Source organism: Amblyomma americanum, chromosome 10 (assembly GCF_052857255.1).
Source record: "Amblyomma americanum isolate KBUSLIRL-KWMA chromosome 10, ASM5285725v1, whole genome shotgun sequence".
Classification (NCBI taxonomy): Eukaryota; Metazoa; Arthropoda; class Arachnida; order Ixodida; family Ixodidae; genus Amblyomma; species Amblyomma americanum.
This window is the reverse complement of record NC_135506.1, coordinates 5,244,606-5,316,694: the sequence shown is the minus strand read 5'-3', so window position 1 is coordinate 5,316,694 and position 72,089 is coordinate 5,244,606. Positions and strand designations below refer to the sequence as shown.

Genomic DNA, 72,089 nt, shown 5'->3' with positions numbered 1-72,089 from the left:
TTCCTGATCATGTATTTTCTGCCACTTCCAAAGCGACGTTGAAACTGATGTTGAAATCGATGTTATAAGGAAAAATGATGCAGAGAGCACGTCATTGTTACAGTGGGTTTTCTTTTTTACTATATAATTTGCTTAGTAGTTATATTTCAGTGTGTGTACACTCACCATGATATTTTATTGCTTATACTTTCGCTCGCCAATGCTGCCGGGCCTAGTCCTGCAAGCCTTCTCTTGGCTTTGACAGGCCCGAGTTTGTATGTATAACAAGATGTCATGGCAATAAAATTATTATTATTATTATTATTATTATTATTATTATTATTATTATTATTATTATTATTATTATTATTATTATTATTATTATTATTATTATTATTATTATTATTATTATTATTATTATTATTATTATTATTATACACAGTCACAACTGTCATTCCTATCGATGCGTGCCAATTACCTACGTGAACTCGGTAAAATACCTGGGAATATTCTTCGACAGTGATATGTCGTGGCACACTCAGCTATCACACGTTTGCGATTAGCTCAGGAGCGCTGCATGGTTAATTTTCAACATCAAATCTATCGTGCGGTTTCAAGTAAAAAAAAAACGATAGCACATGTTTGGTCTACAGCGCTCTTCGATATGGGATTACCGTCTTTGCTTTTTGCCCCACCCGATGGCATAACGGCGTGGATTCTTTGTTAACGAACATACCAAGAAATATATCCTGCAATAATCCGTCACTCAAAGATCATAACATCTTCTCGGCGCTTGGCTTGCCTTGCTTCTGGTCTTTGTTTGTGCAAACTGTGGTGCTACGGCATTTTTGGTTTAGTGATTTTATAACATGTTCCACAGCCCCCGAAGCCTTCGTGATAGCGTTCGCTTTGTAGTGCCGCGCTCCTCAACAAGATATGGTGAAGCTAGGCGCTGTGTTTATGTGCCGAAAATTCCGAACGATTTGCCAAGTGAGGCATTCTCGATTACGTCAAAAAAGGCATTGAAAAACATTATTTGTTCATTGTGGTGGTGGTGTAGGGGGTTTAGCGTCCCAAAGCGACTCAGGCTATGAGGGACGCCGTAGTGAAGGGCTCCGGAAATTTCGACCGCCTGGGGTTCTTTAACGTGCACTGACATCGCACAGCACACGGGCCTCTAGAATTTTGCCTCCATCGAAATTCGACCGCCGCGGCCGGTATCGATCCCGCGTCTTTCGGGCCGGCATCCGAGCGCCATAACCACTCAGCCACCGCGGCGGCATTTGTTCATTGTGACGCGGTTGCTTCAATACTTCTAATATGTATTGGTATTGAGTCATGCAATCCTGGTCACATCCACAAAAGGTGACGAAGATCCATCTCATTGGCCGGCGTGCCTCAGTCCCCATAGAAGCTTACATTGTACGTTGAACAACGTATCTCAACGTACCTGACATCAGCTTCGTTTCCTGCCCATAACTGATTACTACATTCTCAACTGTGATTTTTTTTTTCGAGAAGCATCTGACTGGAGCGGCCTTCCATACGAAGTCGCGACCACCTGAGAATCAAAATTTCTCCAAGAAATAAGACAAGTGATTTTAGAATTAACCAAACATTACCAAAAATGTAATACCCCCTTTATGCAATATCTCTCAGCAGTAGTTTTTAACGAAAATACAATGAACTGAACTGGACGTGAACTGTCGCTGTGCAACCGAGAGACTATAGACACCTCGTTGCGGAATCATTCACAAGAGCTTCCGTAATTTGCGCTTGTAACGGCATACGTATCCGGAGGCTATACACCGCGGCAGACACAGGACAGAGGGAGGTGACGACACAGGGCAGTTGTCCTCCCTCCGTCCTGTGTCTGCTGCGGTGTATAGCCTCCTGATGTCTCACCAACTGGCCTACACATCTACCCTCTTAAAGCATAAGTATCTATTGCTAGAATGGTATGCTTGCTTTGAAGACAGAGATGTTTAACAGGATTTTCCCGCATGCGATATATTTAAATTTTCAGTCCCTACCAGCTGCGAATATCCACTGTGATCACGGAACCATATTTCTTCCTGTTGGTGTCATCGTGAGAAACTAATTAAAACCACACGACGTAAACATTTAAATGAGCTGGTTACCTATCATTTTTCAATTTCAGTACCTGTAACTGGAAGCAGAATGGCGAGCCTAACTTTCCATCGGCTCCTTGCTAAACGGATGCATATATTTTGCATGACCGACTACATTGGCTGGTCGGCATGACTAGTAGCATGGAGAGGATAACAAAAGAAGCAGTGTCGTCATGCGGAATTTTATTCAGAAAATCTTAAAGTTGTATTGTATGGTTGCATACCAAACGCTTTCTTAGCAGTGCTATACAGTTTGCTGAAACTGTACTTACTTTTTCGTGCCATTGTAGAACTGGATATGTAGTATAGGCTTTTTCTTTTCATCTTTTCGACGCCCAAAAGAACGGCGCCACAGATCATCTTTCTCCAGCTCAAGGTAGATATTCTGAATATTTGCCACGTATTTCACGTGAGTAGAGAACGCCTGGTTGTGGTGAAATGCAATGGACATGGACTTTTTTTTTTTCAAATTCCTTCTTTGCGACCATATGCATTATTCGTGGCCACCTTTCACCAAGAGGAAGCAAACCGGCTTTCCAATACATTTTCTCATTTCTGTGACAGATGCACTGGCAGATCTTTTTACTGATGGCGGGGAAGCTTATCTTGCAAGAAACATCGTAAAAAAAACTAAGAGTCGTATTTCATGATGCTCAAATCCAGTTCAAGGAGACAAGGAAAATTTTGATTTTGATAACAGCTTGCCTTCGAACTCACTATAACGCCGACGCCTCTTCATGTATTCACGGGGCAAATAAGCTAGATGTTGACAACAGACGCGTATTAAATTGAGGATGAGCTCTGGCAATAGTTCCAACCAAGTGCGCGGATATAAAGTTTAGATATAGGTGTGATATCGTGCAGCGAGCATGGCAGTGCCAAATATCTTAGCAGTTATCAGCAGTGGGCGCATTTGCGTTTACATTACTGACGAATTTTCTGCAGTAAGTGTAAGGCAAGTCGATGTGCACGGGGTACTTCTTTGTCAGACATAACATGTACAGAATCTGATGTGCGCCGCGGAGCCATGGATGCTGATTTTGTGTGCTTGATAAAACATTTGCCTGTTTTATGTTAGTCGGCCTGTATCGATGCACTGCCGCATTCTAAAGAATTTAACCGAAAAAGCAGTTTTTATAACCTAGAACGTACTCAGAAACAAAAACAGGTATCGCCATCACTGGCCGCTTTCGCCAGAGAATAGAGTGCATCAACATAGATGTCTACACGTCAATCATAGAGGCCAATAAATACAAAACGGCAGCAACCAGTCCTTTTCGGTATCGATGTCTTGGGTTTTAATCAAATAGCGGAAAATTTTTAACATTTATTTTTGTCAGGAATAAATCGGTTTTCTGCTGCCGGACAAGAATCAATATGGCTGGAAAGAGCCATAAAATCGGTTTCTATTGAGAACTACTGTTGGAGTTGCCCTCAGTATTTCTTAGAAATGTTGATGGTTTCAAACTGCGCTAACTTTCTTTTCGGCAAAGATGTATGAACTGTGCTACTCTCAAGTTCTTGCATGGGCCTAACGAAGGATGGTGCTTTAAACCACTTTACGATCGCATTCCATGGTGTGGTCGAATAAAATTGCTGCCGACCATTTTTAGGAGTTTTTGTTTCCTGTTGAAGCGAAACGAACATCAAATAAAATAAGAAGCAGTAAGTACAACCCAAAATTTAGACGTACGAGCTGTTCAAGAAAACTGTGAAAATGGCAGCAAAAATATTCGATGCTAACTAAATTACTAGAACATGGTGAATCGAGACGGCTATATTTAGATTTTGTGGATGTGCTGAAATCCTTGAGAGAATAACGCAACGAACCAACGTATTGAAATTCACTCCCAGATGAACTTCAGCCGTTGCAGACAGAGTTAACCTGGTATTCTACAGCAGCATTAAAGGATGCCGCTAGGCGTTCTTATGTTCTCAACTACACTTCAAGATGTACAAATAACATAGGACTGATCGGAGGAAACTTTTACGACATACTGTAGACTAATTAAAGCAGCGAAGATACAAAATGCGCATTCTTTTACCACGAAATCAATACAACAATTGGACTGAACGCTTCAGCTGCGTTAGATAGAAATTTTTAGCGTACCTTGGGAAAGTCCAGCTCGCTTGAATTTTCTGCTACCAGGGCATTTGGGTGCACCATGTAGACTGAATCAAAAAATATCAGAGAGAAAGCTACTAACTTCATGGTGATTCCAACGAAACCTGCCTAAGCTTTGCACAGAAGATCCGCATGTGATTTTATATACGCATCTGAAAAGTGGGTGTTGTCAGTTATCTGACAGAGTGAGAGAGAACGCTTTGCAGGTTTTCCCCTAAGCAGGAGCATAGAAGTACATGTACGAACCTTCATTTTCCACATAAATATCATTATGAGAAGTTGCCGGGGAATAATGTAACGCCACTGTAAGGTAAAGAGTAAAACAGGTGCATGCGAAAAGATGAAGCGCAATACGTTTCGGCTTATGTGACGCTAAAAAAGAAAATGAATGTCCGACCGAAATAAATAAAAAGAAGACATGCAGGCTGTGGTGGTTTGTAAAGACCTGAAAACAATTGAAAAAGAAGTAGGTGAGCGAAATATCTCAGGCCATATGTCGCAGAAAAATATTGGAAATAAATAAAATCACGTCTGCTGAACTAAACACTTCGGAGAACACTTAAGCTCCGTCTTTAAGGGTATGATGCAATAACGTTAATGGGTCCCGTCAGCGACTCCACTTGATCTCAGTAACACATTACTCGATCACGTGCTCTGCTCTGCACCAGATCACATGACACACTACTGTCTCGTGACACAAGCTACAGTCGTCCGCGCACACTCACCCCTCACAGACATGCACAGCGCTGCTCGTTTAATCACTACTATCGTAATTAGTGCATCTCTAATAGCACATACTCATTAGCATCCATTAGTTTACATGCATATATGGTGGGCGCAGCTGGCAAAGGACAGGGTTAATAGGAGAGACATGGGAGAGGCACTTGCCCTGCAGTGGATGTAGTCAGGCTGACGATGGTGATTATGATGATGATGATGATGTCAGCTACCATATTATCTGAAATACCACACGACATATATAGAAACCTCCGCTTATTCCCAAGCCGCACAAGCCTGCCTTGCGTGCTCTAGACGACAGCATGTCGGGCTTGCGACCCAGGAGTCAGAGGCTCGATTCCCCAATAATTGCCCCAATTTTCTTTTCAGCGCCGCTCAGTTACTTAATATACTAACATGTCACAATGACGTTTAAGTGCTGTTGCGACCTTGTTGTCTCAATATCACGCACAGGCGAAACATTGGCTAGTGGAAAATCTTTAGTAAGCCATTATTTACAGTTTTCTTTGTACTTGAAAGTTCAAGTCACTGTGTATGCCATTTGACCTCGAGAAAATATCAACGACCTACATAGCGGCGCCTGTAATGGGCGAACGCGAAGCAAGACGTCCACATTAATCCTACATCAACAGCTCTGAAGCAGCGTCACGCGTGCCTATGATCTCTGCATGCTAATACAGCATTTAAGTCGAATATAATAGAGAATAGTTCCGGTTGCCATTTTGTTTTTTGCTCCATTTGTTCGTTTCCCTCATGACCCGACAGCCTTGTATTTAAATTCGCAGTGCTAGTTACGTTCGTTTTTGTTTCCTTTTACATAATGTTGCACAGAACCTCATATACGCCGAAAGGAACACAGGAGGGTGTGGGCAGTAATAAACGCAATGTCGCCCCGTGTCATCCACCTAAGCTGCCGGCATCGTTCCGCTCACTCGCAGTGCAGTGCGGAGCAGTGGAATGGAGCTGCACACGCTTGAATGCCTTTTCGGCGACAAGACGTCCGAAGAGCACTCGCCCCTCATGTTGCTGTACTGGCTGCCGACTACCGTAAACAATGCCGCATTAGTAGTAATCGTAGACGACGACGCCCTCGTCGATCTTGGCCATGTATGTAAAGCTGCAGGAGCACTTAAGAAGCGCCGCTGTCGCTGTTGTCTTCATAGGTAGCACTTACCACTCACCGAGAAATTTATCTTCAACATGTCTCTTTTTTTTTAAATCTCTCCTCTTTTGAAACTGTGGTGCCTTACGGTACCTGCCCTAACCGTGGGTTTTTCCTGAGATGTGTGCGGAAGCAAAACTCTGCCGAAGAGTTTACATTGCTTTTCAGTTTTGCTTTTTTTGTTTTGGACATGTTTCACGAAGATACAAGCGTATATTTTGTTTGCCTCTGTCAGTGAATATTTTTTTAAAAGTCGATCTGTGGGCAGATAGCGTGAATGCCCAGATTACTTTTCATATATATATAGGCAAGACTTTCTTCTGCACTGTAATAAGCCTACGAAATTTTTTTATGTATGGTCGTTCTTCAGATTAGTGAGGAATAAGACATCCTGAAACAGAAAAAACATAATATATTATAGGGTTTTCAGCCATCTCGGAATCAGTGGGCTCAGTTTATAAAGGCAAGATACCCCCTTACCTCGGGTGCCGGATTCCACAAGTGAAGATTCCATGACCATGACAAGTTGGCCTGAAACCACACGCCTAACTATCTCTGAACTTGAGCCCACTATTAACTTAGGTGGCGAAAAATAATTTCAAGATGAGAGGTCATTGGCTTATTATTGGGAAAAAATATTATGTACTTCCTCATTCAGGTATTTAGCTGAAGATTATTCTTGTTAAGCCAGCCCGAAAGGAGCTTCAAGAAATGATTGACGTCAATTTGAAGTTTAACGAGTGAATCAGTCATCCATCTGCGTTGACCAGGCCTCATGCTTCCGCTGTTCTCACCTGAAGCGCCTCTTCCGATTGTGCATTCGTCATTCGCACACTGGTTTGATCTACAGGTGCTTTTCATACCGTAGCAATGGTGTCATTTCTCTCACGTTGGGCAAGAAACTCCGGGCTGGGTATCCGCAGACGCGCTATATCTATGTCGCAGACGCGCGATATCTATAGAGGACAGAAGAAGTATCATTCTCACTTCTGAAAAACTTGATAGCTTTACTGCTATCATAATTGGCAGGATATGCCACTGAAAACCAGACCCTGGGTCCTGGGAATTTTTGACCAACCCTGTACGCACAGGTGCGGCCAAAATATTACGTAGCATGCTTCGGCGTTTGAAATTTTTCGCACGTGTTCTGTAGAGGAGATATGAGTGTGTATTCTGTACTGAGCTGTGTAAGAAGTACCTCCTAATTTGCGTTAGGTTAGGTGAGGGGAGAGTTCGAAGCACCGAAGCATGCTCCGTAATATTATGGCCGGGACTGTACTTAAAGCATTGTGCGGCGCCGAATTCGGGACGTTCATTTGTTTACACAATGGTTCATAAAACATTTTATACCTCAGACACTGAAAATTTTGATTCTACTGTTAGAAACCGCTTCACTAACTTTCTTTTTGCCAAAGATGTCTGAATTGAAGTAATAATAATAATAATAATAATAATAATAATAATAATAATAATAATAATAATAATAATAATAATAATAATAATAATTAGTTTATTTCGATCAGATCAAACACAATTCGATGGAGGAAGGGAGAAAAAAAGCGGCATTCCGCTTGACAGAGTTCTCACCTCCTGTTCAGGCGGAAGTGACAGGGAGGAGAAACAATTTTGTTAGCATAGCAGTCAACTTCAATATACAAAAGTATACAGTCAAGAAAATAAACACCATAGTGTGTGCATTCGAACAGAAATACAAAGAATTGTAAGGAACGAAATAAAATAGGCGGCGTATCATCAAACAGACAATAAGAGTAGAAGGTCCATCATACAAAACGGTACCTTTAAGGTATCGCATAATACCGGCGAAGGCTGATGCGTTGAGCCGTTTCTTAAATCGCATATATGAATTGTATCTCGAGGCAAAATAAAAGCGCGACCACCATTTTTGGTTGCTTTCCAGTTTCTTTTACCATACCAAGTGAACATCAGGTAAGCTAAGAACCATTGTGAAAAAATGATTACGTCTGTTTAACAGGTGTTTAAAAAATATTGAAAATTGTAGCAAAATGTTCAGAAGTAAATTACTGCAATATTTTCAAACGAAGGCGCTGTTTTTCGGCTTTGCAGAATTGGTTAAGTTCCTCAGTAGAATGAACGCAATGAGCCAATTCACAGTTGTTTGTATTCTCAAGAACTTACTTCAGCCGTTGGAGAGTTAGCCTTCAATGCCACAGTGACATTAGAGGACGCTGTTACGTGCGCTTGTAATCTGTACAAAACTTTATGAAGTATCAATATCTTTGTTATTAGCAGGGGTAGGTTCCACGGTGTACCTCGAACAGACTGAAGTCACGAGGATACATAATTTCGTATTCTTGTGACACTAAAGAGATACAGCAATTCTCATGAACGGTTGAATAACGATAAATGGAAATTTTAGCGCACCTCCTCGAAGTAGAAGTGGCTGGAACTCCCGCCTTCAGCGCTTCTTGCTGAGCGAAAGAAAAATTTCGCACAGAAAGCTACTGACTTCATGGTGTTTCCAACGACACCTGCCATGCTTTGCGCAGAAGCGCCACATTTGACTATATCTAAACATCTTAAATGCGGTCGTTATCAGTTGTAATGACTGAGAGCGGACGCTTAATTTTTTGTAGTTTTACAGCTAAACAGGAACATACAAACACATCTGCGTATCATAAAATTTCATATAAATGTAATTTCGGGAAGTAAAACAGGCACAATGTAATGTCTTTGTCAAGTCAGATGTGTCACAAAGGCATGGGCTATGATGAAGCACAATACCAGTCAGCGTATGTGACGTTAAAGAACGCCATTCCGAACTATTCTAGAATCAGTAATACAGGCTGAGGTGGTCAATAAAAGCCTAGAGTAAATGAGACACATAGCAATGGAAAGACGTGTCACAGACTCACAGACGTGTCAAAGAGCAAAAGGGTCATTTTAATTGAAAGTGAAACCTTAAAATAACGTCTTCAGAACAAAAAATAACGTGCCGAAGAAATATTGACGACTAGAAAACCTTCAGTAAAACCCATTATTTGTTTTGTGTGTGTGTGTGTGTTTGGAAGGTCAAGATACTCTGAACACAGTTTGACGTCGAGACAAGTTCAACGATCTCTTAACCTGGCCTCTTATGGGCGGACGCGAGCAAGTCCTCCACAGCCGTTTCTCATAAATAGAGCAGAAGCAGCGTCTCGCATGTCTTCGAACTCTGCATGTAATGCAGTGTACAAACGGAAACTAAGGGCCAAAGACCCTTGTCGCGATTGTCGTTTTGTTTGTTTCTCTTGCTGCTTCCTGCACTCATGCCATTGTGGTGTTGTATTTAAATTTATTTTGTTTGTTGTTTCTTGTTTATTTCCGTTCTCATCTTACAGCAGATGCCTTGAAGGCGTCAGCAGGAACACCGCAGCTTGTGGGCGATGATGATACACGCAGCGCCGTCTCGTGTCATTCAAAAGCCTTATCGGCTCACTTGCAGCCCGGGGCGAAACAGCCGAATCGAGCTTCAGGTACTTGAAGGTATGGAAAGACGACCTGTTAATAGCGTTCGCCCTTCTTGTCGTTACTGGATGCGGGCATTCGTGAAGAATGCATCGTCAGTGGTAATCGTAACTGATGACGTCCTTGACAATCGCTTGACAAGCAGCGCTGCCGCTGCTCCCTTCCCCCGTGGCGCTTACCAGGCACCCAGAAATTTTGCTGTTACAGGTTGTTTTGAGACATCTTTCATTATGAAATATGTTGCGTGCAAACCGCAGACGCATGCCCCTCAGCACCGTTGCTTGGTTCATGCTCTGCATCCGCGTTACCGAGTCGGTAACGCAGGTGACTATCATGCGAGCGGGGTAGCGTACGTACATAGACATCACCCGCTGAGCCTCGATACTAGAGCCCGACAAGGTGTTCACCGGCATTCACCAGCGGGTTCTTCAATTTTGTTATAGTAGTCAGGGGACTTTTAACGCGATAGCGTCACGAAGCTCATGCCGCAGAAAATCCGGCGTCGCCGTCGTCGGCGTCGTTGACCGCGAACAAAAAATCCCCAGAAATCGCCACGATACCCCAGATCCCCAGAACTAAATCCCCAGACCGTGTAAAACCCTCAGGGAAGCAATCTAGAAGGTAGGTGGCCACCTATGTCACGTGACCTTGTAGCGTCATTACAACCTGGCCACAAAATTGTGAGCAAACTTCCCGCCGTGGCAGGCGGCAACTGATGATTCGTTGCGAGTTGATGAAGAGCAATCTGGATCTCATAAGTGCCACCAGTGGCAGCGCCTGCCATCGCAGGGCGGTGGCTCATCACTGTTCCACTGTCCCACTGTGTTAACAGTGGTGTGAGGACTCCCAGGGGTCTATGAATGTTAAGTAGCGATTGCCCAATTCTGCATATACGGGCATTAACTGATTAGCTTTCGCGTCATACCCTGAATACAGAGCTTAAGTGTCTCCTGCAATTTTCGGCTTGCACTCTCTGCCACCATGCGTTACATTTTTGTATGTTTCTGTGCCATCTGTCATATCTTGCCAGCATATCATCTTCTTGAGGGTGGCATATACTATGGTTTGTTAGGCGTGCCAAATGCTGTTAAATGCCGTAAAGTACGCCTTCCCTGATGCCAGAATTTAAGTTTACAATAGTTAGTGGCAAATTGCAATCGAACTTTCGAGCGTTCTATTTTAGTTAAAATACGATTGCAGAAGGAATGGGCAGTAGGTCTGAGACTTGTGCTCATGACATGAAAGGTGTAAGACTAATCTTTGAGAGGGGCTCAGACTGAGAAGTAAAAAAAATGATGAGCTCAATCGTGGTTACACCTAAGGTCGAGTGATAGCTGTACGATGATATATATTTTCGGAATCTACTCGTCGAGACATTTTCAACGGTATATGACGCGACATTGTAGCGTCAAGCTCAATTTTAGTCACAATGAACTAATTGACGTTGATTAAATAAGAAGTGTAATTAGTGCAGTGTTTGTATTCGATATAAGCTATCCAACGATATTTGACTCGACGTTGTAGCATATTCACTTTTCTGTCGCAGTTAACTAATTACCGGTAAGTAATTAAGAAGTATACTTAGTACAATGCCGTTGTTCTTGACATAAGCTACCCAACGATATATAAGTTGACATAGTCGCGTCAATTTCAATTTTTAGTCACAATTAACTGATTAGATATAATTACGAAGATTAATTAGTACATCTCAGTTGTGCTCGACATAAGCTAGACATGTGGTTGGTCTAGACATTGAGTTTGGTCGCGTTATACGAGGTCGAATTAAGGGGTGGGCGAAATTTGTGGCTTGCCCGGCTTAATTTGCTTACCACCATAACGGCCGGTTGATAAGCAACGCATCAAGCGAGCTGCCAACATCGTGTTGTCCATGCTCGAACAACGCTAGACATCGATTTTGGTCCCATTATACCGAGGTCAAATTTTGGGAAGTTGTCCAGCCATTGTGGTTTAAAGTGCCTGAAGCGCTGGACCCAGGGATTCCAGCGCTAGCGGTCGATGTGCTCAATGATGGGAGCTGGGCAAATCGTGTAATAAAATTGCGTTCATCCGCCGAAAAGAAACTGGTTTTTGCATCGAAGATTAGAACGAGCCTCACAATCTGCCAAATTAACAGCCAATTTATTTTATATGCAACCAACATTAGAGTATGCCAGCATTAAATAGGATCCCCTTTGAAAATGAATTAATAAAAGCACTTGAAAGCTTGCAACGGACATCTCGATTTATAATGTCTAGCTGTGGCGTACTAAAGTTGTAACAGAGATGCGGCATATGTATCACATCTTGCTTAACGCTACCGATTGGTCAGATTAAAATTTTTATATCGGCATTCAAGAAATTTCCTCATTGTCAGTAGTTCTTGTTACCAATTGGTCGCCAAATTGCTTAGGCACCAAGGGCAAGCAATGAGAAAGGTTACCAAATTCCGAATCCACGCATTAATGTGTACGCTAATGCCTACTTTCCGAGGACGATAGCAGAATTGATTGATTTATCAGCATCTCTCATACAGTCAAGTACGTTAACAAGATATGAAGACAGCTATTCCCACTTCGCACTGAAAGCTTTTGTCAGTGCAGTACCTACGCCTTTCCGCTCGGTGATTGTATCTCGCCTGAGGGGAACACCGGAAATATAGCAATGTTTTCCTTTTCCTCTTTTGTGTGATTTAACTGATTTCAAAGTGAATATTCAATAACAATGCATGTCTGAAATAAAACATTACTTTATAAGTAATGCGACTGTGTAGATGCAGGTGACTATTTTTTGTAGAACTGCAAGTGAATAAGTTACTCCTAACGTGTTGCGTACTCCTAACGTGTTGCGTATCACATTTGTAACGGCCCCACGACCAACAGTATATTTAAATAATTAAATAATAATAATAAATTCACAATCGCTTGCACCTTGGATGTAAAAGGTCGAATGCCACCTGTGTTGACCTGGTGACCAAGTTAGTCAAGAGAAAGGACACCGAATTCACTCTTTCAACTGTTGATGACGATGGTTTGGGCGTTGAGAGCGCCGCAATCGCCAAATGGGAGCTAGTTCCAGATATTTTGAAGGGCCATGCGAAATGGAAGAGCCCAACCGCTAGAAGACTGTCGATTAATGCCAAGCTCGAGCTATGCTCCAGTTCGGCACGAGCGATCTTGAGCTTGTCCGGTACAAGGCGACGTGGGCTGAAAAAGACAGGCGGTGACCAAATGGTTACGCAACTCATGCTGGACAAGTAAAGTCCAGTGTGTTGGGGGGTGAGGCTTGTACATCCGCGGGGCAAAGGGCCGAACAGAGGATCGGCAACCGCCCCACAAGAAGAAGCGGCATCGTTAGTTGCCAGCGTTTAAGACCCTGGACTGAGAGGCGATTGGTCGAATTCAGAAGACGGCGAGACTTGACATCGACAAGAAGATTCGACCAATCGCCTGGATTCGACCAGCGTCGAAGGCGCTCGAAGAAGGACAAGATCGGCACGGGGGCCGAGAGCTAACAGCAAACGCGACTTTTCTCGCACAGCGACGTCCGGCGAGACTCCAACGCGTGACCCTTCACTCGTGAGCGGCACTCGGCTCACGGTGGGTCGGTCTCTCTGTAGGTCGGTGTTGCTGGGCTTATAAAGCCCCCAGACACGGTTGTCACTCGAACGGCCCAGTACAAAGCCAGCACCTGACGGTCGTCCGAGAGGCCCAACCAGTGACCGCGCTGTCCACCCGCTTCAATTTTGCCGCGCGCGGTGACTTCCAGGGGGAAGGGGAAACCGGCGCCTCGCTGTCTAGCAACTAACTGAAAACTAAACATTTTGACAGATTTAAGATTGAAGACATAATAAACTGCACAAAAATGTTAACTTTAACCCAACGTTTCAAAGCCGACTCGACTCCTTCATCAGGGGTGACTGAAGCAAGCGTCTTCTAAGTATGGAGGGGAGTTGGTAGGGTGAAAAGACTGCAACTAACTGCACGTTTGGAGACGTCGCTCGCTGATGCTTCTCCATACGGCGCCGCTGGCTAGCGGCGTAGCATCTTGGCTTGATAAGGGAGCGTTAGGGCGCTGTTGCCTTGCGGCGCAGCACCGGGCTTGTCCAAAGGGCGTTCGCAGGAGAAATGTTGTAGTAAGTGTTTAATCAATAATATAACAAAAAGAAGTTAAAAGATTTTTGCTCACCCCGGCATCTGCCATCACTGTATCGGTGGCACCTGAGCTGGGACAGCGGAAAGAAAGGATAGAAGGCAGTATGAAGAAGTGAAATGAAAGAGGTGAGGGGACAGCAAGAAAGGACATAGGGAGAGTACATATATACCCTATTTTACAAAGAGTCAAAATAAAGTTGTCCAGGTCGTGCGCGTGTACAAAAAATGAAAAAAATGAAAATAAAAAACACACGCGCACAACAATTTGCACACAACTAGGAGAAATTTCGCATCTTGTAGATTTGGAATCCGGGCTGGTTGTCTGGGCCCAACAACGGAGACCGAAGTTCATGCGTGTGCCGTTCACGGTGAGCATGTAAGTGACCGGTCTCGACGTACAGAGTCGATCACACTTGTCTAGAGCGCTTCAGGGGTGTGCTGTAGAGCAAATTAAATTGAATCTTATCGCAGCTGCTTTGCTGCGGATAAGGCACTGGTGCTAGCGCGGTTCACGTGTCTATTACGCTGCTCTCCAACGCAATTATTATCACTGAAAGTCCATACCTACTTCAGAATTTTGATATATTTTGCGCCGGGCGGCACCGATCGAGCGCTCTAGACAAGTGTGATCGACTCTGTACTGTCCTGGCGCGTAGCAGATAGGACACTGACTTGGGCATCGGTGTTAATCAGGAATGTGGTGACAGTGGTCTTGCCACTCATGTTGTAGAGGCGACAGGGCTCGAGGCCTTGACCGCTTGTCGCCGCTAGTTCGGTTTCCCGGCCAAGAGGGGAGGCCTGGGTGGTGACGTCGCACGGTGCTCCAGGCAATTGCTACGGGACGAGGTATGGCGTCGTTGGTGGAAGGGAGACCTACTGCGGCAGCGAAGGGTTGTAGTAGCGATCAGCTGAGCGATGTGGTGGCAGTGGTGATCGATAGATGCTGACGCAACCGTCTGCTCCGGATGAGCAAAGGGACGGGTGCCGGAGGTGCAGAGGTGGCGTTGGTAGATGAGCTGACTGCGACAAGCTGTGTACAAGACTTTCCGGCCTCCATGACCTTGTAGGCTAAGTCGGTGAGTGGGCAGAGCTTCACAGTTAAGGAAGCGGCCACAACCATATCGACGTTCGCCGGAAGCCGCTTGAGTAACAGCTCACGTAGGAAAATCGTCTACCGTTGAGTCTCGTGCTGCGCAATTAAAGATACCTGGGTCCCGCCTGGGCGATCCTGTTGGGACAGTGGCATCACGTGTCACGGCACATATATAACATCTACCCCAGATGGGGGAGCCGCCAATCTGCAAAGCACCAGGCAGGCCCAAGTTTGCGCAGCGACTAGTGTTCCTGCTGATAAAGAACTAATCAATTAATCATTCATCATCATCATAATTATCAGCCTAACTACATCCACTGCAGGGCAAAGGCCTCTCCCATGTCTCTCCAATTAACCCTGTCCTTCGCCAGCCGCATCCACCCTATACCTGCAAACTTATTAATTCCGTCCGCCCACCTAACCTTCTGCCGCCCCATGCTACGCTTACTTTCTCTTGGAATCCCTTAAGGACCAGCGGTTACCTTGGCTTCGCATTACATACCCAGCCCAAGCCCATTTCTTCCTCTTGATTTCGACTAGGATGTCATTAACCCGCGTTTGTTCCCTCACCCACTCTCCCCGCTTCCGGTCTCTTAACGTTACACCTATCATTTTTCATTCCATGGCTCGCTGCGTTGCCCTTAACTTAAGGTGACACCTTTTTGTTAGCCTCCACGTTCCTGCCCCATAGGTGAGTACCGGTAAGATTATGCTGTTGTACACTTTCCTCTTGAGGGATATTGGTAAACTGCCACTCATGATCTGCTAGAATTTGCCATATGCGCTCCACCCCACTCTTATCTTTATAGTTATCTCCCTCTCATGATTCGGATCAGCTGTCACGACTTTCCCTAAGTAGACGTATTCTTTTACCACTTCCAGCATCTCGCTTCCAAGCGTGAACTGCTGTTCTCTTGCTAGACTGTTGAACATTACTTTGGTTTTCTGCATGTTAATTTTTAGACCCAGCGTTCTGCTCTGCCTGTCTAACTCATGGATCATGATTTGCAGGTCACCTCCGGAGTCACTCAGCAAGACAATGTCATCAGCGAATCACAGATTATTTAGGTATTCTCGATTAACTCTTATTCTCAACTGTTCCCAGTTCAGGCCTTGGAATACCTCCTGTAAACAGGCGGTGAATAGCATTGGCGAGATCATGTCTCCTTGCCTGACGCCCTTCCTTTTTGCAATTTTATTGCTGAGTTTATGGAGGACTATGGTAGCTGTGCAGTTGCTAAATATATCTTCCAGTATTTTGACATAAGGCTCTTCTACATCCTGATTACGCAATTCTATTATGACGGCTGAGGTTTCCACTGAGTCGAATGTTTTCTCGTAATCAATGAAAGGTATATATAGAGGTTGGTTATATTCTGCGCATTTCTGTATCACCTGATTGATAGTGTGAATATGATCTATTGTGGAATGTCCTTTATGAAAGCCTGTCTGATCATTTGGTTGATTAGAGTCTAAGGTTGTGTTGTCCGGACTCTATTAGTGATTGCCTTAGTAAATACCTTGTAGGCAACGGACAGTAAGCTGATCGGTCTGTAATTTTTCAAGTCCTTGGCGTATCCTTTCTTATGAGTCCAGATAATGTTTGCTTTGTTCCAAGCTTCTGGTACGGTCGAGGTTATAAGGCATTGCGTATACAGGGTGGCTAGTTTTTCTAGCACGATCTCCCCTCCCTCCTTCAACAGATCTGCTGTTACCTGATCCTAACCAGCTGTTTTTCCCCTTTGCATTGCTCCTAAGGCTTTCTTTACTTCCTCTTTCGTTACTGGCGGGATGACATAGTGCTTTGCGCTACTGTCTCTTTCATTAACGTTCTGATTACATTGACTACTGTACAGATTTATGTAGAACTCTTCGGCTAATTTAACTATCTTGTCCATATTGCTAATGACATTGCCCTCCTTGTCTCTTAACGCGTACATCTGGTTTTTACCTATGCCTGGTTTCCTCTTCACCGTTTTTAGGCTACCTCCATTCTTAAGGGCATGCTCTGTGATGACCCCCATAATGCGCAGGTCCACACGGGACGGAGAGGCAAAGAGACACCGTATGGCTCAGTTTAAACAAACAGGTATATTCAATAATTACACATGATTAAGATTATACATCACAGGCTGGGGCGTCCGAGCTTACGTGCCGACGACTTCCTGGTGGTGATGGAGTGGCTCCGGAGTTGGGCTCGAGCGGTTGCTGGCAGAAGCTGCACGCCGTCGGGCTTCGGCGCTGAAGGCCCTCTTGGCGAACGATGTCGTCCTGAGCGTGTATGCAGTAGAATTTCAATAGTCGTCCGTTTCTTCGAGGATGGTTCACAAACCCTTCCTCTAGTGTCGTTCGGCTTGGAAGATGAACAGGAGGCGAGCTTGTAGATGATGACAGCAGAGAATAATTTTACAACATACATATACAGAGAGTTAAACTGGAAAAAGCAGAACTGAATTTACAAAAGAACAAACTTTGCACTACTTTACTCATCGACCGGGCAGGTTAGTGCCTAAGTAGCATCACATTACATGCTAAGCATGGAGCCCCAGCTCAGACTGGCCTGGACTGCATCCGTTTACATGCGCTTTTAAGCACTTGATTAACAAAGGACTAAGGGCGGTCATTTTCAGTGGCCCGCCCAAAGCATCAATTCTCCAATGAAAAATAACATGCGAGATGGGGACAACCCCTTGGGTTGGGCTTAGCCTCGAACCCAGATTCTTGTTAACAATACAAACTAAATAAACAACAAAAACGTCACAACTCTCTCTCAAATGAGAGTATCCACAGGCTCTCCCTTCGGAGCTAATCCTTGCCTCAGGCATGCCTACCGCCACCCACCATCGGTCCGCGTCGTTCGTCAGCAACAGAGGAGGGGGCGAAAGCGCCCTCGATGCTGCCGCGCTACCGACGGCGGGACACAGCTAATAATCATGAAGGGGTTCGTCTGTCGCTCCGGGAAACCAGATTAAGGGTCGCCCCTGTTTTCCCACATTCTTGGCGAGTCTTGCCTGTCCGCCATGACAGGTGTCCGTCACGGCCCTTCTGGGAATGCGCTTTTGTTCACGAGGCACCGCGGGAAGCTGTGGGTGCCTTCCCGGCGATAGCCCACGTCGTAAGGGGGTGGGGGGTCCGTGCGTCAAGCGACAATTTTCGTTCCCGGTATGTACTCGGGGCTCTCGCTTATACTGGGGAGCGGTTTCCGCGTGTGCCGGCGTCCTGCTTTCTGCAAAGGTATGCAGCTGGAAAAGAGGGGCGGCCTTAAGCCCCAACTCGATGCACACACAAGGAATGTACCTCGTAGCACACAAGGAATGTCACACTCGCTCACCCTCCAGAAGAATGTTCTCCGAACATTTGAGTCCCTGCAGCTCCCCTTGTCTTTCTGAATCGCCTCGCACAGTGCGTCCGACAAAACACTTTTCGCTGCACTCAACACCACTGCACAACACCATATGCCTCCGCTGTCATAACTGGCGTCTCCAGGGGCAGCACTGATCTTCTTTTACAGATAAACATGAAACTCAGCACCCAAGCCTCTCTTTTCTAGTCCAAACTGGACGAAATAAATTTACCACAGTTATAAAGGAGCTCCCACTTCTAGCACGATCACGGCACAGACAAAAATATAGATAACGAAAGGAAGTAGGGCAGGTTCTGCATGCGGTCACAATGTACCTAAATGTACTGCGATTCACCCGGAAATGCGTCCTGAATTCGCTGTCTGGAAGGTGAGGCACCGTCGTCTCGTACCAAGAGTTCCCTCTCGGGTACGCCCACAACCTCCGCTCGCGTGGACATAATTGCACAATAGCAGCCTCGAGCTGGCGGCACCTCATCTCGGCACATCGTCGCTCCTCCTCCGTCCGCTCAATTTCGGCTAGGAGCGCTATAAGCTGAACACGCTGGCGCTGAAGGGCAGCCTGTTGCATCGTAAACATTAGCCAGAATTCATCTTCACGCTGTCGATTTTCGGAAGCCGGTTCGCTCGCAGCCATCGTAGGCGCTGCGATCCCGTTGCGTCTGGATAATAGCGTCTGCTGCTCGAATCCTGTGGGCACAAGCAACGATGCACGCAAAAATGAACTCGTACAAACCACGCAGGTACTGCGAGGGTCGTGAGCGGAAACGCGGGAGAGCCGGCCGTAGTTGGCTACTATAATGTCTACAAAGCCGACTAGACCCAGTGTTAAAAGACTGCGCTTAGTAAACGGCGTCATATTGATGTTCATGCGCACTGAAGTTACCTGCAGCTGCTACACACGCATAGTCAAGCAAATAAAAATGCCGCAAATTGCTATTAAGCAATTTTTCAGAAACAAATACTGCAAATGTAATTTTAGTTGTGTCGAAGTGGGAAACACGTGATCATGGTCAAGTCGTCGAGTGGTGGGACTAATTCCTGTATGGCAGGGGTGGTTTGACGGTTTTCTTTAACCGCGGTTAAGTCGTCTAACCGCAGTTAAGCGTAACCGCGGTTACAATGCCCGTGTGACAAGGGTATTATAGTCGACAAGTTTTCGCACTTAGGGTGCTACTGATATCTGTATTCTATTTTCTTATGACATTTCACAGACTTTTCACACATCCTTACTTTTGATAAGAGATTACAATACGGTGCGAGCAAAAAACACTTGGGGCCTAAGCACATTCATAAATAAAATGTGATGTAGCTGCAATATGGCCCGGCCTTCAGCATTCCAAACGACCCTCAAAATTTTGGACGTAGGTCCACCCCAGAATGGATTAAGGTTTGTTAGTGATGATTTCTCCTGCAATGGTTGGTCAAATGTTTAGGCGAATCCCCCAAGGTGGAGTAGATTTGTAATAAGGAGTAATTACTCAACGACATCCACCCAAGCGCAGCCATACGGATACAAAGGGAAGCTACAAAAGAAAGAAAAGTCCTGTCATAAGCTTGCCGTTCCGGTTAGATCAGTTGGTAGAGCGACTGCTCCGGTGAAGCGGTGGTCCCGGGTTCGAACCCCGGACCAGGACGAATGTTTCTTTAACTGCGAAGTTTCTGAGAAAGCTCTATAGTTTTCCTTTCAGCCGTATGGCTGCGCTTGGCTGGATGTCATTTAGTAATTTCTCCCTTATTGCACCTGCAATGTTATTAATTCTTTTCTCAAAAATCCTTTTTTAAAGCTCAGCGCTTCCTATTTTTCTCACGGAACAGCTTTACTTGTTGCTGTCAAGTATTACTGGAGAGACATAGAGCTCGAAAACAGTCTCTCCAACTTCATCGTATAAAGACACTTCTTCCGTGGTCATATTGCCAGCTCACTGACAATCGCCCCACTGTTTCCCCGTCGGTATCTGCCTGAAGGGTGCATATTATACACGGATGCATCACATTCTGCAGAGAGGGGAGTTACTGCTGTGTATAGTCCATCTCATCCGCATCTCAACTCTCGCGCGACGTATACTGCGGATACGTGCGCTCCCCTGGCATTGGAACTTCAAGCCATTTATAATGCCATTGCTTCCCTTCCGCTCGTTCCAACATTCAATACAGTTCATATTTACACCGACTCCCGCTCCGCCCTTAAACAGCTTAAGGCTGTTCGACGGACATTACAGATTTCACAATCTATTCATGTGCTCTGCGCAAAGTATCCATGTCCTGTGCGCATACACTGGATTCGCGGCCATGCCCAGGATCCACATAACATTCAAGCGGATGCTATGACTCATCTTCACACATCAGACGATCCGCCACCTTCCCCTCTTCCCCCAGATCCGTTCCTGTCCCATGTTTCCGATTCCGAAGTTCTGCGCCAGCGAACACGCGCTCTAATTCCTCCGTGTCCGCACCCTCTCCCCCGTAGTCTTACTCGGCAGGAGGAAGCATCCGTGCGTCGGATTCGGGCAGGGGCGGCTCTGACACCATCTGTCCGTCATCGGTGGCGTGCCAAAGATCTGCCACTACCTGACAGGTGCCCTCACTGTGGCGCTGCACCGGACATATGTGATGTGCGGCACTTGTTGTGGACGTGCCCAGCGACGGCTGCTATCAGAAAACGGCTCCTCAGGGAGGTGGGCCTTTGGTGGAACCGCGAAACTGACTACGTGAAGTGGACTGTGAACAACCGTTTTATTAGCAACCTCTGCGACTACCTCAGCGCAACGGATCTTCACTCCTTCTTTTAACTTTCAATCTCGTGCATTCCTTCCCCCTTCCTTTTTTTCTATTTATGCCTCATGACACACCTCTCGAATAAAAAAAAAAAGAGCCGTGCTTGCCTGTACGTTCTTGCGAACGTCCAGCGTCCATGCGCACAATAATGCGTATCTAAAAATAACTACGCGATCAAGTTTTATGTTTATTTTTTATTCTGAATTTTGCGCAACCCCACACCACTTTCAAGCATATTTCAACTGTGCCATTGCTCCTTGTCTGGTTTCTTCAAAATGGCCAAAATATAGAAACAGAAAATAGAAAACACTTAACTGTGTCGGAAGGGTGCAAATTAAAGGAAATAACATTTTTTACTTGGCTTCACAGATGTTGTATCCGTCACCTTTATTCTTGCAAGTGAATCCTGGAATAAAAATATAAGGTTTAGGCATAGAATGTGTTGCCACATCAAAACATTATCCGCACATTTAAAACGAGAGAGATAAGTGGAATCTTGGGAGAATGCCAGTGTTAAAACAAGCGAATTCCCCTCGCACCTCTCAGCTTCGTTGCTTTGCTGGTGCAATGTATCAAACCGGAAGGAGATGTGAGAGAAAAGTTGCAACGTGCTAGGCCCTTTCAGTGCCGCTCTGACAAAGAAAAAAAAGGATAATATAGCGTGAGAACGATCTTGAGCGCATCAAACCATCGCCCGAATCCTGAAAAAAAGCGGGTCTCCAGGTTGCGCACAAGCCCACAAACACTGTTGTGCTTTGCCTACCTGTTCCCAGAGACCGGCCGCGGAGAGAAAGAGCCCAAGGCATTCTCTACCAAATGCGCCGACTGCGACGCAGGCTACATCGGCGAAACCAAAAATTTCAAAGAAAGAATTCGGCAACATAAAAACGACGTCCGCAAATTCGCAAGAGAGCGCAATCCAGTAGCCGAACATTCCGAGGACTACGACCATAGAATCAACTTCGAGGAAACACGCGTCCTCGGAACCGTAACAAATTACCACAAAAGGCTCCTTCTGGAATCCTGGCATATCCAAACCACCGCGAACAATATCAACCGCACGAAAGGAACCCTGCCCCCAGTATATGCCCAGGGACTTCGCTCTTCGACTCAACGAAAAAAAGTCGCCATTCAGCACCTCCCTGCAGTGCGCCAGCGTGACTAACAGCCTAAACCCCCCTCACCCCCCCCCCCGCGCCTTTCGCGACACAGCTGTCGTTCTTTTCACGCCCCCCCCTTCCCCTTCATACTTAAAAGACGCTAGCTACTGCCCTCAGTCACCCCTGATGAAGGAGCCGAGTCGGCTTCGAAACGTTGGGTTAAAGTTAAAATTTCGGTTGGAGATGTACAGTTTACTATAAAACAGCAACTTAAGTGATGGTGCATGATTGAGGAATCAGTTTGTGTTTTATGGTGTTGAACGTCCTAAAGCGACTGAGCCTATGAGGGACGCCGTACTGGAGGGCTCCAGATGAACTCGATCTTCTTGGGAGCCACGTCCGGGATTGAACCCGCGTCTCTCGGGTCAGCAGCCCAGGAGTATAGCCACTGAACTACCATGGCTGCCGGATTGAGGAATCATTTACTTACTTAACCTCGGTATTCATTTCATCTCGGGGCAAATTATTTACAGCAGTCTATCCCAAGTAGGTTAAGCTTGAAGCGATCACCATTAAGTAGCGCAAGGCTGCGGTATTTCGTAGAGCGCTTATGGTGAATGTTCTCCCGACAAGCATACGATCTGTGGTGCTACCGAACACAAGAAAACAAAAGATTTGGCCGAGCCTAACCCTCCTGAATTTAAACATAGGATTTTCGGTCTTAATGGCATGCAAGTACATGAAAACGCACCCACCTTCCTTGCAAGGACAATACTCGGGAGGGCCACCGCTGTTCTTAGCTTCAGAGCAATATTGGCCAATTTGGGCCAGTGGTCTGCATGAAGTGCTGCTGCCATTCGACGCGCAGCACTCTTGGCCATCGCAGTCACCATTGTTGCTGCAGCCGCCCGGTGACGCCCAATATACATACTGAGAGAAACAATATCCCAAAAGTTAGAGCTCAGAGTTTAGTAGGGAACAGGAGAAAAGATGAGGAATCGAGGGCAGCTGCATTTTTAATGCCACACTTCTAATCGAGAGCAGTCAATACAAGCGAGAAGGTTATGAACGTGTTTTGACATGCATTTCCGAAACAGAAATGAACTGCTGTCGTTTGGCAAACTCGCAAGTTTTGTCAGTCAATAGCTTGCCCTCTCTCGCGGCTGATCCACGGACCCTACACCGGTCGACAACGTCGACTGGGTGAGCCTACCGAACTTCTATTTTATCGGATAGAACATTCTTCCGCAGTGTAGTTTGCCTCGCGTTAGAATAATAAACTATTTCCTAGCGTGCCCCGCCGTTGCCTATTTCGTCCGGACCTGCCGTGGCTACGACTCTGTGCCATAGGTTGGGCAAACATGTCGCCTACGAGTAACGCGTGCGTGTATCTGGCAGGGAAGCTCGCCTTCCCGGCCGGCTGAATGCATACTGACCCCTTACGGTTTACCAGTATCCCTGAAAAAAAAAGTATTTAACAGCTATATCTTACCGGTGCCAACCTGCGGGGCACAAACGTGGAGGCTAACGAAAATGGTTCGACTTAAATTGAAGACAACGCAGCGTGGCATGGAAAAAAAATAGTAGGTGTAACGCCAAGAGACCGGAAGATGGCAGAGTGGGCCACGCAACGAACTCGAGTTATTGGCAGCGTACTCGAAATAAGAAGACAAAATGGACATTAGCAGGGCATATAAGTAATTCGAAGGAAAGTTAACCGCTTTTCATTAAGGGTAACAGAGTGGTTTGGTTTAGGTTTATGGGGGTTTAACGTCCCAAAGCGACTGAGACGCCGTAGTGAAGGGCTCCGGAAATTTCGACCACCTGGGGTTTTTTAACGTGCACTGACATCGCACAGTACATGGGCTTCTAGTATTTCGCCTCCATCGAAATTCGACCGCCGCGGCCGGGATCGAACCTGCGTCTTTCGGGCCAGCAGCCGGGCGCCATAACCACTCAACCACCGCGGCGGCCTAGGTAACGGAGTGGATTCCAAGTGAAGGAAAGCGTAGCAGGGGGCGGCAGAAAGTTATGTGGGCGGCAGGCAAAGGCAAAGGACAGGGTTAATTGTCTCCCCGAAGAGACATGGCAGAGGCCTTTGACTTGTACTGGGCCTAGTGAGGCTGATGATGATAATGCCTTACTTTATGACTCGGACTTGATTTCTAAATTTTTATTGCTATGTCTATGTGTATGTTTTTTATTATGTGTCCTGTTTAACCACCATACCAATCAGCTGGCGTTTTCGGCACTCCCAAAGAGAGCATCGACCACCTCGTGACACTGGTCCAATTTTATGGCGATGCATGTGCTGCTCTAATCCGATCACCGATGTTCTTTTTTACTTGTCTACCGTTGCCCTGCCATCGTAGTTGTTGCAATAATTTGTCAGTGAGCGCTACAGATGACCACGACAAGAAACAAGAGGAGAAAAATAATTTAAAAATACCTTATCTTTTCAAATGACTTTATTATACCAGAAAATGTGGACACACACAATTATTTTGCATTGCTGCCACCATGTGCTAACTTGCGCGGATATTCAAGATAACCGCCGTGGCGGCTCAGTAGTTAAGGCGCCCGTCTACGCTCGTCTAACCCGACCGCGGCGGCCGCGTTTTTATGGAGGCAAAACGCTAAGGCGTCTGAGTGCTGTGCGATGTCAGTGCACGTTAAAGATCCCCAGGTGGTCGAAATTATTCCGAAGCCCTCCACTACTGCACCTCTTTCTTCCTTTCTTCTTTCACTCCCTCCTTTATCCGTTCCCTTACGGCGCGGTTCAGGCGTCCAACGATGTATGAGACAGATACTGCGTCATTTCCTTTCCCCCAATACCAATTTTCAACTTCCAACCAATGGAATTCCAGATGTTTGGTACATACATAGTTTTCCATGGCCGTCGGAAATAGTTGGAGCGAGCGAGTGCAGGAAGTATTTTCTAGGTCAGATTTTGCAGCTGGGAGGAGGAGTCGGCTATCATAATCACAGTTTTCGCGAAGAACCTATCGGAACTCTACTAGTTTTCTCCAAATGAGAAGTTTAACAGTTTCAGTTATCATTTATAATTTCAATTCATATCAATTCAAACCAATTTAATTTATTTTCAGCATGACATCATAGGGCTACGAATGCGGAAAAAAAGCGAACAAAAATTGTCGGCTTGACGGGAACCGCGCCCCCGTTAGAGTCAATGGTGGCGGCTGTGGTGCCACATTTTGTTACACTGAAAGAAACTCACCACTTCGAGAGAAAAAAATACTGTTGAAGACATACAGAATGAACAAGGAATTTTATCATGTAGCTATACAAAGCATGTAGATAATCTCCTTTAATCACTCGCTTTCTAACGTGGGAAAAATTGATGTGAAATGACATGTAGAAACACAAACTGCAAGAAACTTCAATAGAGATATTTTTCCACCTGAATAGTGCATGAAAATGTTACATAAAAATCAGGGAAGAGACAGTAGATGTACTCTAAGATCTTGGTCGTAACATTGTCAGACCCTGGTCATGCAGCGATCGTCTGCTTCTCAACGGAAGATGGTACCCGAACGGAATCAAAGATTATCCGATGCATGGGTACAATATCAAAGCACAAAGTGCATGGTCGGTTATGCGCATAAAATATTTAAAACAAAATCCTCATTTCAAGCTCTGCCGCCGTCGCTCTCTCTTATGGTGTTGTTTTCATCGATATATGTCCGCTGTACTCGGCTTATTTTCGCTAACCCAATTTCAGGTGATTTCACTACATTTACAAAGGGACAGAAAATGCGCTAGTAAATCATTCTTTGCATCGGACGTTGTTTGTTTATGTGCAATGGAAATGGTGACATACGCTTGAAATGGTCGGCTGTGTGTGTCACCTTGACCCACCGATACAGCACCTTTTCATTTTGTCAAGCAGGCTTGGCAAGCGCACGTCAAACCACGAAGAATTAGGTTTATGAGGTTTTAACGTCCCAAAGCGATTCAGGCTGTGCGGGACGCCGTAGTGGAGGGCTCAGGAAATTTCGACCACCTGGAGTTCTTTAACGAGCGCTGACATCGCACAGTACACAGGCCTCTACAATTTCGCCTTCATCTAAATTCGACCGGCGCGGTTGGGATGGAACCAGGATCTATATTCTCGGTACTATACCGCGTCTTTCGGGTCAGCAGCTAAGACGCCATAACCCCTGAGAATGAACTTAGTAATTAAAGCGACCGCTTTTCCCTGAATAAGAAGAAATTTTGTTCACCAGTGGCAAAAAACGAACATAATGAGATCCATCTTGCCGCAGGAGCTCTACCCACGCGAATACTATGTAATCTTAGTCCTCCTGACCTTCTCTATCGAAATTATATGAAAACCAGGCGCGCGCGCATCCGCTGAAAAATACGAACATGCAATTTCTAAGATTATGTAGCTGAGAAATACATCTGTCGCCCATGACATCCTGTAATGCTGCTGCGAACTAAATAAAGCAAGAAAAATATTTTTATCCTGCGGTGCGTAGCACATTATAATTTTTTTCTTTTTCTAGCCCTTCCAAAACGTATGCCCGCATACTTTTGTTTAATATTTTTTCCCAACATTTCAGTGGCCTTTGCAACCAAGAAGAACGCCCTCCTTCAAAGGCAAAGAGTGGCTAAATAGACGTCGCCCTCTGTGAACTTTGAATTTTTAGTTGTCCTTTGTTGTTCTCTGTGAGAGAGCGAATAGCTCCGGTGCAATGACTTTTAAATTTGAATAGCATGGCTTTAGAAACAATGAACGGTGCGCTGACCATCGTTGAAGGGCAGAACTTGGGTGATGATCGCGAGGGTTTGAGCATAGCGAAAGAAAGACAGGAGGCATAAGCGAGCTGCGACTTGTCAAGAACCTGATTAATATTAAAGTCTGTGTCGGCTTCGAAGGCATTTCCCATTCCGCTGTTCGTCTTGAGGTGCTGCAAAAGTATGCGCAAGAGACACTTGAGCCGTTTCCATCGATAATATTTTAATAATAATAATAATAATAATTGGTTTTTGGGGAAAGGAAATGGCGCAGTATCTGTCTCATATATGGTTGGACACATGAACCGCGCCGTAAGGGAAGGGATAAAGGAGGGAGTGAAAAGTAGAAAGGAAGAAGAGGTGCCGTAGTGGAGGGCTCCGGAATAATTTCGACCACCTGGGGATCTTTAACGTGCACTGACATCGCACAGCACACGGGCGCCTTAGCGTTTTTCCTCCATAAAAACGCAGCCGCCGCGGTCGGGTTGGAACCCGGGAACTCCGGATTAGTAGTCGAGCGCCCTAACCACTGAGCCACCGCGGTGGGTAATAATATTTTTCTTATAATCCAATTCGTGAAACTTGATGTCAAGTTTAAATGCTCAAATTTGCTTAAGCGTGGCCCACATAATTCTGCAATGTCGTTGCCAAGCAGACGCTTGCGTTCGGGCATGCGCTCTTGCGTGCGAGTCGCTTCTGAGGCACGAGAATGGCTGCGCTTCGATGACTTCGTATTGACTACGCAAGGGATATAACACTTGTGCTTGGCTGCTGGCGCAGTATGTCACACCACACTATGCTCGCAAAGGCTTCTCAGGTCACTTCTCCAATTATATAATAGGTTGGGGCTAGTGGCAGAAAATGCCAGTTAGGCGAGATATCACCACTTCAATATTATTACGGTGGTTAGCTCAGCAGCAATCGCGACAGACTGCAGTCAGGGAGCACACTAAAACCAGGTCACCCGAAAACTAGCTGACTGATCACAAGCTGCAACGTAGCCGCGGAGAGAAATCTAAACCCTTACAGAAATGACTTTTGAGCTTCAGTTGACGCCTTGGAGACCTCTTGTTGAATTAACTGGCAACCAATATGAACCGAATGTATGTTGAGCCTACTCAACATCTGGTAAACAATATTTTGGTTGGTTATACTCATCACAGTCTATATCGGAGAATTTAAGTTTATTCACAGATTTAACAGCTTTTGCAGAGCATATAAATCGTAAATTTAGGGCCATAGGAGCATTAGCCGAACCATGGAAACGGACTCTGTGCAGAAAGTATTCGATAGGGCAAGTACTCCTCTTCATTTCATATTTCGATAGATTATAGGTATGATCTCAAATAAATGACGAGTTACGCGAAAACTGAATATGTTGTGATAGTTATAAGCACTGTGGAACATGAAAATGATCCGTGCTGACACGTCGCATCATCTAACTGTTCACAATGAGCGGGTTACTCCAAGAGAGAAAATATCTTGCTTCATCTTGCATATGTAGTTCTCGGTTCTCGAAATCATCTCGAAGCCCGCCCATTAATATTTTTCTAGCTAACTGCAATTCAGATAATGTAATGGCAAGCCTAGAATACTTTAATTTACTTAGGCTAAGTCTGCTCGAATAGGACAAGGACAAGAGTCAAAGAAACGATTACAACATCACGCGTGCGCTGGCTACGTGTTCGTTTTCTTGCCTCTTCTCCATATTCTGCTCGCCCAGCTAAGTTTGACGAAAACTCGTCTGGTCGGGTAAAAGATTCATGTATAAAGAAAGAGAGCGCCGACCAAAGGTAGTTGTCAATACGAAGACGTTTCGGCTTCCATACGAAAGCCTTGGTACCGGTGGGTACCAAGAGTGATCAAGGCTTCCGTATCGAAGCCGAAACGTCTTCGTATTGACAACTACCTTTGGTCGGCGTTCCTTTTCTTTATACATGAATCAGCCGCGGAGAGAGCGGTAAAGACAAGGCCAAAATCGCCTTCGCACGCTGTGGTGGGGGCTCAACCTGCTGAATTGCCCCGCAGCAGGAGCATCTCGGACTCGCGGAGCTGAAGCCAATATTTCGACTACAAAAGTTGACGCGCGACTCGGAATTTGAGTAGGGTGCCTCGATGCGCGCGCCCCTCTCCAGGGGCGTGCGCATCGAGGCACCCTATATATGGTCGCGAGTGCCCGTTTTCGTTCGCATCCCGCATTACTCATGAGCACGGCGGCTATAATACTTCATCGAAGGAGAGAAAAGTCTAGTGGTGAAGGAGTACGTGGATCGAAGGATACACAGGAACCATTTGATTATGTGATAAGAGCTGCTTGAGTCACCTGCATGGAAGGCAAATGATCCAAACTTCTTGTTCTTCTCATAGCACGGCAGATGGCGTTAGCGATTGCTTGTTTGTTACCGAAGGTTGCAGACAGTCGGCTTTTAGCAAAGACAGAGTGCTTCGCTACCTATACTTTTTCGTACCCGATGTAACTGATTCAATCATGGCCGCGTCTAGTTCAAGGGAAATCGTCTTACACTTTACTTTCCAATGTTTTAACTATTTAGTTTTGACTGCGTGGAAGAAGCGGTGCGTAAATACTTTCAGGCACACCAAACACGCTTCCAAAATAATTATTGGCTTTTGAGAAAAGGAAGGGACACATTAACTGTTTCACTTCTAGGTCGGCACCTCAATCGCGCCGTGCCGGGAACGAAGGAAGGTGGGAGTGACACAAGAACGAGAAGTAGAGGGGCCGTAGTGGAGAGCTCCAGAATAATTTCGACTACCTAGGGATCTTTAACGTGCAATGACATCGCACAGCACACGGGCGCTTTTTTTGCGTTTCGCCTTCGTCGAAAACGCGCCCTCCGCGGTCGGGTTCTAACCCGGGTACTCCGGCTCAGTAGCCGAGCAATCTAAAAGCTGTCAGACAGAAAAAAATTTACCGTTAGATAGTAATTTTAGGCACGCAGGGTCCTTGGGTCCCCGCAAGACCCGACTGCGTTCAAGTGTTCATGTTTCTAAGGTCCATTACACTGGGGACCCGGCCGGTGGCGGTGGTCTACGCGGTCGGGTCCTCCGAGCACAGCATGGTCTCCCAGTTCTCCCAGCTGTTGAGGTACACTAAGTGAAACCGGCATCCCAAAGCGGGACCTCACTCCAAACAGGCGCAAGAAGCCCAAAGCAACGGAAGGACAAGACAATCCTATCCCTGCCATAGACAACGACTCCGACCCTCCCGTTATGACTCCCCCCCCCCCCCCCCTTGTAGACTGTCATGATGGCAGCTGCAAACCGTAATCTTACACATCCAGGGCTTTGGCCTACGGGTGCCGACATCCATGCCCCGCAGGAGCCTTCCAACCCACTCACCCTACCCTGCTATGCTCATATTCTGCCGACATCCCCCCCCCCCCCCAAACCCTCGAGTAGCATTTTTAGTTAGTCGCTCAGTAACCACTATCTCCCATCCCCTAGCGATTCAAGGCATTGATCACCTTCTAATTGAGCTTGTGCGGCTACATGCTGGAGCTAACAGCCTCTTCATCCTAAAAGTAAATAGCCACCCTAATTGCCTACAAAGCAACTTTGAACTCCTCTTTACACTTGAGAAACGCTTAGCAAACAAGTGCCCCCTTACTCGTCGTAGGAGATTTTAACGCCCCGCATACGGCCTGGGGTTACCCACTCGACACACCGAAAGGACGTCGGGTGTGGTTAGCCGTGGAAGAAGCCAGTCTCTGTCTGTTCACCGACCCTAGCTCTCCTACACTCGCAGGAACCAGCGTCTGTAAAGACACTACACCAGACTTTACGCTCGCAAATCGCCTCCCTCACGCCTCATAGTGAGACACGCAAGCGAATCTCGGTAGCGACTACTGCATCATCGAAATTTTCTTAAAAATTAATCTACCCCGCAGGCCTCGAATTTCCCAAAGTGGGACTCTTTCCGCAAATGTCGAGCAGCCCGCACCTTTACCTGGACGTGGTAAAAGCAGCGACGACGAACACGTACGAAGAAAGAAGACGAACATGCGCTGACTAACAACTCAAGTTTATTGAAAAAAATACAGGTACTAATACACTCCAAAATACAACCAGGATGCATGCACCTCCGAAAACACTTCTAATCTAGGGAATCGAGATACTTAATCTAGCAATCATGCAGAAGCACGGAAGCTGTGCCTACACATGTTTCACCACACCAACGTGAGTGGTGAAACATGTGTAAACACAGCTTCGGTGCTTCTTCATGATTGTGAGATTAAGTATCTCGATTCCCTAGATTAGAAGTGTTTTCGGAGGTGCATGCATCCTGGTTGTTTTTTGGAGTGTATTAGTATCTGTGTTTTTTCGATAAACCTCAGTTGTCAGTCAGCGCTTGTCCGTCTTCTTTCTTCGTACGTGTCCGTCGTCGCTGCGCTTTTTTATCACGTCCATGATGCACCAACTCGCTCAGTTGTCGCTTCTTCTGCATCTTCAGCTTTATCACGGACACCGCCGAATGGTCAAAACAACTACAAAGCGATGGCCGATCCGTAACTCGTCCCAAACCAGAGGACTGCCCAAGCGACACAGTTGACTCCCGCCTCCTACATTTATGGGAAGCTAAAGCAGGCCTAGAACGATGCTGGCAATTCAGCGTTAGAACCGAACGCTTAGACGCTGAATTGCGCGCCTTAAGAAAGTTATATAAACGCAGGCAGCGGCTGTTTCACGTCAAAACAAGGGAATCACTATGCAACAAGCTAGATGGTAATATGAGTCTACCTCAGACCTGGGGCCTCTTTAGGCACTTAATAAACACCACTAGGTCTAAGACTACTAAAAGACATAACATCATCAAACTCATACGTACTTCGCATACACCTCCACCGGAACTCCGATAACTTCGAAATTAATACTTCCCCACATGCCGTCATGCAACACGCCCTTACTAGGCAGGCCCCCTAACGATCTCCTCGACCAACTCATTACAGAAGCAGAGGTGCAGGCTGATCTCCAAGAAATGAACACGTCCTCAGCCCCCGGCCCAGACGGGGTACATAACAAGGCACTCCGGAAAATCGACGCCAAATCGATTGTCACCCTTGCCAAATAGTTTAACGAGTGCTGGCAAATGGGAACCATCCCATCGCAATGGAGAGGCCAAAGCCAACCCCATACCCAAACCTGGAAAACCTCTACTCACCTCTAACCTCAGACCCGTCTCCCTCACCTCTTATGTCGGCAAACTCATGGGACATATACTCCAGGCTAGGCTTTACCAGTACCTAGAAGGTAATGATCTCGTGTCCACTTGCATGTTTGGATTTCGTCCTAGGCTCTCCACACAGATCTTCCTACCGCTGAAATATCACATTCTCTACTCCCAAACAAGACACCAGTGCTACGTGGACGGAGCGGAATATACGTCAGGCTCCGGTATGGCCCTGGCGGTAGCCGACAATCAAGCAAAGCTTCTCACCTCCAGCTCAGTCATCACCAATCCCACCGCAGAGGCAGATGAGGCGAACCCCCTGTACGGGCCGAGGAGCGCCTGCTCTCCTTCCGTGATATTGTCTCGTACTACCGGGAACAACGAAGGGAGTACGCACCCCCAGCCGCATCCCTCACCATAGCGCAGGCCGCACACTGGCGACTACAAACTCGGACTTCTCCATACCCCATACTACTACATGCCCGACACCCAGAACAATTCCCCTCGTCATGCAAACTATGCGGCAGACCAGGAGACTTTCTACACACCCTTCTCCCATGCTCCACCTTCCGTTTCGAGTTTATGGTGTTCCAGAACCCTTCTAGTTTTCGGAGCAAAATCAAGAACTACTTTTACGGTGAAATGCAACCATCATGATGGCGCCTCTAAACACCGCAATAATGAATTGAAATGCGAATTGCTGGCTGGCCTCGAGGCACCACAGGCCCCGCACGTAACCATAAATTCCTGTGCCTGTTTCCATGCAGATTCGTTCACCCTTTCTCATGGGCTATAGCAATGCCCACTCATCCTCATCACTTAATTTTGCCGAGTTATTGCAGATTAGGATCAGCAAAAAGTGATGACAAGCAGACTTAACGAAAAGAAATTTGTAGTACTGCTTGAAAATCTTCTCGCAAGCATCGTCACCCTTTTCGTGCAGGTACTGCGGGGCGGCAACACTTCTAGCATTACAAGCTTCTGAGCGTACAATAAATCAGCACTCGCTTCTCTTCCAAGCATATCTGTTTAAGCGAATCATACGCCGATTGTCGCAAGCGGATCTCTACACCCAGAAATCACATGCTCCCTCATAATTCTAGCGTGTTTTCTGGGTGCTGCAGCGACGTCTCTTTCTTTCTTTAAGTTTTCTACTTACATCTTCCTCCTCTTCCTCTGCGGCGGAGTTGCTGGTTGCAGCCGTAAAAAAAAGGAGATTCGCTGCGAAGAGAAGCGAAGCGAGATGCATCATGCTCCAGTATAGAGTCGCTGACGTAGAACGGGAGATTGGGCTGATGTCAGCGCTGAAAGTGAGCAGAAGGCGAGCTATACGCATGAGGACGTCTACAAGCGCGCAGCCGCACTAATAATGTATGCAGCAAGTGGCTTAAAATGCGTTAGAAGAAGCTCCGCTATTTCATTCGGCCATTCAACTTCATTTCCCTCTGTCAGACAGCAGATGCAACGAGCTAACTTTCCGCCTTTGCAGACCATAGTTCAATGCAAAGCGAAAAGTCACGCTGTGTACTATTATAAGATGACCAATATCATATTTTTTCAACATATCATGTCATGATTTCGATAGCACGTTATCACAATTCTTTCATGAAAATTAACTGTGTAGTTCTTATCTGAATGCGATAAGGCTCGAATGTGGTCAAGAGCAAAAAATTTGAGGGGACAATTTGGCGATCTAAAGTGCGCTAGGCGAAAGCCTTTCCGCGCGACTTTGGCTGCTACTGTTGCTGCCTTTGTGAACTAACAACTAATATTATTGAAGTTCTAACTACTAATTTTAACTACGAATACTAATTAACGGTTGATTGACTGCGAACTAAAATTAATTATTAATTAGTTACTAGCTACTAATTTTATTATTATTATTATATTATTATTATTATTATTATTATTATTATTATTATTATTATTATTATTATTATTATTATTATTATTATTATTATTATTATTATTATTATTATTATTATTATTAATATTATTATTATTATATTGGTTGCTTAACAATTTCTAGTGACTATTTAGTGATGACTAGTATTAGTTAAGACTAGTTAACTAGTAAGTTACTGGATGCAACGAACGCGGGACAGATCCATGGCCGCGAGTATGAGCCATTAAAGGCTTTCGCCTTAACGCAGCTCAGTGAAGCGTGAAGGCTCGAGTAATCATTTCTCAGCGTTTCCTAATCCGCCATTCGTCTCCAGTTGACTAATACACAGGACATTGCCATTCTTTCAATATGTGACAGATATCACTTTCCGTTCATACAGCAGGGCGCCGGGGAAGGGGGGGGGGGGAGGGGTTTGTGCTCGTGCAACATGCACTTGTGAAAAGAAATGTGAAGATAGAACGTTAGGTTAGCCGCTACCACCAGCGAAGGCTGATGTGTTGATGATCTCACATTAGTTTGTGCTGCGGTACTCAGTTATGTGTGGTTTGACAGCCGGGGATGACGTGAGCGCAGCTAAAAGTTTTGTTTCGAAAACTGACATCCCCTTCAAAATATTTTTATGGCAAGAAAGATGGTCATTACCAAAAATACATTACAAAATCAACTTCAAGTTTATTTAGCCTAAAATATGAAGTGCCTTCTGGAAGGTTGGTGCTCAGTTCAAAGGACTGTAAGGACGTGTAGCTGCTTTGAGAGCAAACATGGAAACATTGGAAATGCAGTTAAACTACTGAAGTCTTGCTCAGAACTCTGGCAAATGTAATTAAATTGCATTATAAAGTTACAAATTGCACAAAGTAATCAGATATTGCATTACAGTTACTTCCGAAATGGAACTCAAGCAATTTGAACTACTATCTTTTTTGACGCATTCAAAAAAGCACATTGGTCACTGCTCCTACAAATATTTAAGGTTAGTTTAATGAATCGCAGCTGAACTTCAACCAAGCGTAATTGCAAAATGCGTAAAGTTGCTATCATAATTTTCCATACTTTGATGAAGTTCATCTGTCGATGATGCTCGGGGTCTTGCTCCATTGAGTTTTAAGCGCCAGTTGTACGCGTCAGTTGCGGATGGAGCAGGGACTGCTTTTTTGCGGTCATCGTCCCGGAAATGCATGCATGTGTCGTGCTTTGTTTTACGGCGCATACACATATAAAGGTATCATGCTCTCACCACACGATAAAATATTTTGAAATAATTAAGAAAAACAGCTTTGAAACATTTTTTTAGCAGATTTGCTTCTTTTATAATTTTCTAACAGCTCGGAAACTCATAAAGCACATGCCGGAGATGCGGTGTTCGATACCAGTGCCACCGGGTACCCACAAGGGAAACAATACGTAAAAGCTATCCCCTGCCCTGGTGCTCCGCTTTTTTGGCAGGAAATTCTTAGGAAAGGGGTCGTTGCCCTAACCTTGGGTAGACAAAAACACCTTGTGCGATGCCGCTGTTTGGTCACAGATGTACTTGCGCTATAAAATAACATCATCATCGTCATCATTATTATCATCATCATCAGCCTGACTACGCCCACTGCAGGGAAAAGGCCTCTTCCATGTCTCTCCAATTAACCCTGTCCTTTGCCAGCTGAGGCCACCCTATATACCCTGCAAACTCCTTAATCTCACCCGCCCATCTAACTTTCTGCCGCCCCCTGCTACGCTTACTCTCTCGTGGAATCCACTCCGTTACCCTTAAGGACCAGCGGTTATCTTGCCTTCGCATTACATGCCCTGCCCAAGCCCATTTCTTCCTCTTGATTTCAACTATGATGTCATTGGCCCGTGTTTGTTCCCTCACCCACTCTGCCCGCTTCCAGTCTCTTAACGTTACACCTATCATTTTTCTTTCCATGGCTCGCTGCGTCGTCCTTAACTTAAGCTGAACTGTTTTCGTTATAGCCTACAGGTTTCTGCCCCGTAGGTGAGTACTGGTAAGATACAGCTGTTGTACGCTTTTCTCTTGAGGGATGTTGTAGCGAAGAAAAAGACGAAGCGCGATCGCCGCTGGCCGACGATGGACGGCAGCGGCGTAGCTCAGAAATGCTTGGTCGGCTGCTGCTACAATAGCGCGTGTCGCAGTTCGTAAACTGCCATTCATGATGTGAGAGCACTTGCCCTATGCGCTCTACTCCATTCTTATCCTTCTAGTCATCTCCCTCTCATGATCCGGATCAGCTGTCACTACCTGCCCTAAGTATTCCTTTACCACTTCCAGGAGATCGCTACCAATTGTAAACAGCTGTTTCCTTGCTACACTGTTGAACATTACTTTGGATTTCAGCATGTCAATTTTTGGACCCACCGTTCTGTTCTGCCTGTCTAAATCACAGTAATAGTTATAAATCATAGTCATCAAATTCAAAAGTCAATTTTCTGTTAGGAGCAAGCTTGGATGTTCTTGGAGGCGTCCTTAAGATGCTTGCTAACGTGGGTGCGAATGAGATGTAATTTCGGCTGCATGACCCACCAGTACCGGAGCCTCGCCGGCGAACATAGTTCCTGCTTCTCGCGGCAGCACTGTCGCCTTTGAGCTAAAAATAGCAAAGGTGACCGCGAACACAAGACGAATGCCAAAGGAGGCGACGACCGCAAGCGCTACCAACAACTGCTTTGTACTTTGAGAAAGCACGCATATCTAAACAACTGGACATGCAGATGCAAATTCAAATATTAACAAAAAGCACTTGCATGCAAAAAAAAACGAAGAAAACTAGCAGAGCCCCGAGTTCAAGAAACACTGTTCGTCTGGGTACAGAAATGAAATGCATCGCTCGCACACTCTGTAGCTTTTTCTGTGTGTGTGTGTGTTAAAAGCTTCCACGTCAGCCGCGCATGTTCATGCTAACTGCTGTCGAAAATCGTAGTCTTTTGCTAACGTGGCACAAATTTAGGTCAGGCACATACGTTCCGTTACACCCAGTGCCGCCAACCGTAAAATCGTACATTTTCTGGATGTTCCGTCTTGCACGCGCATGTAGTGCAAAAGTAGCAGAGCGAAGCCTGAGTCGTGTACTGTTTTGAGGCATCAGGCGTTGTGAAAACGGAAATCAGTTCTTTAGAGGCAGCATTTCGGAACTTCGTGAAGGAATGTACATCACTTAGCGCGTCTATACTCCGTCTGAGAAGAAATTTCTGCGATCATGGGAATTTTAGATATTACAAATGCTGGACCGCATCGAAAATCGATCTTCACTCGCTGTGGCTCATTTTTTTTCCTGCTACGTCTGCTTGCGCTCTTTGTCAATTTCGGGGCCAGCAGACGATGCCCACGCGAAGTAACGGAACGCTTGGCAAGAAAGGAATGCTAACCACCGCTGGCGAAACAAGACGCAACGAACAAGCGAAAAAGGTCATAAAGTTCGTAGCTTCATATTTTTTTTCTTTTTAAACTGAAATTTCTGCCCTACTATACTTATGTTAAAGCAATTTAATTTCAATCGGTTGCCCACATTTCATGCTGTACCGCACTGGTCCGGCGCGTTAATGTCCCATTTTCTTGCAACTTCGACGGAGCTGATAATGCTTCACCTTTTAAAGCTTAAGGCAGTTTTGATGTTGTTCTTGTACAAACACACCAATACGACATGCGCAGTGGAAGGCACCATCAGATGACGCTGAGAGAATAAATGCTTTTTGAGGCTGCTCACCGCAGGGGTAGCGACGTTGCACACCCCGCGTAGGAGTCCCATACCCGTGCACCCTGTTGGTAAGCCGGCTTACATGGCGTTCGCACAACTCCTGCTTGAGTTCTAAAACCTGCATGACCTGCTTCAGCGGTAGTTCGTGAGTAAATGCAAGACGTTGTCCATGTTGATTAAAATCATTTCAAACTTCACTCACAGTATAGAGTCTAGAAAGAGTCGCATAAATTTCCGCAGAGACCCGGGTTGCAGCACGCGGTGCTGTGCTGTTTTGGTTTTATTTTTCATAAATAGCGCAAATCAGCTGTAGTCGACACAGGCGCTAAACGCTGTTTTAAGTACATACATTAAATACAGGCAATAATACGCAACTCCCTTGTTTTCTTTGTTGCTTTCGCGCATGGTAGAGGCTTCTATGCGGCAACGATGACTTTCACGTAGTTGATCGCGGCGGCGGGCAAGAGCTTCTTTGTCGGCCACGGCACTTGGAGAACTACAGCTGGCACGCGCGTGCGGGCCAACCACCGGCTCCTCCCAGCTCAGGTCGCGCGAAGGCTCTGGCATCGCGTCAAATTCTGGCTTCGGACGTCTGCGTCTCCCTTTGTCCCAGCACAATGGCTGTTGAGTCTGGCAGCGCGAAATTGTGACGCGACAGCGTTAAACGCCCCGTTCTCCGTAAAATTCGGTGTCGACGTTGAAGGCGTTGGCGTTGCGAGGGAAAAAAAAATCACGTGCATGATTCTGGCAGCTGGTCCCCAGAGAGCAAATGAGGAGGCAGGTAGGCCACCTAGGTCGCGTGACCTTGCGGCGTCATCAGAACCAGCCCACCGGATATTGAACAAACTGCTGACCATTGCACGTGGCACTTAGAGCGGAGCAGTGCACTCTCTTCGGAGGTCAAGAAAGGTTGTATTTACAACGCATTTCGGTAATGAAGTAAGATCTTCGTTTGGTCTCGCTTCTTTTGACCATATTCAAAACGTCGTATTCCGCTGCTATTAATCGAAACAAATCGCATGCCCATTCAGCTGGACTGTGTAACCGAAAAACAGCTGTGGCATTAAAGCAGAAAAAAGTTGGCTATAAAGGCCGGCAATTCAAAATAATCGTGTAGGCACACCACGCGCAAAGCCTGGCAGCAGAACTGCTTGGATTTAGCAGGTCATCAAACAAAAAGTGTCTGGTTTTGACTGGATGCAATGTTTGTCACGCAAGTAGGCTCACAAAATTTTGTGAACGCACATGAAGCAAAACCATGTGCATTCATTGCAAGGATAAGTAATATTTTAATTTTTGGTGAGCTCATTTTCTCTCGTGCAGTGGTTCATTTTCCCGTTAAAAATAATGCTAAACGCTACATTTTCAAGCTTTTTAATATAATGAATTTTTTCTAAGTTCTGTTTAGCTGACCTCTTCTTATTTACTGAGTTTGATCAAAGGACAGTAAGAAATAATTGAACAATGTGTGTTGGTTGATACCGTGGAATAAAAAAAAAACTAAAGATTCGATTTCCCAATTTGTGTTGCGCTTTTCCCCACTCTGCTCTACTTCATGGCAATCTGCAGAATATGAATCTCGCGGCGGCTATCTATTAAGCCCACTTCGAGAGTTCTAGTGATAAAACTTTGCACGAGTGAAACTTAAGACAGCTCAACGACAGAGCCGATCATGACCTTAAACCTCAAATACCGCGAACTGCGATGGTAAAAATGTCGAGGCAATACAAAAGGCATCATCTGCACCTACGTGCAATGCCCCAATCTGGAGTCGAGAAGCCAAAGTTCGTGGTGAAATGCGCATTATACGGTCATCGATCAAGCGGGAGTGGCATTCCTTTAGGGGAATGCGGGGGGGAAGAGTGCAGGCTGTCGCGCTTGACGATCGGGCCTTCATGTTTAAAATGCTGCAGCTGAAGATAATAGCACACGATATGACTGCTTACCAGCTACCACAGCTCCAAATGTTTGTCTAAAACTCGGGTGCCTCTCATTTTCACTCGACTTTCATGATTTTCATCCAATAACGCGGCAGCGCAACGAGTGACAGGCGAACAATTTCAAAAATTTTCAAAAATAGGTTTTTTTTCGACTAAAAAATTCAAGGGGGAGGGGGGCACTTTGTGGACCTAAAGTGCGGTGACGCGAAAGCCTTTAGCACGGTGTTGCTGCTTGTGTCACTGATGTGTGGTTAAGATGTTGATTAAGTACACAATTGTGTTGTGAATCTTAAATGCTGGAGACACTGGAGGGCGTTTGGGAAGCATCCGTCTGAGTCGGCGTCTCTCCGCAAACACTCCCCAGCGTCCTGGACAAGGAGAACTATGCGTTGGCTATGTTTTGGAGATGAAGTTATCGAGTTGATTTTCTCACGTGACTGAAGCGCATGTTCGCTCTTGATATTTGAGTGCAGCGCAGAACACAGGTTTGTGATCTGTTAGAAACTGTCAAAGCAGACAAAAGCACAAAGAACGGAAGTAGCGTAGTCGTTAGCACGGCCGACTGCGGAATCGTACACAAAGATTTTTTTCTTATGGAGTTGAAGAATGTAACGGACGGAGAGACATGGTCGCGAGCATGAGCCATTAAAGGCTTTCGCCTTAAAATGTGACTTTTTCGGCATAGTAATAGTATTACGTGTGCTGGTATACACAAGAAAACCAGTGAATCGTCTTAAATACTAAGCTGGTTAACTAATTTTTAATGCTTAACTTTTTAACTCGTATAGAGTTAGGCGACTAGCTGCAATTAGAGATTTGTAGCCGGTCGTTACTCATAGCCATATCAGTTTTTATAATTTCGAAAACGCGATTACCTTTTGTGCTGTGCCTCGACAAAATTTGGCTTTTTGGCCAGTTACGTGCACTGAAAGGGTTGCTTTGTCTCCATGCTTTCGAAGCCACATGTATTTTCGTACGATGGAGCCAATTCTTGTCGAGCCACAGCGGAGAGGGTAATAGCGTTTTCGAAATTCTAAAAACTCACATCACTATTACTAACGACCAGCTACAAAGCTCTGATTGCAACTAGGCGCCTAACTCTACCAGGTAAAAAGTTAATTATTAAAAATTAATTTTTCAGCTTACTAGACAGTTCGCCGGTTTTCTGGTGTCCACCAACACAGGTAACACTATGACGCAAAAGACTTATTTTTACCCCAATAAAGCCTATTATTGATTATTTTTGAAAGTGTTCGCTGAAAAACCCCATATCTTATCAGTTTGTTCGCCCTGTTAACGTTCAGAGTCACAATCCATAAATTTATTTACATTAGAATACTTTCGTGTGTCATTCCTGCATTATTTCTCCTTTTGTAAACAGAAAGATAAAGTGCTTTTTTTCCAGCTTCAGGCAGGGGTAGGCCTTTAAGCAAAATCAAAACGATAGCAGCGACTACATTTACCGATCTCTGCTGCGGTTATTGGCAGATCAATGCGCATGACGTGCACCGCACACATACCTCATTCGATACGCGTGGAGGTTTCTATTTTTGCTTAAAGCCATAATTTTTGGCCTATGTGATGGTTCGGCTATTTTCTAGCAGATGGTGATGGGCTCGTTCTTTCATATGATCAAAGAAATCACTTGCGTACAACATTGACGACAATGTGGCCTTCTCGCTCATGTTTTCTAGACACCTCAAATAAGTCTCTTAAGCCCTTTTATTTATTTATTTTTCGGACGAAAGCCGGTCTCTTGCTGGCCGCAGTTTTACATCGGCGTCTATGCTTAAAGTACGTGTCGACGCAGCGGTATTCAAAAAGGCAAAAGCAGGGACGGAGACAAAGGCTTTAGCAAGCCGTATCCAAGTCGAGTTTCTGTCTGACACGTCACCGGAAAAACGCTGTGACGTATATAACTAATGATAGTGCAGCAGAGCAAACAAGCAGGACAGAGTAGGAAAAGAAACACAAAGCGCGGCGCTGAACTAACAGCTGTGTTTTATTGGAAGTAAGCTGGTCAATTTATACAAAACTGCGCACATGCGGATAGTGAACAACTGACGTTGTTGTAAAAAGTAAAAAAAAACGCTTCAAAAACCTCGTAAAGGTATCGCCGAGCCGCTATCCACTGTGAACCATGCTCATCTGTATAGGAGAAAACGTAACAGATGGCTTACTAACACACCCACTATATTTTCTGATAACAAGGAATGCCACTGCTGCCTCCCTGCTGCGCCGAACGGAACCTATACAAACAACGCTTAGGTATCAACAAAATATGCAGTGCATCGACAGGAAGAAGAATGCTTAGCCAGGTTTGTGTCTGGCCTATGTAAATACCTGGCTAAGCATTGCTCTTCCTGTCAATGCACTGCATAGTTTGTTGATACCGAGGTGTTGTTTGTAGGTTCCGTTCGGCGTACCAGGGAGGCAGCAGTGGCATTCCTTGTTATCAGAAAACATAGTGGGTGCGTTAATAAGCCATCTGCTACATCCACTTCTCGGGAGATGAGCATGCTTTACAGTGGATACCGGTTCGGTGATACCTTCACGTGCCTTTTGAAGCGTTTTTTTTTACTTTTTACGATAACGTCAGCTGTTGTTGACTACGCGATGTGCGCAATTTTGGTGTTTTACAAATTGACCTGCTTCTTTCCAATTGAACTCAGTCGTAAAATTCAGCGCCGGTCTGTGTGTACCTTCTCCTGCCCTGTCTGTCTGCGCTGTTGCGCTATCATGAGTCATTAGCAACTCGCCGAATCTTCCGTTGTTGCACGTGCATGACGTATGACGAATATATTACGGAGCAAAAAATTGGAACTCGTTGTCGAGTCAAATAAAACAGGCTAGGAATTTATACTTTCATGCAAAGCGGCACTTTCTTGAAATGCAAGCATGGTCTGCAACTTTGATTTGATACTTATTGTAGTTGTAGCGGTTGAACTACCCGCTACTGATTTATGCTTGTATTGGGCCATTGACTAGCCACACCGCCTATTGGTTAAAATAACGGTGTAAACGTTCTTTTTTTTTAATGAATAAAACCTTCTTGAATCTTGACGATCTTGCTTGTTCACCACATGGAAAGTGCGATTGCATCCTCATGGCACATGATAAGCATCTCTCTTTTTGCTGGGTGAGGCATAAAGTCTAACGGGTCAATTAAATATTTAACAGCGGTGAGTCCAGTTAGCTCTTAGCCTAAATCTAATATGGCGCGAAAATTGTCTTTTTAAGTTTCTCTGGGATCACCTTTTTTTAGATACATCCAGCTATCGAATAGTCAAAAGAGTCAGGGAGCATATAACCATGTAAAAGCAGGTGGACTTTACTGTATTTATGAAAATGTTTGCAAGTCTTTCTCGAGAGAGAGCGTGGTTGCAGCTGGCCTCGTGTGCGTGATTAAGTCAAGAACACATTGCACATCTGGACAATTGGCCTTTGTTCACTGAGGAGAGGAATACAGAACAATAAAAGAGCAGCGATGAATATCAATTTATTACTTTTTTTTTCGGACAGCAGCGGTTCAATCGATAACACATATCAAAAAGTGTGGCTTCATAGGAATGACTTATTCGCATATTCTGCGCTGCACTCAAAGGCACTTTTAGGTTTTAGCGTGAGATGAAAATGTGAGAGCGTGTGTACTAAGCGTGAGCAGTTCTTGCGTTATCAAAATGAATTAAAGCATTTATTAAGAACAAAAAGAATGCTGTGTGATAAAACGTAAATTTGACTTGCGTATTTTATTTTCTTTCACAATTAAGTTCGACATGTGTTACAGATCTCCAACAATCCTTCAGAGTAAGGGAATATTCCATCGTGTTGCCTCTCACTGTGATTTGTATGAAGGACCGAGTGCTGCGTAGTATAAACGTGCTGTCGTAGTATCATTATTGTGATCTAGCAAAGCAGGGGAGACTTTTTAACGTAAGGGCTGAGGTGGCGTCGAGTTTTGTAGCACATAAGCAGCGTAAGAGAAGTCAGTGATCTTGAGGCGCTATTTTTACTTCTGTGCTTGTAAAAGAACCAGTACTCAACTCCACGTGCAGGAAGAGATTGCTTGTTCTGAGACATGGCAACAGCTGTGCCATTTTTCGGCAGTTGAAAACCACCATTATAAAAATAAGTTATTGTAAAAATAGCCTGTTTTACAGATGAATATGTTCAAACTTGACAGGGAGCTAGGAGTATACAATTACCTTCACGAACGAAAGTTTAAGACTGCACCAAGAGAACGGGGCGAAAGGCACACACAAGCACAGACAGGTCACAGACAAGTCACAGACAAGTCACAGACTAGCGGCTGGCGTGTTGACAGGGCGATCAGGTTCACATAACGTTCTACTTCGGCATATTTCTGCTCCCCTTGGTTCTTCTGTACCTCACAAGAATAAGAAACAAAGGGCACTCTTCTATGTGCATCTGTTCGCACTGTCAACAAGCCAGTCCCGAGTCTGCGCTTTACCTGGGCTTTTGTGTGCCTTCTGTGTCGTTTTCTGTGCGCAGTATCGGTCGGTCCCTTCAAATAAACCAACAAGCTCGCCAGAGCGTTCTGCCTTCAAGAACTCCGGCTCAGTGATATACGCGTGTGTAAAGCAGCAATGACATAAGGAAATAAAAGTAGGCAGTGCAATTCGAAGCGGTGTCCAATCTACTGTCGTATCTGACGTGATCCATTTTCGTTGCAGCGCCTGCATGAAAATTGAAGGTATTCTTTGGCATAATTTTATGTGATTGTAGTACATACAGTTCACGATCATTGCACTACACTTCTTGACATGACAATGGAGCCTTGTGCTGAAAAAACGGCAAACCGTGCGCTTGCTTCTCGACTTGTTCCTTGCGCTTCACGTGCTTTCTTTGCGACTTTACGCCTGTTCATGAAAATTGAAAGATTCTAATTGTCTCAGTAATTCTTATCAGCGACGTAAAAAACGAACAGGGATAATTCTACCTTCGTTGTAATTATTCTAAGGTGGTTTATTGGATTCAGTGCTGTTACATTTTATTTCTTTTGAAAAAGCGCTCAGCATTTGTCAGATATAGCGCTTTATTTTATAACTCAGCTGTATCAGTATAAGCGGATGGTTGGTGAAAACAAACAATTCAAGCAAAGTGATGAATTAATAAATAGCATTTATTCTCCTGTGCTTTAGCAAACACAGTTAGCAGGCTACGAACTCTGTGGTCGTGGAAGACACAGTGACTTATTTTTTAATGTAGCTACCTCAGCCAACTGAAGCAGTGAGAATGTCACTGTAGTCGAACACCAAGAACTAATCCTATTCTCCTTTCAGATATAGAAAACGCACAAGCTTCGGCGGTCTTCATTTTAAGTTCTGAAGGAAAGCTGCAGCTGCTTTTAATTGCCTTGTTTAGCCGATGACTTCCAGCACATACAAGCATCAGCATCAGTTTGAAAACGTAATGCTGTTCGAAACAACGCAATTATAAGGGCTAGGATCCGCATTGCGGGCGAGCTTTAAATAACACCGCTCGAACGGAATGGCCCAAGGAAACCCACTAAATAAGGTGATGAGGTGAAAGGTATGAAACACACAGAAGCGGCAATCATGGCCTCCGTCAGTACAAGAGGAAGCCTATATGCGCCACCTGCAAAGGTCGGTGTACGCCTGCGGCATCTTGTCAGGCAGACTGTCCAGGCGTCAACACCCGGTCGCAGTAATTCCCTTTGTGGCCGGGGGGCCCGCCGGCAAGGAAGCATTCGCGGGGCCGTGGATTGGCCACAACGGCATTTTTCCATGTGCAGGCCTGCGGAACGACTCCTGCAGATTACAGATGTTGAGTCCCAAGAGGGCGCGAAGGGGCTAGGCAGACTAGGTCCTGGCGTGACAAGGGAGATGGACACGCTGAGATGGGGCTCGATGTACGAGTTGTTTTGTCAACAAAACAAGAGGTATATTGAGGGCCCGTCTCCCAGCCGCCGCAGCGTTGAGGCTGAGGACACCGACATATGGCGAGTTTTTTGGGGAAAACGGAAGGGCTGAGAGAGCGGCGGCTTATGGCGGTAGGCAGAGGGGCCTACTACCATACAGAGGTGCCTCTTACCTTATAATTCGTCGTCCCTCATCACCGCGGAGAAAATTTACTCCGTCCCACCTGGAACAACGTTACATAGCCGTTGTTCGGCTTTGTGGGGCCATTGAAGCTTGCGTCCCTCTTCGTGACGGTATTAGTCTTCTGCTATTAAACTCAACAACGCACCCTATTGGTTCTCAATGGCAGCCTCAACTACTGGGTGTGAGAGCTAGAGACAAATTTTAGAACCATGACTTTGCTACGCATCGGAAGATGTGGGTAGCCCCATCAACATGCTGTTAACAGTATCTTACAATATTCCCCGGTTGCCTCACAGTTAACATTGATGCCGAAACAAGATAGACTTTGGAGCTCCAAAGGCGTGTTACAGCATTCGAGAAGCATTTTATCACCTGCCGCTATATGGATGCCGCACACTAGCCGCTACGAGCATCATGGACCTGCCGGAAGGTATACGTGATCCCCGTGGGACAGTGGCGTTATGCACCACGATTCCTGCAAATAATTGACCCGATGTGGGATACGCACCCGCCTGGAGTAGATCAGGCGGGCGTAAAGTTGTGGAGCCACTTTGCTGTTGTTCAACGTCCGTGCAGCAATCTGCCCGCCAAAGTTGTCACGATTTAGCATCGGCGCCAGTTACCGGCTGTATCGCCTGCATACTCTCGTGACGCCAGTCGTGACGATGACCTGAGTCAGGGGCATGCGCAGGGTACTCGTTGCAGTACGTGCCCATTGATGCGATTCTACGAGCAACTTCCGACTGACAAAAATCTAGGCGACCAAGCCGAACTTCACCCGTGAGGACAAATACGCGCATGTGCTCGGAAAAAAAATATAATGAAAACGAGGTGAACGAGGAATCACCTCGTTTTCATTATTTTTTTTCCCGAGCGCATGCGTCTGTTTCCCCTCACGGATCACGTTCGCCTTGGTCGCCTAGGTTTCTGTAAGTCGGATGTTAGCGCCTGTGGTGTGTGCGTCTTTCTTTGGCCCTTAATTGTCGCGTATCGCGCTACACTCACATACCATGGATGACCGTTGCCGACTCGCCCAAGTTTCTACCTTTGTGAATTTCATTTACTGAGTTCCCAGCTCCTGGTCTGCTCCAAGTGATTTTGCCTTGGTGAAATAATAAATGAGAATCCACCTATAACTGCAAGACTTAGCAAACGCATAAAGTGATTTTGAGGCTAGATTTAACAGCAAGAAAAAAGGTTCAAGCGGAACATAACATGAACCATTGAGAAAATAGTTGAAAGTATGAAACAGCATGTGCAACTTATGAAAGAAAATTTGTAGGAATTCAGAAGTCGTGTAATTACCCCCAAAGAGATCTTTCTTGTGTGAGAACCGAGAATTACCATTTGCGACAGGAAAACAAACGCAGTGTAAAACTATAGAAAGAAGTAAGAAGAGATGCTACTGATCTCAGTACAGTCCGAAGAAAATTAGTTTGTGTGTGTGTGAGAGTGTGCGTGTGCGCGTTTGAGTCGCCTACCTCGTCTACGCAGCGTCTCATTCCGACGCTCTCGAGAACTGAAACCGGTCTCTTCCGCAGTTGAAGAGTCACTCCGGGACGTAGCACGACTTCTTCTAGCCGCATCTTCGTTACGACGCTTCTGGAGTCGTGCGGCGCGTTCCTCTGGCGTCTCTTCCTCGCTTCGTTCTGTCGTTGCGTCTATCGCGCTCTTCATAACGACTGCAATACACAGGGGCGAAGCGCATATACATAACCCCCCGCGAGGCGACACCTCCTCTCCCTCAAACCCAGCGGAGCACATCTGGTGGAGCGAGCGGCGACGGCAGCGGCGTCGGCGGTGGCGCCATCTGTTGAAGCGCGGCTGCGGCGTTGCTATGCAACAGCGGCTCAAGGTCGTTCGTCGGCCACGGCACACAGCATGCGGCATACGGCTGAAGTGTGCGACGAGCCGAAATGGCTGGCTGGCAGGCTTAGTAAAGCTTTCGCTTTAAAACACGATGAGAACCTATTGCTCAAAACGTAAACAATTTACAGTTGCCTAAAGCCTCCATTTAGAGCGGGAGATGGCGCCGAAGAATGCGTCGGTTTTGCTGGATTTTGTCCGAAGCGGCCGTGCACTGCGCCGCCATGTTTCTTAAGGAGCGAACGCTCACTCTCCACAACGCTAAAAGAGATCCAGTAAAGTGCTAGCGGCCCTTTAAGTGGAGGCGCATGCGCAGATGTGGCTAGCCGAACATGGTAAACGGTATAGCCTCTAATATCTTCGAAGTGTGCCTTATACTTGAGGTCATTGTTCCGGTTGCCAGTCACTGACGGGTCCGGGTTCTATGGTGCAGAGTACTTCATCAAAAGTACGGTTAATGCAGAATTTCTACCAGAAAATACACGTCGTCAAACAACTCCGCGACGCTAAGACCGGACCCGAAAGGCCGCTTTTGCACACGTTTACATTCGGTGCGCCCCCTTCCCCATGGGCTGCACCGACATCCCATTGTTTTTGAACAGGGCGACGTCCATTCCTAACTTGTTTCAAAGGAAGATTAACACAGCTTTCGGCGAATCCTATTCCAGGAATAACTGTTGCCATTATTTCGTCAGATCATTTCGGTGGGAGGGAAATTTTTTCTAGGCTCAGTGAAATGTGTTCGTTAAAGAGTTCTGGTTTAGTTTATGAGGGTTTATGAGGGTTTAACGTCCCAAAGCGACTCAGGCTATGAGGGACGCCGTAGTGAAGGGCTCCGGAAATTTCGACCACCTGGGGTTCTTTAACGTGCACAGTGCACGGGCCTCTATAATTTCGCCTCCATCGTTATAGAGTTCTGCTACACTAGTAATGCTCTTGGCTTAAAATTCGCCGTTTCGTAGAATCGACGCAGTCTACTAGGTGATATGAAACGAAAAACAACCAAGAAGAAAAAAGCCGCAAAATACGTGTTTTGAGAGAAACAACAGACATCCGCAGCAAATGCCGGAACTCCTGCGCTCATCTGCGATAGAAATTAAAATTTTCAGCGAAACTATTAACCTCCATTCTTGAGGTGCACTCCTTTTTTCGGCAGTGATGCCCAAACATACACGAGCCACAGCGCACGCTGCTGTTTCTGTGTGTCCAAAGTGAATAAGGAAAAACGCTTAATTAGTGAAAAGGCCTTAATCATGGAGTGGAATATATATTTATTGCAAGAAAAAAAGGCAGAAACTGGGATGCTAGGGGCAATAAATGTTAAGCAGTAAATGTTAAGTAATAAATGTTAATGATGTTAAGCACAATAAATTAAACAAAATAAATAATTACTGACTAGCACTAGCGCGGAGCAAGTAAAAACACCAGAAGGAGAAAAAAACAACTGAAGTATCTGATACACTAAGGTTACGCCAAAGTTGCACATACGACAAATAAAGGCTCAATGAAAAGTCCACATGTCCGCATCGTGCATCGGACTTCACCTTTGCGTGCATAAAACAACATACACGTCGGTCGCCAACCGCTGGGGACGCCGCAAACTTGCTGCAAGTCCAATCCGTCTTTGTCTATCAGGCACCTCACTACAGGAAAGTCCGAGTGTAAAAATCCTTCGCTTAATGATTCACCAATCAGGATCAGCGACTGCATGGCTTTCTCAAGCAAAAAGGCAAGCTATTCAGACTTTGGGTTTGATTAGAAGAATTGCTCCTAAAACGAGTGGCGCAGGCTCGTTCGTTGCACAGCAATTGGTGAGGGCAGTTCTGCAGCCACGTATTGTTTATCAAGCTCAGTGTCAACATCTTACAAGAGCTCAATGGGATCGCCTTGAAGCCGTGAACCGAGAGGCTATGAGGACCATTACGTGCCTACCACGCATCACACCGGTCATAGCTTTACATGAGAATGCGCAGTTCAATACCATTGATGAGCTGATGCAGCAACGCCGTGATGCGCGCAGCCTTAAGGCCAGTCTATCGCACTCCACGCATGCACTGAGGACTTATGCAACGTCACTCTCCATTCTTCAGCCGAACAAGTCAGTTCTTCCCCATTGGAACTTTGTACAGCTCAGTGACAACAAGCCAACAGATAATCGCCAACCGACATCTGCTAATTCGGCATCGGTGCTTCGCCGGAAATTTGAAGAACAAGATGCTTGCCTGCCTGAAGCATCCATTGTTGTCTACGTAGACAAAGCACACAAGCCTGCGAAACAACAGAAGCAATCTACTGCCCGTGCAGACCTGCCCTGAATCAAACCTCTAGGTTTAAGCTTACGGAACCCCCTTCGTCCTTTTGTGCTGAGCTCGTTGCGGTTCAAAGAGCACTCTGCTCCGTGGCCGCCACAACTATGCTATGATCCGCACTGACGCCCTTCAAGTATCCGGTTGCTACGACGTGTTAGCCGCTGTCCAACGATATTTCAGGACATACACCGGCTTGCGGCACGCATCCCGCAGCCAATACGTATTGAGTGGGTCCCACGGGATCTGCTGACCTCTGAAAGCCAGGCAGATTTAGCGACCCGCCTGGCGACTCCAGGCTCGTCATTGCCTCGGCTCCCTCATTTGGACTTCACCCTCCTCTCTTCAAGAAATGAGCTCCTCTGGCGCCGCACACGTGCTCTCGTCCGTCCGTGTGCGGTAACCCTCCCCCGCGGTCTTACCCGTGCAGAGGAGGTTACGCTTAGGATGATCCGGGTCGGGGTTGCCCCCACACCTGCTGTCACTCTGAAGTGGCCTCAGTACCGAGATTTGTTTCCTCAGTCTGGGTGTCCGATATGTGAACATGAGGACACTGAAGCCGACATTCATCACTTACTGTGGCACTGCCCAGTTCTCAAGCCTACAAGTATCCGGCCCCTGAAGATAGCGGGTGTTTGACCAAGAGACACTGCTTCATATATTGCCTGGACGCAGGATCCGTGCCATCGTTCTCTACTGCACTTTATCAAATCAGCTAGCCTTTTTCTATTAATCTAAACACTACTACATCTTTCATCACACCTTCACCCATCATTGATGCCCTGAGGCAATAAATTTCGCTTAAAAAAGTCCACAAATCGCACTGCGTTTCATGAATCCGCTGATTCATGGGAGCTATAGAGAATAAAAGGTTAAAAACGGATTCTACAACCTGGACAAATACACAGTGCGAAAAATATTCGGTAGTGGCGTCACAAAGGAACCAGCTTCCTAGCGCATTTCAGGCTGGTCTACAACGTCCGTCAAGCGCAGATATTGGCGCAAGTGCAGCCAGCAGAAAAACTGCAGCGCATCGAGGCTGGGCCGACCGTCGCAGACGACGCTCTCCCGGACAACACCGGCGGCTCTCATGAAGGCGTTCATGTCGTCCAGGTCGTAGAGCTTTCTTCTGGTCGCGTTCTCGGCTTCATTCTGATCGACTGACAACAGCTCTTGAACATTTGAGACGACCACGGGGTCCGGGCCGAGTAATTCGAGAGCCTCTGCGCCCCTTTTGTCCGCAGTGCGGCCAGTAACAAACCATGCGGCGCGGAACGGCAGCGCGTTGTTGCGTGCTAGCACTTCTTGAATGCGGTCCAGGTGTCTGGCTGCAGCACGCAACCGAGACGCCTTCACCGACAGGATGGTGCAGTTGGTCTGGATAGCCTTGGCAAGCAGGAAGAAGAACACCAGGCACGTTTTCTCGCTTCGCAGGTTGTACGTCAATGCACGAATCTTCTTGCTCGAGCAGACTATATCGACGAGAAATCCTGCGGTTTGCCTGCACAGACACCAGTGCTCAACGACCAAGACCGTGATGCTGGTGTTGTGCCTGAGTGCGTCTAACAACACGTGTGACTGCGCACGTCTTGCATAGAAGTTCATTTCGACCTCGTTCAACGACTTGGTCTTCTTCAGGAACTGTGCAAGAACCTCGGCTTGCTCGGCTTTAATGGTGTCCAACACGTGTATGTTGGACACCCTCAGGGTTGTCAGCTCATGAAACATGCATATCTGCGTAAAACGGCGGAGCATTTCAGCACTGACTTCTCTTTCGACGACAGGCATGTAGACGCTACGAACTCTCGCCCCCTCTGACATCCAGTCCGACAGCGGGTGGCAGTCACCAACTGTTTCGATCATCCATCCGTTGCCGGGGTCGCGAATGGCGCGGTACGAATCTTCGCCGGCATCGAAGCGCACCTCTTCGATTGAACGGCTTTTGTTAAGAGCTTCAAAAAGCATCCTTTTGTCCTCCAAGAAGAAATAGAAAGGCAGCCTCAGCTTCCGCAGCGACGTCAGAGTACGCAACATGTGGAAGAAAAGCTGGTCCGCAATGCAAACTCCAGGGTAGACGTCGCCTTCGTATGCCTGCCCTGACATTAGCTTACGTGACTCCTTTGAGAGCCAGAAAGAGCAGGAAACTATCGCCAGCTCTTGTATGATCCCGGCAATGGATAAGGACCTCGCCAGGGCCCAAACGTCACTGATTTCGATGTGGAAATCAGTCAGCCGTAAGGTAGTCAGAGTCTTCGAGGCTTCCACCACTTCTGCAATCGCAGCCACGCTCAAGGTGGTCGTTTCGACCGTAGCGACAAGCTGAAGCGATTTTAGCGACCTGAGCTCTTTTAGAGCATCGCAGAAAGGATGATATTCTTCCTCCTTCAACATGGTCACATCCAGGCATAGGTCGCTAATGGCTGCGTTGCTCTTGAGCGCTTCCGAGATGCAAGACATACCTGGTGGCTGCCAAACTCTCGACACTGGCTCACCAAGAAATCGCTCGACCGCAACCCTATGTAACTTAGCATTTTTCGCGATCAGCTTTGCCAGGAGATTTATGTTATCTCCGTTATCGCCGACGTAGACTGTGGGGCAGATGATCTCCTCGAGGTCGGGCAGGAAAAGCGTTGCATTCAAAAGCTCCTTTGAAAACCAAGATGAAGAGAGTCCTGCGCACAGCTGCAGGCTTCTCAGGCGAGTGCACTTGGCCACACCGTCACAGAAAGGGGGGAAGTTCCACGACCAGGCAAACACCCCCCATCGTTCCACTCGGATCGCGGTCACGCAGCTGTGATTCACGAGCAGCCAGTGGAAGAGAACCGCCGCTCGTTGGACCCGGCAGCCGTTATCATGAAAGCCGTACTCGCCAGACGAGACGACGGCGACGACAAGTTCTCCAGAGCCGTCCCGTATCCCGAGCTGCGCGTGTATCTGGCCCAAGACTCTGTTCCATTGTTCCAGCTGATTCCGTAACTCGCAGCCAAGCGGGCTGCCTGGAACGCACAGCGCCGTCAGGTTGGCTCCGCGGCTCCACAGTAACGCCTTCAACTCCTGAAGTCTGGCGTACGCCATGACGGCGGACGAAAAGACTTCTGGCCACAGATCTCTCAAGTAGGCCGCGTGCTGATACAGGGCGCTCTCTTTTGGAGCCATCGTAACCTGAAAGAAAGCAGAACGTGTTCGAATCAGACTTTCGTGACATAGCATGTTCTACACAAGTGTCGCGTGTTGTTTCTTTTTTTGCTTTTGCTGAGAAACAATTATCGAAAGAGAGCAAAAATGAAACAAAGAAGCACCAGCAAAAGGAGAGATGGCGCTGTATGCCAAATTGTCTGCACATTATCTGTCTCGTTTATTGAACTCCGAAAAAGTGTGTAGTCGGCTGAAAATTTATTTTTTTATCAAGAAAAAATTGTGCGCCTCGCACCTCCCAGAAATTATGTTCCTGTCCCTTTATAACAGGGTATTACACCTGCATATCCCGTTCCTCAGTATTATCATCAAATATTCAATCCTTGAAGACCTCGTAGACTGAATAAAGTAAAGAGGAGGATGAGGAACTTTTGCTTAAAAGTGCAAAGAACGAGGTGATTGATGCTGCTGCAAAGCACAAAACCGAACAAAACGCTTTGAAAATTAGAAACAAAAAAGGAAAAGAAAAGTACAAATGAGTTGCTAAAATAAGCACTCGGAATATAACCGTAGATCTACATAATTACAAAGCTGAAGTGACACACTAACAACTCTTTAAATTAGACAGGGGGGTTACGTTCAATGGGAGCTGGTATCGTAAATAATTGATCTCCTGAATTTTATATGAATCAGAGTGGTTCATCAAATGTAGAAGCTGATACTGCAGGCGCTGTGTGCTCATGGTGTGCAACAATTAAACGTCGTCGCGAACGTGCTTCTGAACGAAGTAATTACGCCCCGCCGTGGTGGCTCAGTGGTTAGGGCGCTCGACTACTGATCCGGAGTTCCCGGATTCGAACCCGACCGCGGCGGCTGCGTTTTTATGGAGGCAAAACGCTAAGGCGCCCGTGTGCTGTGCGATGTCAGCGCACGTTAAAGATCCCCAGGCGGTCTAAATTATTCCGGAGCCCTCCACTACGGCACCTATTTGTTCCTCTCTTCTTTCACTCCCTCCTTTATCCCTTCCCTTACGGCGCGGTTCAGGTGTCCAACGATATATGAGACAGATACTGCGCCATTTCCTTTCCACCAAAAACCAATTATTATTATTATTAACGAAGTAATTAGCGCGGACGGCGGAAATTGTAGAATAACAGGTGAAATTGGGATATTCCTGACATGATGCGTCTGAAGACCAATCTGGGGAAGATGGTCTCATGCTTCAATACTGCTAATATATATATATATATATATATATATATATATATATATATATATATATATATATATATATATATATATATATATATATATATATATATATATTGTGGTCAAAGCGAACCTCGAGGATCTCGAGCGATTCTATTGCATTAATTGGGCAAGTGTAATTTCGAAACCAAATTGCGGATGTGCATCAGTTTGGTTCAAAAAAATGTTTTATATGAGCCACTTCGAGCAATATTTTAACAAGAAACAACTTTCGATCATGTGACACTTGTAGTCGCACTATTACATTACTCAGGAGCGTTGCGAGGCAAGCACGGGCTGGCGACCTCGACATGGGAGAAAACTGATTCGCTCAGTCATGGTCCCTGTATTCGTCAAGCAACCGCCGAATTCGAGGAGTGCTTTTTATCCACTGCGTATGAATCGACCGCGTGGTGGTGTCGGCGGCCACGACCGCCATGTGATGTGCTCATGCGACTCTCATCGTACACGCTGGAAGAAGCGCTCTTTCATTGCTCTATTCGAAGTATACGGATCACTACATCTGCGTCTTCATTCTTAACCTCACCTTTGTGAATTCTCCGCCATGCCCCAGCAGTAGCCTGACCGGGGCCATTGCAGGCCAAAGAGATCTCCCATATACCTCCGACTAACCCGTCCTCTGCCAGCTGCGTCCATCCTGTCCCCAGAAAACTGCCCAATCTCATCTACCCGCCTAACTTTCTGCCACCCCCTGCTACTCTAGCGTTCTCTTGGAATCATGTTACTCTGGACAGCCGAAGTGCATATATTATCTCCGCAATATGCCGTGCCCACTTCCGTCTTCGCGAGGTCGACTATAGTCACTCACTCGCGTTTCTTCTATCGCCCACTCTACTCGGTTCCTGTCTGTTAACTTTAAAGCTATCATTTCCGTTTGCATACCCACTGCGCGCTCTCCTTAATTTAATTTGAACACGTTTCCTTAGACTCCAGCCGCATTGGTGGACACCGGCAATGTGCAGCTGTTGTGTACTTTTCTTTTCAGAGACCATGTTAAACTGCCATTCATCATCTGTGAGCACGTGGGGGCAATTGACCTCAAATACCTCGGCCTGACCTCCACCTCAAATAAAATCGACTGTCCTCAGTTAACCTTAGCAACTTACACTTAATAACGCTCGCTCACCATTTTTTCCTTACACTAATTAATCTTTCCGACACATGCTTGTCATCCGACGACATGGTTGCAAAAACTCATTCATGCCGAAATTACTCCGGTGCCCTCCACTACGGCACCTCTTTCCTCCTTGCTTCTTCTCTTAGTCTCTCCGTTATTCTTGCCCTTACGACGCGAATCAGGTGTCCGCCGATATGTGAGACAGATACTGCGCCATTTCCTCCCCTCCGTTGCCTGGCTACCACGCTGGATAGGAGCATCACCAATGAAATAACACGCTTGCAATACGCCTTCCACACCTTATTAAAAACCACCCGTTAGTCTCCCTAGTCTTAGCCTTAGTTTCCTTTCTATGTTAGCATATAGTACACAAAAATACCGCCAAAAGCAGATTGGATAGCCGTCACCGTAGCTCAGTTGGTAGAACACGAGACGCGAAATTGGGAAGTCGTAGGTTCGGTTAACACCGGCGCTATCCGTTTGTTTTTTTTCTGCTTCCTGATTAATATTCTTTAGGCGATAAAATAATTACATTATTAATTTCCAGTTATTCAGCGCTAAAAATCGGGAACAAAAATCCCTGTGCTCGTTTCGTGACAGTTGGCTTCCGTCATATGTTGCATAACTTATTCATTGCCGAAAATCGTACTGAGAGGAGTGAATTTTGCCAATATTTTTTTCTAGCTCCTCTGCCGAACTTGTGTACTTAACTAGTGTATTTCTGACCCGGGGGCGAACAATCTTCCAGTACTACCAACAAACACCGGGGAACTTCTTTTGTGGCTAGTCATCCCTGCCCTGTGTACAATACGCACACCGGGGCACAACACTGTAAAAATGAGTGGCTGCGTGGCTGTGGGGGCAGCCCGCGCACAGCCCCCACCAAACAATTGCATGCAAGCATCGTCTGTGTGTGCGCTAGGCAGGGTCCTAATTGTTAGCGCCCAATCTCAGTACAGGATGAGGGAAACGTGTTATCGTTTTTTATTTTTAATTTTCAAAGTGCAATAACTTCCTTTTGCATTCTCCGGAATCAATCATTTCTTTTGGACTGGTCCCTCGAACGCCCGATGAGTCTATTGATGTGTACTGATAAAACCTCCGCGGTGCCCGTTTAAGAGGAGGTGTTTGTTACCTAGAAGTAATTCGAGTGAGCAATTCATTTATGCGAGGAGATAATTAAAAACAACATTGTTCATTCTGAAATGATGATCGACATTCAAAAATAAGAGCACCATCACTTCATGTCGCGCCTTTTGACCCACACTGCGAGTGACTAGTAAGTCTCTTACACGCGCAAGTTTAGTGAAAATTTCACGAAATAAACTTCTCTTGAACAAACGACACTTTCGGTGCCAGTTTGCATGCCGGCAACCGGTTGTGGTTAGCGAAAATTTCGAATTCTTATCAGAGCAGCGCAGCATAAATTTGGTTGCGATTATGGGCATCAGTTTACTGTGCAAAGATGCCGGAGTCAACACGAGCGAGCGCCCGCTAGCCTTACGTAGCGGCAAACGCGGTACCTGAAAGGGGAAGGAGAGAGAGGGCGTGCGAAGACACTGGATATTTTCGGATGCCTTCGAATCGTGAACACAGCCCGCACTGACAAACGCTGTCGCCATCGCTTCGCCCCACCCGCACCAACGCCGGAAGACAGCTTCAAATCTTTGGAGGCTGATTTTCAAATGTGTTGCTCGCTTTTCTTCCTGCTGCCTGTTTCTCATATACTTCCTGTACGCGCTACATGAGCACTCGCTGACCAAAGCACGGCACTGAGCATTTGCCGCATAAGCGCGGAAATTATCCAGGTATGAAATGATGAGGGCGACTGCACTGCAGCACTTTTGTTTACATGGCCGTGTACGAACAGCTACTGCTCGTTTGCATCACATAAATCGCAAGCTGCGCATAACTTCTATTAAAGAAAGAAAAAAAACTTTTTCTAGCAGCTGTACGCTTGCTTGGTTGCATTCGCCTTGCTGGACCAAGTGGAGTGAGTTCGTCATACTCACTGCGGTTAAAATGCCTTATGCAGCCAGTGTCACTAAAACTCATCTTGTGACCCTGCGCGAATGAAGCATTATCCGAATGTCACTCGTCTAAAGTGACACAAAATGAGCCTGCGTGACAGCCGGATACCACGAGAAAACGTGGCCAATAGCAGCGACAGGCGAAAGGAGCACCCCTATGATCTCGTACCGTAGTAAAGTATGAGGTTTAAGACGACGTAAAAAACAAGACCAATTCTACATACATTCAGCATCAAGAGCCTCGACAGGTGGGCAATGAAGTTTTTCGCGAAACTGACGAAAAGTAGTGCATTTATTGGCCTCGCAAAACGCATTCCAGCATTCGACACGCCTTCCGTTGTCCCGCTGCAGTAATACATGCATTCTCTGTCAGTATAGCTACGAAAAGCTACGGGATGCGGGTATGCGGGGAAAAAAATTATTTCGGCGCAGTCATTCACCACAGTCGCCTGAAGCATTGGAAGCTTGACAGCGCGTTCACGCCCATTCATGTCGCGAAAATACCAGGCGACTATAAGTATAGGTCTGGCAGCCGGCAGTACATATAGTTCGCTGCAACGAGTTTGAGCTGTGACCTATAAATAACTGAATAATTCAGATCGCCTAAAGTTTCCTTTACAAGCGTTGAGCCTTGCCTTATCAGATGGAAGGGAAGACAGTGCTGCCGCTGTTGCCCCTGGATGAGAATACAAATCTCAGCCAACCATCATCACTCAAGCGATACCCCGCAAGGCCCCCCACACCATGAGTGTGAGGGAGGTTTTGTTTTGGGGGCAGGGGTAATTTCCCTGCCAAGGTGGTCAATCATTCGAGGGCGTCGCCATCGGGAGGGGAGGCAGGTGGGAGGAGGGTGGTACAAATGCGCCGAACTCATTCTACACCGGTGGATCGAGGCCCGATGCCATTGGGAATTCACCCGAAGCAGAAGCCGCGGCTGTGTATAAATCCTCGCAGAAATTCCGCGCGTGTATAAGCACCCCGTCTGCGCCATTTGTTAATGCGCCTGTGACAAGGTCCTCTATCGCGCTCAGCGCGGCGCTCTTCGTACAGGGTCGGCGGTGCAACAAATGTCCAGCACACTACGCCTCGCGCTCCCATCGCTCGGTGCCGCGCCGTCAGGGTAGGAGCGATGCTTGGTATCTGCGATAGGGCGGCGGATAGCGCGATAATGCTATCAGACACTATTCTAATCTCCAATCGCTCTTCCCGCGCTAGCTTTTCCCCCATTTCTTAAATGTTTCCACAACGCGTTGCTTCCTGTCATTCCAAGAGTGCGCTGCCATATCGACGGGGCGATGTGCTGTTTGATCACACACGCGACATCTTGGTCTATGCGTTCGTCATCGAGGGGCCTGACGTCCAGTCTCCAGCACCCCTTGGCGCGTGGTGAAATGTCTGGGGCACACAGACGCAACCTGTGGTCGCTTAGGGCGGTTGGAAAAACACGTGCGGACTGAAGGCTCACAAGCGTCAATTGCTGGCCGAGTTGGTGCGTGTTCAAGAGAAAAAAACATCGAAAAAAGTACGCAGGATTAGGAGAAGACACACACAGACTGTCGCCGAACTTTTCAACTGATTTATTATTGGTTCCACCACGTATTTAGAGCCACTATTTGCGCAAGCGCACATGCACGCCACATTCATCAAAGTCCGGACGTCATTACAAACCAGATAAAAAAATGCCGCTCTTTTGTCATTCAGAATAACCACATAAAAAGATTACAGACCAGATAACAAATGCCACACTCTGTGAGAATGAAAGACGGATCGCTGATGTAAACACGTTCCTTCTTGTTGATTAGAAACGCTTCTAACTGTTCGCGCTCGTTCCTAGACTCCCCACGGCTGGTAATGGCTGTACTGTTAACAAAACCCGGAGCAGTTTTGGCACTCCTTCACATGTATGGCAGGGTTGCTCCCTGTACCAAAACGCAGCATTCTGCCGTGTTCCCTGAGTCGCTCGTTGACGCGCTGTCCCGTCTACGCAATGTAAATTTTTCCACAAAAAGTAGTGATAGAATACACTACCCCCACAGCACACTTCGTGAACCTCCTTTGGTCGATTCCGGCCGTTTCGGTCAAATTTCGATGGAGGCGAAATTCTAGAGGCCCGCGTTATGTGCGATGTCAGTGCACGTTGAAGAACCCCAGGTGGTCGAAATTCCCGGAGATAGCCCGAGTCGCTTTGGGACGGTAAAACTCCATAAACCATAAACAAAAACCATAAAACTTCTTTTGCTGCCTTGTTTTGCAGGCAGGTTCTCGCTTGAAGTCGGAGATGCGGACGCAAAGACAGGAAAGCTTTCAGGGGGCCGAAACACCAAATTCACTCGAATGTTTTGGGAAACTTTTTTCCGCCAATGCAAAATGGCATGGTAGTAGGGAATCACCTCGAAGTTTCTTGTCCTCTCTGTTGCTTGCTCGGTATTGAAAGCAGGCTTCTCCATTTCTTTCCCCAACGTTTCAGCGACCGCCAACAGCAACGAGGAAGGAAAACCAGAGGCCCCTCGTCGGACCACCTGCTCGACAAGGCTCTGCTGCACAGCATGCGGGAAAATTATTCTCAGTGCATTTCAGAGGCACAGGTTCCCAATCCCACGTTTCAGCATTTTCGAGTGAGCGGAAGCATAGGCTTAAGGGGTGAAAAAATTATCCCAAAAATTTCGAGTGAATTTGGTGGTTTTGGCCCCCCGAAAGCTTTCCAGCCGTTGCGTACGCATCTCCACTCCAAGCGAGAACCTGCCTGCAAAACAAAGCACCAAATAAATATTACGAATTGTGCTGTGCGGGTAGAATATTTTGTCCCTGCTTCTTGTGGAAAAATTTCATTGGGCAGACGGGACAGTGCTTGAACGAGCCACTCTGGGAACACGGCAGAACGCTGCGTTTTGGTACAGGGAGCAACCTGGCCATATATGTGAAGGAGTGCCAAAACTGATCGGGTTTTTGTTAACAGCACAGCCATTACCAACCGCGGGAAGTCTAGGCACGAGCGCGAACTGTTAGAAGCGTTTCTAATAATAATAATTGGTTTCGGGGGGAAAGGAAATGGCGCAGTATCTGTCTCATATATCTTTGGACACCTGAACCGCGCCGTATGGGAAAGGATAAAGGAGGGAGTGAAAGAATAAAGGAAGAGAGAGGTGCCGTAGTGGAGAGCTCCGGAATAATTTCGACCACCTGGGGATCTTTAACGTGCACTGACATCGCACAGCACACGGGCGCCTTGGAGTTTTTCCTCCATAAAGACGCAGCCGCCGCGGTCGGGTTCGAACCCGGGAACTCCGGATCAGTAGTCGAGCGCCCTAACCACTGAGCCACCGCGGCGGGGTCGGCGTTTCTAATCAAAAAGAGCGAACGTGTTTGCATCAGCGACCTGTCTGCTATTCCCACTGACAAAGAGTGGCATTTGTTGTCTGGTTTGTAATCTTTTTATCTGGTTACTCTCACTGACAAAGAGTGGAATTTTTTTATCCAGTTTGTAATGACGTCCGGACTTTGATGATTGTGGCATGCATGTGGCTTGCGCAAGTAGTGGCTTTAAATACGTGGTATAACCAATAATAAATCAGCTGAAAGTCCGGCGACGGTCTGTGTGTGTCTTCTCCTGGTCCTGTGTCTCTTTATCGCGACTGAATCCTGCTCGAGAGATTCGGCGAGACATACACGCTGTCGATTTCCCTCTCGCTACCACGGCCGCCCAGGTCCTGCCCGCACGACCTGGGTTTAGTACGCGCCAGCAGTCAGTCAAGTCCAACTCGTCCACGAGAGCACGCAATGCCTGTGTGCCCCTTGGATTGCGCCCCGCGCGCAGTGCTGTGACGCGATGGCATTAGCAATCGTCCGGATACGACACACAATGGAAATTGACAAGGGGTATGACTCGTGCAGGGCACACCAGCTTTTCATTTAACCCCTCAAAAATCTGATGCTGTTGGTCGCGGTGGCAAGGCGCGTAAATGTTTAGCACGCGCATGCCATTGCTCAAATCCACGGAGATGATGCGGCCTTAAAGGGGCCCTGACAGACTGTTTTCACGCATACCCTGCTTATCGCCTTTAATTCCCAACAGGTCAAATTACAATTTCCCCAATTTTCTGTTGATTCTGTGCGGTAAATATTTTGAAAACAACTTTTTTGCTTCTTTTCCGAAATGCTTGATGGTCTGGCAACCTCTGATCACTGACGTCACGAGCACATACACACCACGCGTCGTCTGCTGCGAGCTGCTGAGGTGCTTGCATGCACACCGTAGACAGCGGCAGCTCGATTTTTTTTTTCTTTTAACCTAGCGAAATAAAATGCATTTTCCATGTTCTCTTTTGGGAAGCCTTCAACTTAGTACGCGAGCTGAGCGATCCTTGGGATAGCAGACTTGCTCGTGACGCCTACTTTCCGATTGCTGAGCGAACAGAAATCGATGGACCCCTGCTTTATTAGTTACGCTTAGAAACATGCTGTTTGTATGTTATGAGCAGTCAAGTGAAATGCTTTTGAGCAGTCAAGTGAAGTGCTCCCGTATGTGAAAAGCGGCACGTGCCGTGCATGCCTTCGCCGATGTGCGCCGTGAAAGCCGCGGCGTTTTGTAGCTAGCTACCAAGTTATTGTACGCTATTCATCGCTCGATAATTAAACTCAAATTATCTAAAGATGCCCTACAGTAACCCTGATGCACGAAAGCAGCAAAGAAAAGTGCCGAGTGCGACGACTTCCGCACTGCATGTACGCATTTGTAAGTCGAACATGCATTTCCTTCGACTCATAGAACCTATTTGCAGGAACCAAGCCGCTTGCAAAACCCTACGTGACTCGAATGCTTTCACTGTCCGCACCGATGAATAGTCTCCGCCGTCGAAATGAGTGCTTCGAAATAACAGTACAGCATTTTGCAGTGCGTGGGCATTGTGCCCCAGGAGGGCGGCGATTGCAACTGCAGCCCCGCGCTGAGGTTGTTTACATGGCTGTGCGCAAACAGTACTGCTCGTTTGCGTGGCATAAAACGCCAGGTGGGATATCGTTATATATATTACGTACTCTTGCTCACAAATTGCACTTTTACTCATTTACACACCATGATAACACTGCAATAAGCGCCGATGATGATGCTATATCGCCTACTTGGGAAACGCTTCGCGTAGGATACCGGCGCTCTCCGCTAATTGTATCTGCTCTCTCTTATGTCACCAAAATTTAATTTTAGATCGGTTTAGCTAAAATACGTTCGGATATCACCTGAATTAATGAAAACAACCAGATTTGTGGTTCAAAGACGACGCCGACGGCTGCTGCCGGCTGCCTTCTACACATGCTATGCGGACCGCGGGTCACATATATGGCACTTACTCGCGTCCTGGGATGTAGGCAGTCGTCGCTTTGAGGGCACTGTAGCCAAAACTACGCTCGACAGCTATTTGCAGGCGCTAAAACTTTCGAATTCGCTATCAGCAGTCGCCGAAATCGCACACACGAATCATGCGTACTCGTTAGGCCTCGTCACGAAAGGTGCCGGTGGTCCACCGTCAACCGAATTTCAAGAATATGGCAAAAGTTCCTCACTGATTAGTAACAAAGTGTGAAGATATGATATGCAGCCGCTCGTTTCGCTTTTTTCGATACGGGTAAGGTACACAAGCGCAGTTTTTCCGGCCGTCTATTCAGCGGGCGTGAAGCTTTCGCTCGGCCACACAAGCCCAGGCGACGGCGGCGAGTGGCACCGTCGTGCGGCGTTTTCTGCCCGTGTCGCTTGCCTCGCCGATCGTTTCTATGCGCAGGCACCGAATGAAGGCACATCTTCGCTGGCACACGCACATTGGCGCATGTCGCCGTGCCTAGCATGAGGTACAATAAGTTTTAAAATTCTCAAGTTTATGAAATGTCATACCGACTAGTCCCCTACTACTCTTTTCTCGTTCCCACTAAGCTGACTCTTTAACATTACTACGATACGCGATCGTTGATTGTGCTGGCGTCGTTGTCGGTCTAGCGTGACAGACCAGTGCGTCAGCGACGGCATTTCCGTACCGATTAGCCCACCGACCGTCGATCGCCGTCACATCGGCCTATAGTGTGACCGGACCCTACCTATACCGAAGAAAAACTGCGTTACTGTTATTATCGCTTTTGCGGTACCAGTCATACATATATGGGGGACAACTGCTACTTCGATCGCCCGCTAAAGTACAGGGGGGGAATGAGATCTCGCTGCGCATAATGCAGCAACGAGAGCAGACTACGTTGCTCCGTGCATGTGCTAGTGACGTCACGAGATCTTCCAATATGGTGGTCGCTGCTGGTGGGAGGAGTCTCCCGGTCTCAATTTAGATCGTATTTTTGAGAAATACGACGCGTCCAGGGCAGCCAAATCTCGGAAATTGAATCATAAGCTCTTGCATTAGTTACTGAAGCAGAAAACTGCAATATGAAGAACGACCATGTAATGGCCCCTTTAAGTGTTCCGGTCACGACACAACACCTTGAGTCCGAAGTCGCGAAGGAAAATTAGGGCGGCACCCCCGAAGCCCTCTTGACAAAACTCAAGTACGACTTCGTACCGAACGGCGTGTCGAAGTTCGCAATTTGCTCCTGCCTATGGACATATGTCTGTTACAAGGCTAACACGTCGATGGGCTTGCTTCGCGCCACATGCACGACTTCCGCCTGTTTAGCTGCCCTTGTTAGGCTGCGGCAATTGAGCATGCTTAATACAAGGAACAAAGCCATGCTGGTGTGGGGTGAGAGTAAGAAAGGCGGGGGTGGGGCAAGTCTGTTATGGTGTCTTCGACTGGTCGCTTTAGACCGCTCTAGAGCGCTCTGAGAGGCGACCACACATTCGGCTGGTCGAAACCGGCCGCTCTGACTACATTCGACTGGTTCTTTCTGAGCGCTTGCCTCCAGCTCAGAGCGCTCTGACGCGCTCCGAGAAAAAAGTCGGAGCGGCTCCGATATGAGTCCACGTGACAGAGCCACTTCCGCCATTTCGAGAAAGCGGTGCGAGGCCTCGGCGTCCCCTGCGCGTAGGCAGAAACAAGTATGGGTTTTTTTTTTTTTGACGCAGTAGTAAAGTCCTTGCTGTGTTGTGTTTTGCGGGTGCCGCGCTGCGTGAGGCAAAATGTCCAAGAGACGCCGGATAACTACGCTAGGAACGCGGTCTGTGTTGCTGTCACATGACAACAGCGATTCCAGCAGCAGCTCAGACGAGGACGACAGTTCTATCCAGAAGGCGATGTTCGAAAAATGAGCGTCCCGCGGGACGGAAACTCGGGGTAGCGATCGATACACGCTAAGCGGCGACCGCGATGCAAACTGTGTGCGGCCACGTGCGGCTAAAGGTAATCAAGGGACCTTACGTGCGGCTACTGCTGACATCAGTAGCGGTGCCGCGTAGTGGTTCCGGAAGTTACATCCCCCTTCTGCCTCCTGCGCTTCCGCTCTAAAAACTCGTTGACCATTCGGCTTGACTAGTCTCTCTATGCGCTCAGAGCGAGAGCGGCTCCCACTCTGCCAGATCCTAACCGGATCGTGGGAGCGACCAGTCGAAGACATCATTAGTGAGACGACTGAGGGGGAGCTCCCTCCGCGACAGGCGAGCCGAGAGGGGAGTTAACTCAACTATTGTCAGAGAGCAGCTCACAGTCACATGTCTTCTTCCGGTAGTATTGACAAGGCTTCTACTTGGGAGTGTCCACCTCACTCTCAGACTCGCTTCCCCCAGAACTAGAGTCACCAAATAAAGACTTTATTTAGTGACTCTACCCAGAACTAGATGGGAGTGGCGAAACGAGCGCTTGTTTAGGGGCCCCCCGGCATAAGAGCTTGAAAGAACGTCTTGCTGGGCAAGCTGGCGCTCCGTCCCGTCTTTCTACCTTGTGTTGTGTCTGTTTTCGCGCCTGTAACCAATAAGAGCTTGAGCTAGCTGCTGCTGGTGGGGGGGGGGGGGGGGGGGAAGGGGGGGGTTGGTCTTCTTTTTCTTGGGGGGCTGCGTTTCCGCTTCGCGCGGGCGATCGTGGCGTCCATTTCTTCTTCCTCGTGGTTCTGCTGCTGCTTCTCCTGAGTGGCCGGAACCTCGTCCACTGGACCTCCAGCCACGGCTGAGGTCTCTAGAGGCTTGCATCCGGCTTCTTCCGCTGCTACTGCTGCTACTGCTGATTCCGCGGGCGTCTGCACCTCGGCGGCCGCGCTAGTGCTTGTGGCTTCATCTGTTGTCGCTGTAGAGGTTGCTGCCTGGCTGACGGCGGGCATGGGCTGCTCCCAGTCCACTGGCGGCTGCTCCTCTTCATCGTCATCGCCCACAGTCGACGTGAAAGTGCGTTCCTTGCAGGCCCTCACGTCGTGGTCTTCGCCGCACTTGGGGCAGGCGGCCTCGCATGTCTCGTGCCCGTAGGCACCGCACCTAACGCACTGCGGAGTCTCGCAGCTGGTCCCCAAGTGGCCCTCGAAGCCACACTTCCGGCAGACGCGAACCACGACCTCGTACCCGCATTGAACGCTTGGCATCGACCACATTAAGCAAGTTGCGGACCGCCTTCTTCATCTCAATCTTAACGCGCCTGATACCCGTGGTGACCGCTGGGAATCCAGGCACGCTTTCCCTTGTCCCGCTAACAATCTTTCCGAAAGGCTCCAGCGCGTTAGCGAGCTCTACATCATGGGGCTCTGCGGAGTACCGGAAGACAAGCACCACCTTCGCTCTTGTCCCTCTATATTCGAAGGGCACAGCAGTGCCCGTCACCACGACCACGGGGTCTTGCACAATCCTCCCTACAGCAGCGCGCGCGTTAAGAAAGACTTTGTACTTTCTACCGGTAAAGTCCTGCACTCCACTTAACTCTGTCTTGCTGGATCTTTTGACTAATAGCTTGGTGAGCTCCAGCGTCGTTGTGCCATGCGGCACTGGCAAGAAAAACGTAAAAGGCTTAAGCCTTTTCGCGGCCGGCATCGCGGCGCAAGCGCCCTGCACGCGCTCGTCTTCCCGCTCGGATCGGTCCTCAACACTCAGCGTTACGCACAAAATACACAACGCGGGTTAAGGAAAACAGGCCGGCTGGCCAACTCACCCCTGCACAGCGAGGAGATCCACAACCGCCAGGGGTCAGCAGAGGCCTCGTCGTCGCACCCTCGTGTCGTGGAGCAAGGCAGTCCTAACCGCGGGGATCACCAGGAAGTCCAGCCTGGTTCCTTTGTCGCCTGATGATGCCGATGATGAAGAAAGCGCCACCTGTACTCTCCGATGCGAGAACGGGAAGCGTTGAGCCTTGCGCACTCCGGAGGTGATGGGAAAGTGCGCTGCAGACAGCCCGGATGGATGGGGGCCCGACAGCCGATGTGCGACTGCTGCGACGTCTCGAGACTTCTGCCTTTTTATCACCGCTAGCCACTAGCGAGGACAAAAGGACAGTCTGCTGGCATGCGCTGACTCACACCCGCTGCCGTTTCGGGGGAAATGAGGCTTAGTAACCAGTGGCAGTGAGGCAAAAGGACGCCTTTGTCTGCAGGGCTGGTTGTTTGCATGACAGGATACCAGCGAGTCAACTCACGCCGGGAGCCCTCCAAATTGCGACATCGCGAGTAGAAAACCGGTTCCTGCTTCCCTTCGCACCTACTGAAAGGCTTTCTCTAACCAACAGGTTTAAGAGGTTTCACCAGTGAAAGAGTCCTAAGGAAATACATGGGAATTTTCAGAAGCTGTAGCATGTCTAAAAATAGCTTGACTTTCATGAGGTCACTGGCAGCGTTTTCTTTGGTGAATGTAGGAAATGTTGCGAACAGATAATATTTTTGAAGTTTAATTTCTTTTTACAAATCAGGGGTAAATATCCAGAAAAAAATTACCCTTTAAATATGTCCGTCTTTCATATCATCTCGTGAAAAAACTAAGGCAAATATCAGAATTTCGTCCGCAACATTTCGTCCCTATTTTCTTTCTCGATTGTCAAGCCGCAACTTTCATCCATATCGAGCTTAGTGTTTGCGTTTTAAGTTGCATATGTATTTTCTGCGGGGATATAAAATTCGCGCCTAATTTAACTAGCGCAACGTGGCTCCATTTCGCGTCAGAATATTTTGTCCCTACTACACTGTACCACCAACCTCTTGGTTGTCTGTGTTCGTGCGCGCAGGTTTTTACTCAGAACTTGGACGGACCTGAGCTCTTTTCCCTTTTTCTTGCTTGGTCTCTATTCTGAAATGATTGCTCCTTTTCTTTTTGCTCGAGCTCTTGGTGCGGAATGGAAGTGGGATGCAAGGCCACACCCAAAAGCGCCCCCTCCTTTCACCTCTTTGTCTGGCTGGAAAATTCATCCAGTTTTCCATCTGAACCGGTTTCGCATGTGTGAAGCGTTCCCCAAACATCTTTCTTCTCCCAATGAGATACGCCTCGGTATGCGCCACACCTAGTCGCACCTCCTGCACTACGCTTCCAACAGTCGCACATTTCAATCAGAAAAACGCTGGGAAGGAGTGCTAAATAAATACATATCTAAAATATATAATACATAAAAGTATACAATATATAAGATATATAAAAAACAAAAAAAGCAGGCCGCATAATAATACTTTACCGGAAATCATAGTAGGTATTTAATGTTAGCTTTAAAACCCGTGACGTCATGACAATCCAGGTGCGCTGCCGTTTTTGCGTGCAGAAAGAGCACACGTGGTTGGCGTGGCTGCAGCGCCCATCTTTTCTTTTGTTAAAGTGCAATTGTTATTATTTTTAAAAATAAACCACTAATAGCAACTTTGTCCAGAACAGTTGGAAGTCGCGTCTGCAATGACGAAATTTGCGTTCAAAGTCACCACGAATAGCAACAGGACGATTTCAGTGCTTTTGCAAACCACACATCTCACCCTTTTACCCAAGTTTCATTTGTTCCATCGTGAAATTATAAGCAGTGAAGGAGACATGAAACGAAGTATTTCAGCAGTAAATTAGTTACTGATGTGACTATCGCCTATATATAAAGCGAAAAATTCGGCGACTCCGATAGCAACAAACGTGCTCGTTGGTCATCGAAGAGGAACGTTCAAAATAAGGCGCTAAAAAAACTGCAACCCAGAATAATGTCGAAATAGTAGCGCCTGTCTGCAATCCTTCCAGATAACGCTGATCGCGCCTCGCATAACAAAGTGATATTCCCGCGCCAACGGTGTTGAGCTCGAACAAACAAGTAGTACAACAGTTTTGCGGCATTACTTCTGTCAAAGAAGCATCGGCCGGATGATTAAACGAAAAGTAAGGTCAAAGACAATGCAAAATAAACACTGGCAGTGCAAACACTGAGAGTGCAAAAAGTTTTTCACTGAGGCCGCGTCGTGGAATCGGCGTCGACACTCGTACGCGGTCACCAGGCTTGTATTGCGTGTGTTAAAACGGATGCTTGGGCGAGTTGGGAAGCCATTTTAAACAGAACAGCGCGAAGTTTGACAGCGGCAACCAGTCGTGTCTCCCTCGTTGTCCCTGTCAAACTGCGCGCTGTTCTGCTTTAAAAATATATATAATACTGGGTGTGGAGACGGAGGATTACGCGGAATACGGAACAACCGGCCAAAGTGCCGAAGCGGAGGTGTTCCCAAGGTGTGTCAAAAATGACTCACACTCATCTGTTCTGGCTAGGCGTAACCAACACTGCTTCTAACTACGGGCTGTAGCTGTATACCCCACCCTACCATTGTAAGTGTGTTTTCGCAGAAAAGATGCGAGGGAGCTGAAGGAGACCCAAACGGGACAACGTACTTTTGCTTGTGGCAGCTGAGTGGTGGGTTACTGGAAAAAAGGTCCATTCTGTGGTCACCACACCTAGGCGGGTCATTCTTTTGTGCTTCCGTCCCCCAGCTTTGGCAGGATATGTACAGAAAGTTCTCGGCCCTACTTTTTGTTCGCGGAAGAACTAATACTTTCGTATTAGCCCACCCGCTGCGATGCAGCTGAGGATTGAGCCCAGTCGACCCCCCTCGATCAATTCAACTGAATTCAATTCAATCACCGTGTTGGAGGCTTAATCCCATCTGTTGTCGTTGGCAGCCTGGTCGGCACAAAACGTCATGCAGGGGCTCTATGTCGGCATGCCCAAAATTGCAGGGTTTTAAGGCCGATTCACAAGACGGAGCGTTCGCCCGCGGCCTGCGCATCACGTGTTCGTGCGTCACCAAACTGTCAGGCGTGCTGTCGGCCCGCGGACTGGACAACCAAGGAAGTTCAAGCAGGACATGAAGTTGGGCTACTCGGTTCATAGTTGATGCAAATAAAAAACTGCGCGAAGTCGACGGGACAAGGAGAGAAGCACGCACAAAGCGCAGGACTTCCAACTGATTTTATTTTTCGAAAACGGGGAGCTTATAAATGCAAGAAGCATGACGAACAAGGTACAGACGCAGCACAAATGGAGCAGCGAGCGTAGGGCCACGACAGTGTCAAGAGAGCCACATGTGATTAGGACCCCCGGAAAGCCCGGATATGACCATCTTAGAAGTCAATCTCTTTTCTTGATAGAGAAATCGGAGGCGAGCTAACACAGCTGTCACCCTTTTTCGAGGCGAAGAACGCATCGATAACTTCTCTTTCGGGTTTTGATTTCGCTCTTGAAAGGAATTTTGTTTTTTTCTAGATAGGAATGACAGTTGGTACCGCATTTCCTACAGTGCCGCCGAAGATTGCTGCCTGTTCCGATGCGTAAGGACCACCTGTGCTCCAGAGCACGCTCATTAAAACATCGGCCAGTTTGGCCTACGTAGGTCCGTCCGAACTAAAGAGGAATTTCATAGATTACTTCTGAAATGCACCTAGTGAACTTGTTCTGGTGCTTCTTTCTGCAAGTGGTGGTGGGTTCTTTTTTTTGTTCTGGTCAGTAAAGGACACACTATTTTCAGTTTGCGTGGCGCCGAAAAAGCAACGCGGATCCCTTACCTCTCCGCAACCTTCTTAATGTCGTGTGAAAGACAATGAAAATACGGCATGACAAATGGTGGCTTGGTTTCTGAGCGCTGTCCCTTACTATCGGAAGATTTTAGCCTTTGAAGCAGGCTTTCGCAAGTGGTGAGGATTAAAAATTGGGGGTAGCCTGCTGAGAGAAGGCGTTCGACCTGACCTTGAAAACTATGTGGCATGGTGTGGGAAAAAGACTTCTGTAAGGCTGATAGGCAGCCACGTTTGGCTAGCGTGGAGTGAGCACTCTTAAAAGGCAGTTAACTCTTGTTCGACTGCGGGCTATATGACACATGGTCATCTGTGAGGTGCAAATTTAGGTCTAAAAACTGGATGCGGTTGTCCCTTGTCAATTCAGGAGCAAAAAGCAACCTTTCAGAGGATAAGGCGTTAAAAATGTTAGTGACAGCACTGTCAAGGTCATAGTTAAAATGCTTGTCTAAGATAGGTAGAAAGTCGTAGACAAAACGAAACACACGTAAAACAGGTTGCTTTAAAAGCTGTTTTTTTTAAGCGTCTATCTAAAGATGCCATGAAAATGTCACACACTACAGGAGCGACAGCGGAACGAATGCAAATTCCAGACTTTTGAACATAAAAGCGATCGTCATAAAAGGTGGCTGCGGAACAAAAGTAAAACTGTCAAAGCTCTAAGAAATGCTCGGTAGAAATGCCAGCAGTATAAAGTGCCTCTCCCTTCGCGACAGTTAGCGTTGGCCCGCGAAGATGCGCACGCTAGCTCTGGCAACCACCGCTCTTGCTAATATTTCGGCTGCCGCATTTCGCTGAGTGACGTTGAACTGGCACGCTGTTTTGATAAGCTGCACTGCGTTCGCTGCCAGGACAAAGCGATCGACTGGGCTAGCAAGACTGCCTATACTTCGTTTCATACATCAGGTGCAACGCTGTGAAATATAGGGAAGTAATCCGTACGGAAAAATAAGGGGAGGCGTGTTGCTCCGCGGTTGTTCTGTCGTTGAGTGGTCTGAAACGCACGAGAAAGCGACAGCTTGTCGTCAGCTGTAAGAGTGCATTTAGTCAAGCTGATAAGAAATGTGACATGTATTAAGCCTGCAGGCAAAGCCTTTAATATGCTTCGCTCGCCACAAGGAGCGCGCTGCTTTTTGGTCCAGGATGCAGGCAATGCAAACAGGAGCGCTAGCTTGCACCTGATGTATGAAACGGAGTATAGGTCATTGAGGAATTGGACAAAGGGCCGCACCTGCACCATTCAGTCGAAGTCATCGGTCGGGTGCAAAAAAACCAGTTTGACCAGCGATGCTAAACCCTTTAAAATAATCTGGCAACAGTGGTAGACCCAGCGCATCGTCTGCTCTTTTGGTCTGTCGCATCCACGTGACGTCATCGGATCGCAGGCTAGTTTTTAGTGCCGCATGAACACGTGATGCGCGGGCGAACGGACCGTCGTGTGAATCGGCGGCGTGCAGGATTGGGGGATTAAGATGGTTCAGCAGTACAAGACTCGATAGGAAATTCATGGGAACTTTCAGAAGCCATAGCGAATCCAGATGTGGATAAATTTTCATTGGATCTGAGGCCTCGTTTTCCTCTTTAGTGAATGGAGGAAATGTTGTGGACGTCGAAAACCCCGCCGCCATCAGAAAGTCACGGCAGGCACATGTGCCCGAAACGCGACCCTCGAATGACGCCATCACCCTTCCTGGATCAGTAGGCACTCACTGGGCAGAAGTAGCCCTAGATCAACTTATCAAGAATATTAAGGCTGACTGAACTTG

The 72,089-nt window shown here is 46.9% G+C and overlaps 1 protein-coding gene across 1 annotated transcript; it reads right to left on the bottom strand.

Annotated features, from left to right (window-relative positions):
- Positions 1-21,179: 21,179 nt before the first annotated feature.
- On the bottom strand, positions 21,180-33,437 carry LOC144107066 (uncharacterized). Its single transcript, XM_077640045.1, has 3 exons — positions 33,214-33,437; positions 22,861-23,035; positions 21,180-21,411 (listed from the first exon to the last, which is right to left on the bottom strand). The coding sequence occupies exons 1-3, from the start codon at positions 33,388-33,390 to the stop codon at positions 21,359-21,361; spliced, it is 405 nt and encodes a 134-aa protein (XP_077496171.1). The 5' UTR covers positions 33,391-33,437; the 3' UTR covers positions 21,180-21,358.
- Between the last annotated feature and the right edge of the window lie 38,652 nt (positions 33,438-72,089).

Coding starts and splice junctions, on each gene's coding strand:
- LOC144107066 (XM_077640045.1), bottom strand. CDS start 33,390: ATGCGTATAGCTCGCCTTCTGCTCACTTTCAGCGCTGACATCAGCCCA. Junction 23,036..33,213: donor CAGAGGAAGAGGAGGAAGAT/GTAAGTAGAAAA, acceptor TGTTTCTCTCAG/TATGTATATTGGGCGTCACC. Junction 21,412..22,860: donor GTATTGTCCTTGCAAGGAAG/GTGGGTGCGTTT, acceptor TTTTTATTCCAG/GATTCACTTGCAAGAATAAA.